This window comes from Rhinolophus sinicus, linkage group LG02, assembly GCF_036562045.2.
Source record: "Rhinolophus sinicus isolate RSC01 linkage group LG02, ASM3656204v1, whole genome shotgun sequence".
Classification (NCBI taxonomy): Eukaryota; Metazoa; Chordata; class Mammalia; order Chiroptera; family Rhinolophidae; genus Rhinolophus; species Rhinolophus sinicus.
This window is the reverse complement of record NC_133752.1, coordinates 133646624-133718649: the sequence shown is the minus strand read 5'-3', so window position 1 is coordinate 133718649 and position 72026 is coordinate 133646624. Positions and strand designations below refer to the sequence as shown.

Genomic DNA, 72026 nt, shown 5'->3' with positions numbered 1-72026 from the left:
ATCTGCTACTCTGTGCCTTTTTATTGGTGAGTTCAGTCCATTTACATTTAGGGTGATTATTGATATGTGAGGATTTCCTGTCATTCTATCTTTAGTTTTCTGGTAAGGCTGTGTCTCCATTGTTTCTTTGCCTTTTTGTTGTTGTCTATTATTTCTGAGTGGTGGTATTCTATGATGTTTCCCTCTGTTTCTTCTTTTATTACAGTATATATTTCAGTTCTGGATTTTTTTTGAGTGGTTACCCTTAAGTTTATGTAAAAGAAAGTTTGATATTTAGAGTATTCCATTTTCTTCAGCACGCTTACTTTCTCCATTCCCATATTCCGGTTCAGGCCTTTACTCTCCCCCTTTTTATGTTTTGGTTGCCACAAATTGTCCCTGTTGATGGTGGTCGAATAGCCTCCTTTAGTATTTCTTGTAGTGCAGGTCGTGTATTAGAAAATTCCTCAGCTTCTGTATGTCTGGAAAGGTCTTTATTCCTCCTTCATATCTAAAGGATATCTTTGCTGGATATATTATTCTTGGCTCATAATTACTCTTTTTCAATAGTTTGAATATTTGGTTCCACTCCCTCCTGGCTTGTAGAGTTTCTGCTGAAAAATCTGATGATAATCTAATGGGCTTTCCTTTGTAGGTTACCGTCTTCTTTTCCCTGGCTGCCTTGAGGATTCTTTCTTTGTCGCTGATTTTAGACAGCTTCAATACAATGTGCCTTGGAGAAGGCCTGTTGGGATTGAGGTAATTAGGTGTTCTATTTGCTTCTTGGATTCAAGGATCCAGTTCTGTCCACAAATTTGGGAAGTTCTCATCAACAATTTGTTTGAATGTATTCTCTGTTCCCTTCTCTCTTTTTTCTCCTTCTGGTATGCCCATTATTCCTTTTTTTTTTTTTTTTTTTAAGATTTTATTGGGGAAGGGGAACAGGACTTTATTGGGGAACAGTGTGCACTTTCAGGACTTTTCTCCAAGTCAAGTTGTTGTCCTTTCAGTCTTAGTTATGGAGGGTTCTGTTCAGCTTCAAGTTGTTGTTCTCTCAGTCTTAGTTGTGGACGGCGCAGCTCAGCTCCAGGTCCAGTTGCCGTTGCTAGTTGCAGGGGGCACAGCCCATCATCCCTTGCAGGAGTCGAACCGACAACCTTGTGGTTGAGAGGACATGCTCCAACCAACTGAGCCATCCGGGAGCTCAGTGGCAGCTCAGCTCAAGGTGCTGTGTTCCATCTTAGTTGCAGGGGGTAGAACCCACCATCCCTTGCGGGAGTCGAGGAATTGAACTGGCAACCTTGTGGTTGAGAGCCCACTGGCCCATGTGGGAATCAAACCGGCAGCCTTCAGAGTTAGGAGCATGGAGCTCTAACCGCCTGAGCCACCAGGCCGGCCCCCCATTATTCTTATATTGCTCTTTCTGATGGAGTCAGAACGTTCTTGTAGAGTTCTTTCATTTCTTTTAAGTCTCAAATCTCTTTCTTCTTCCATCTGTGTAATTTCTAGGTTTCTATCTTTGATGTCACTGATTCTTTCCTCTATCTTGTCAACTCTACTATCTAAGCTGGTTATTTCATTTTTAATTTCTTCTATTGAGTTCTTAATCTCCAGAAATTCTATTTGGTTCTTTTTTAAAATTTCAATCTCTTTCGTAAAATGCTCATGTTGTTCTTTGATTGTGTTTCTGAGTTCATGAAACTGCCTTTCTGTGTTTTCTTGCATCTCGTTGAGTTTTTTCAGAACTGCAATCTTGAATTCTCTGTCATTTAAGTCACATATTTCCATATCTTTAAGTTCCTTTTCTGGAGACTTTTCACTTTCTTTCTGAGCTGTCTTGTTGCCTTGGTTATTCATGGCAATTACTGATTTATTATTTCTCTACCTAGACATCTACAGGAGTGGCTTCTGCAACAGGTTGCTAGGAAGAGGTCTTTCTTTTGTTTTCCAATACTTGTTGGTAGAATGTTTTATTTTCTCTCCGACTGCAGCCTTTTTTTTCTCTCTCACAGGGTAGTGCTATGTTTTTTCTGCACTATTCCAGCTTCTCACACAATGGGGGGGATCCCTGGGAGATGGGCTTCTCCTCTGTTAATAGTTCGCCTGAGTCACAGGGCGCAGTGTCCGTGTAGGTATGTGGAGAGCTTTTAAAGTTCCAAAACTCTTCCTGCACCAGATTTAGAGCCCGTATGTTTTAGCAGTTCTGTTTACTCCTGCAGGGATCCACACAGATAGGTGGGGCCAGGGGCGGGGTGAGTTGTTAGAGGTGGCCCAGAGCAATGGCGGCGACCACCACCACAGCCGGTCCTGCTTCCACAGCACCCTCCCCTTTACCGTAACTAGTTGAGCTGCGAATCTGTCTGCGGTCCACAGTTCTCAGAACAGCAAATATTCTATTCTTTTGATCTGACACTGCTACTGTTTCGCTTCTAGCACTGGGCAGGTGGGGGCGGGGCGAGCTCTGGGAAGGTAAGGAGGGGGCGGCTAGTCTCAGTGCCTAAGGCTTCCGTTCTCTGCTCGGCAGTGAGGGCTTAAACCACTGTTTTCAGCCTTCTTCTCTCAGTCTTTTCTCTGAGGTCTCTGCCTTCAGCGTTGGGTTCAGCCGTGTTATATGCTGTTGCCTCAGCCCTTAGGGCCGTAAGCGGAGCCCTAGCAGTCTGAGTTCTTCCCTCTCCCGCAGCTGCGGTAGCTCCGGGAAGCAGCGAGCTCGGCGCACTGAGCTAGGTCTGCGTCCTGTGCCCTTGAGGCTCCGTATCCGCACTTCTCCCTTCTCTCCTTCCCCCACTCGCGCGATTTGCCCACCTGTAGGTGAATTCAGTAGGGGTCTCTTCGTCTTGCCTGTCTGCTGTGCAGGGAGTCCTTTGTGGAGTTATTGTTGTTCGATTAGTTGTAAATTCCAGGGGAGCTTTACAGAGGCTCACCTCACGCCACCATTTTGATGATGTCTGGGGATTTTTAACTCTCAAGCTAATGTGTACTGAGCTTCCAGGAATTTGCTAATTATAGTTTAAAGTGTTTATACTGATACTGGCTCCTGCTATTGGCTTTTGCTCCTCGGCTTTTGCTCCCTGTCTAAGCTGTGATTCTCCGCATCCTCCTGTCTGTCCAGTTTTCAGGACAGCAGTTTGCCATGTGACCTCGGTTCTCTGATAGATCTAAGAAGTGGTGTTGACTTTCAGTTTGTTCAGCCTCTTTCTTGTTGTGAGGATGGAAGTGACAACTTCAAGCTCTATACATATTGGATGAGAAACCACAAGTCACCAATGTGGTTTTATTTCCTAATGATTAAAACCATTTACAAAATGTGTGATAATGAGCATTATTTTCTCATCTGTGATAGTGAAACTGGAGGCCAACTAAGTCTGGGGCTCATGCTGCCTGTGCCGCTCAGCCAATAGACCACAGGAGTTGTGCCATTGAATAAGTGTCGTGCGGGAGACCCTGCTTGCTGTGCCATGTGTCGTGCAGGGTGTCACACGGAGTCTCCTGTCCCACTCCCCACATAAGAACGCAGGATATGGTGAGGCCCAAAAGGAACACCCACAGAGCCATAAATAGGGGAGTTATACCACTATAGTCTCACTGGAGGCTGGAGTCACACGACCTGCAACCTGCTGTCTACTTCTCTGCCTGCCAACCAACCGACTCTAGCTGCAATCCGCCGTGCTAACTGCAATCTGCTCTTGCTAGTTCAGCCACCATCTTCTTGCTAGCCCCCATTTTCTGCTAACGTAGCCAGTTATATTAATGGCCAATGGCTCACTGGTTACAGCTGACGGCCAACTAGCCATAGCTGATGGCCATCCAATCACAGTTGATGGCCATTTACTACCTGAGCCAGCACCTTTCCACGTGAGGCCGAGATCCTGGAAACTGCACTCCTGGCTCTGTCCCCACAGTGGTTGTATTTATTCTCTATTATAGGCTACTCCTCTCCAGGTATGGGGCCACTTGATTAGCACCTGTGATTGACTAGCGACTATTACCTCATCTTTTTAGACTGTGCATGTTCCTTCCCAGAATTCAGTCTGTTATAATGATATTAATGAACTTCTGGGCACACGTATGATATTGTAATGATGGTATAATGAGGCTAAGGTGAGATGAAGGTCGTTGTAACCTTTACTGCACAGGTGTGAGTGACTGGTCTAACCTAGTTAGATAGTTTGTGTCTTCTAGTGTCTTCACAGTGGTTAATGGTTATGGCAGATAAGGGAGAAATTTGGGTGTAGAGGGGAGGTTTTTGGGAGGTCTCTGCACAGTCGCTCTCTGTAGGCCATGTTGAACATGTAGGAATGTCTGGAGACCCCCTTTTTATCTGTAACTGCCTGCCTCATTTTCCCTTGAGAAGCATGATCCCCATAAATCTCTGTGGGAAGCTGAGGGACAGTAGGTCTCTTCTTTTGTATCTACTTCCGGCTGAATGTGGTCATTGTCCCTGCCTATCAGGGATCCACAGAACTCTTGCTCTATCTGATCTTAGATGAGAGGAAGAGGGCTCAAGAACCGTCTGGAAGACCATGTTGCCTTCCTTGGTTGGGGTGCACTGGAAGCCTTGCTGGGGCATCATTTGTATCCCGATGGTCCCTAGATGAGGAGAGATAGATTTTAGTTAATAGATTAAAAGCACTGGCCCAAGGAGCAGGACTCAAAGTCCATTTGGATTCATTTCAGGCGGCATTGTTTACCCAGGAGTTGGGGCTGGAATGACCTGGGGAGAATGTTGGGCTACAATGATTACAATCAACAAGCTGAAGTCACAGGCTAAATAGTAGGTATTTGAAGCAGGGATGAAAGACATTCTATGACTCAGGCTAGGAGCAATCTTTAGGATTAAGAAACTGATGTGAAAAGTGATTAAGTGCTCACTTTGGTAGCACATACACTAAAACTGGAATGCTACAGAGAAGATTAACACGGCCCCTGCACAAGGATGATATGCAAATTTGTGAAGCATTCCATATTTTTTTGACTCATTTGTTCGTTATTCATTATCATTCTAATTAAATGTTTTGGCAAATTGAAAATAAAGTGATTAAGAGCAAGGACAGGGAGCTAAGGAACGAGGGAAAAAGAGACTCAAAATTTCTATACTGAGGCGGCTCCCCCGTGTCAGTCACTTAAATTCTTGGGGATCAGTTTCTTCATCCACAACATACCTATTTGAAACAGATAATCAAAAACCCTTGTGAGGACTAAATTTTAATCTTTCAATCACTGATCAAAATTAAGAACTAACAGTTTTTTATTTATTCATGTATTAAATATTCATGAGCAATTGGGTAGATTGCACATAGCATTAGGCGCAAGTCACTGAGATAAGGAAGTAGAACAAAATAAACACAAAGCTTATAGTCTAGCTGGGAGTTAGGCATTAAGCCAATAATCACACAAGTAAATAAGTAATCACACATTCCTTGTGATAGGTGTTGTGAAGAAAACGAGTGTTGGGGAATAGTGGGACCCAGAGGGACTGATTTAGAAAAGTCAGGAAATAATTTTTTCTAAGGAAGTTACAGTATGTGATAGCCAGGTCAAAAAAGGGTAGGGAGTAGAGAGCATTTCTGGAACAAGAAACAGCCAGCAGAAAAGCCCTGAGGCAGAAAAGAGCTTGGCCAGTTAAAGGATTGCAGAGGTGTCTGGCTAGGCCGAGGTATGTTGAGCAGTGGGGAGAATGATGCAAAGAAGCTGGAACAGCAGGCAGACAGGGTCTGGACCCCCAAAGAGTCCTACTTTGTCAGACTTGGGGTTTTATCTTAGTGCAATGGAAAATGACTGCAAAATTTTTCCAAATTTCCTTGAATCTGATATTTAGCCTCCCTCTATAGTCCTGTCTTTAAGATCTTTATTGTACAAAGCAAAACCAGTCTAAGGAAACACATCTACAGGGACTATTACAAGAGTAGATCAATACTAAATTTTGATTCAGCACTGGAGTTAGCACAGTGGTTTTCAGTGTTGGCTGCAAGGTAGAATCACCTGGGAAGTTTGGAAAGTTTCTGCTTTGTTCCCCCTTTTGAGAGATTTGAGTTAACCAGTTTGAGATTCAGCAAGAGAATTTCTAAAAGCTTCTCATTGATTCAAATGTGCAGCAAAATTAAGAACAGTTGGGAGAAAAAGCTAGAAAGCTCAAAATTTTCACAGTTTTTGTTCTACCACATATGCATCCATTTTCAGAAGGAGTTTTTTAAATCAGCCAATACGCTTGCCAGGAACTTTTCTCAGTATTTCACAAAAGTAGGCTCTTATAATTCTCACAATAACCCCACAAGAACATTCTTACTATTTTCCCCTTTGGATAAATAAGGACATTGAGACATAAAGTTTGAATAATTTGCCCAAGGCCACATCATGTGAACAGCAGAGCTGGTGTTTGAACTGAGGCAGTCTGGCTCCAAAGTTCTCATTCTAATCTGCTTTGTTATAAGATTTCTATTTATGGAGTCAGAAGACAGGTGACAACCTCCCTGCTTTCTACACTGGCAGCAGAAGGGGTAGAGAACTGCTTATGGGACTTCAGGTTCTTCAGAAAAGCAAAAGTGAGCCCTAATAAGAAAGAAAGAAAAAGAAAAATACCCTATATAGGTAAGGCTGGAGGAGGAGGGATCATAAACAAAATAACCTCTCCTCCCCAAAGAGAACAAATTACATGATTTTTAAAGAATACTTAATAAAATTCAAGTGCAGTAAAGAAAAATTGCTAAACATATAAAAAACAGGAATTCCCAACTAAATATGTTGGTACATCAATTGAAAATTGAAAAAGAGGTTGGGGTCACTGTACTGGCCTAGAAGATAAAGAGAATATAAGAACTCTTTCAAAATGCAAGGTAAAAACAGAGATGGCAATCAAGAGGGAAAACAAGCAATTAGAGGAGAAAGGCAAGAGACGTAACATATACTACATTTTATTTCTTCCTTCATACTTTATATGTAATATTTGTATTTACTTGCCTGCACATCTTTTTCCATATTTTAGCTGGTTTGATCATGTTACTATTTATTCTGTTTTCCCCTCTTCTTTTCAATAGTTCTATTAAATTTAAAATCTATTTTTTTATAAAGGCAAAAAAACTGTAGTTCTCTCTCACAAATACAGATGCATAATACTCTCCCAAAATTTAACAAATAGAGTGTGTGTGTGTGTGTGTGTGTGTGTGTGTGTGTGTGTGTGTATTTAAGATTCAAGTGAGATTTATTTTTGGAATACAATACTATTGGAACATCAGGAAATCTACCAACATAATCCATTACTATAACAAAGAGTAGAAATATCTGACATCAATAAATGCCAAAAGGTTATTTGATGAAATCAATAGCTATCCTAATAAACACTCTAAGTCCAATAGAAATAGAAGGGAACTGCCTAAATATAACAGAAACCATTTATTTAAAAACAGTGTAAATAGAATTCTAAAAGGCAAGCCAAGTAAACAGTTTAAATTAAAATCAGAAACTAGGCCCAGAATCACAGTATCACCATCTTTATTTAACATTGTCTAAATATGGTAAGATAAAAAATTTTAAAGAACGTTTAAGTGATTTTTCTGCTGATGACATTATATAACTAGAAAACTTAAGAGAACCAATAAAATGCTAGTAGAATTAATAAGAGAAATTAGTCAGATAGCTATATATTAAAGGAACATACATAATTAAATAGGTTTTTCAATTTTTCTGGTAACAAGCATCTAGAAATGAAAAATGAGAAAAATATATTTCTGGTCAAGATGATGGAGTGGATAAATGCTATACTTGCCTCCTCTGATGACCACATCAAAATTATAACTAAACTACAGAATAACCATCATTGAGAATCATCTGATGTCTGGCTGAAGAGAAGTCCTCCAACTAAGGACATACAGAAGAAGCCATGCCAAGACTGGTAGGAAAGGCGGAAATGCAGAATCTGGTCTCACACTTACACGTGGCATTTAAAAATCTGGAGGAATATCTCAGCTGCAGAGGACCCCCTGGAGGAGTGCAGGGTCCCTGCCCCACACTAGGCTCCACAGACTAGGATTCCAGTGCTGGGAAGAAAAGTCACCACAACTTCTAGCTGTGAAAACCAGAGGATTATGATTGAGTGAGATGGAGAGCAGCTACAGTCCCAGGTTTTCCTCTTAAAGGCCCACACATGGACTTACTCGCTGACGGACTCACTTGCTCTAAGCTCCAGCACTGGGGCAGCACCTCTAAAAGGCGCCAAGGACATATGGAGAGCAACTAAATTGTCTGGCTTCAGAGAGAGGGCTGGAGGGGCAGCTCTCTCCCTTACCAAATGCTGGCAGAATCCATTATTTCTTTCTTGAGTTCTCCCCACTCCTGGCATGCAGACTCAGGCAGCCACCATATTTGAGTCTCTATGAACTTGGCTAACATTCTTTGTCCTGCCCTGGTGATTTCCTGAGTCACTGCCCCACCCAACTTGTGGACCCGCCCAATCTGCTTCCAGGGGCTTTTCCATATAAATGGCCTAACTTGGACTTTCCTAAAATCTCAAAACCCAAAAAAGCAGCATCTGTCCTCAGCATGCCCCGTACCTTGTGCTCGCACTCTAACCAACTGAGCCATCTGGCCACCCCTATACCACATTTTCTTTGTCTATTAACCTGTCAATGGACACGTAGATTACTTCCATCCCTTGGCTATTGTTAATAATGCTGCAGTGAACATGGGTTTGCCAATATCTCTTCAAGATCCTTCTTTGAATTCTTTTGGCTATATACCCAAAAGTGGGATTGCTGGATCATATGGTACTTCCTAAAAATTTTTGAGGGACCTGCATACTGTTTTCATAATGGCTGCACCATTGTACATTCCCATGAGCAGTGTACAATTGTTATCCTTTTAAAGAGTATTGATTTTAAATCTACTCGAGGATCAGGTAGTTCCATTTGAGGTTTATCATTAAGCATTGGTATGGCAGGTCCAGAGAAGACTTTACTCTGGGCTTTGGATCCCTTCTACTAAAGGCAGACTCTTCTGAGGTCTGTACCCAATGCCCTGGGTATGACAAGGTCTTCTAGTGACTGGTGGGAACACACTCTTCTCTGCCCTATGTGAACTCCAGGAATTGTTCTGCTTACTCCTTTCCAGGTGCTATTTCCAAGACTCCTCTCACTCATGGCCAAATCAGTACTCACTCAAATATACTCATAAGAGGGCACCCCTCTACAGTTCTCCAAAAGTTTCTCTCTGTGCAGTGCTCTACTCTCCAATTCTGTCACAGAAGTTCTAGCAGCCTCAAACTCCCTGCACTCTGATTTCTGTCTCCTCATCTGTTTTGTAATATTCCTTTAAAAGCTATAGCAGTATTTCTCTAAAGTGTTGAACTTTGTTCTGCAAATTACTTTTGGATTAACGTCCTCTTTCTGAGGTTTGATTTTAAGTGTTTTAGGTAGCTTTACTGTAGAGCCAGTTTAGGTCCACTACTAAGGTAGGACCTCTGAGATCTCTGTTGGATGACCCATTTACCCATTGAGGTCTCTTCACTCTGATGAGCACTAGCGTGATCCCGGCTTGCATGAGCTCTAGGAATTTTCTGTGTTACAGCTCCTCTGCATCTGTTTCTTCCTCAGCGGTGGTTCTTTGCCCAGCCTCATGGAATTTCACCCTTTACACACAAGATTGGAATTTAGTCTAAAAGATTCAAGGGAGTAACACGTATGCAAATTTCCAGAGTTTTTTTTCTAGCTCTTTTCTCTCCTATTTACTGTCCCACAAATTTTAGCTGTCTCAGCATCCCTGAACTTCAATCTGTCGGCTGAAAATTGTCCCCAGGCAGAAAGCCAAGGCAATTCTAGTACTCACATAGTTTGTTTCCATTTGCTCAGCGATAACAGACCTGTACTACCTGTTGTTCAGTTGTTTCATTTCCCCCTACTTTTCTAGTTGTTTACAGTTAGGGGAAGAGGAGTCTCAGAGCAGCAGAAATCAAGCCTTGAATTAATAATCAAACTGATTCTTGTAGCAGTCCCTGATGTTCTTGAACATAACACAGCACTTGAAAATGGTTGATGAAAGTTCTTTTGCTCCTAAATGTGGAGAGAGCACATGAAGATGGAAGCAGCGAAGATGCTATAAATGCTGTCAAGTTCGTAGGTCACTGGAAGTTGTTTTTCTAGTGAAAACCACACCAGGGGTTTTATAGGGGCATAAAAAAGACAAATGTTGTTCATTTCTTTTTCGACAGAGCTTCCTGGGATCCCACTGGGTAAGGGAAGAATGGTTGAGTCTCAGCCAAGTTTTACCTCCTTCTTATTCAACCATAAGAAACAATGTAGCTCATAAAATCTGTGCTTTTGAGAGGTTTTTCTGTGTGTTTGTTTGCCGGTGTAGAAGTGTCAACAAATAATATACTCATTATCGGCAATTGGTTTTCAACTATTCATTGATTTAACAAAATATTTTTAAATGCTTCCATGTGTCAGGCACTGCGGTAGGCACTGGACATATAAAGATAAATAAGAAATGGTCTCCGATGTCAGGGGGCTTATGAGATAGTGAGTAGCCAAGAAGTAGACTGAGGAAGGTTTCTCAGAGTGGGAAAAGGGGATGGGAGGAAGCTGAAGCCAAAAAAGTTAAGGAACTGACAGGTAGCCCTGAGAATGAAGTGGATGACTGTGAGTTTGCACTGATGCACAAAATCTAGGTGGCTCGGAGAACTTTTACAGAAGTTTACTTGAAGGTCGGTGTTCTGGGATGAGGCAGTTGAAAGTTAAGGATATAAGAGAATCAAGGGTGTTGGTAAGAGAGGAACTCGATGCTCAACATGGAGTCCAAACCTGGTGATGGAGGAGGGTGGGGAATCAGGTAGCTAAAAACAGGAGGAATGGAGAGACTGTGAGGACTTCATAGGTGGACTGAGGTAGGGTAGCCGCATTACAGCTCCTCTGTAAATATTCTTTCCTCAGAAGTTGTTCTTTGCCCGACTCAAGGAGCTTCACCCTTCACACACAAGATTGGGATTTAGTCTAAAAGATTCAAGGGAGGGACACCTATACAAATGGGGGTGTGAAGGCTTGATGACAGATGGAGCTTCAAGGAATTGGAGGTTTGTATAAAGGCAAAAAAAAAAAAAAAGGATTTATCAGAAATGAAAGCTTAAGGAAGCTGGTATTTCGGAGGTTTGGCATTTGGGAGGTTTGCATCTACCATGTTCCAGGCATTGTTCTGGACACAGGATATAATGGTGAGCAAGCCAGATGTTTACTGCCATACAGCTTATGCTTTAGTACTGACAAATAAATAGGTAATTGTCATATTCAGTGATACATGCTAGGAAGCACTTAGAAAGTGGCATAGAGGAATGGTAAGATTTTAAATGAGACCTTACCAATCAGAAATGAGAAAAACTCAAGCAAGTGGTACTAAGTGCTGAAATCCTCAATATATACGTGTTACAAACATCCCATTAGACCATCCACAGCTGTTGAAAAGCTCTCCAATCTCAACATCACAAATCTCCCATAAAAACCCTCAACCAAATTATTTCACCAGGGCAAAACAATTTCTCTAAGAGGCTTTTCCCTCTCCACACTGATATATTTCTCAAGAAGACAGAAAAGTATAGTCATTCAGGCCTAGTTAAAGCGGACAAATGTCTAGAATTTCCAGTTCCATATAACTCCTGACAGCTAGTTTTAAAAAGTGAGCATACTAGACTGACTCAGTGAAACTGCTCTTATTCTGAATGGAACCTTTTTAGTAATTTAGAAATTACTGGTACACAATTCTATTGCTAATCATATCAAACATACACTTCCATTTGATACAACCAAATGCCCTGGTTATTTCAAAATACTGTATATGGCTACCTGTCTTTTAGTAATATTAATTTGGTTTTCCTTGCCAGTTTCAAGGCATTGACACAAAGACCTCAGCACCATATTAAGAAGTCACACTATGACCTACTAAGGTTCACACAATGTGACAACCATAGAAAAACTAGTACACCATTATTCATTTTCAGTAAAAAGTATAAGAAAATAATGATCAATATTGTGCCTTAGAACCTTAGTCATGCAATACAAATCAATTTATAATACAAATTGTAATGAAGAACGTGCTGGCACAGCTAGGGTATACATTTTCTTTGGAAACTCAAAAAGTTCAATAATGTCATCAATCTTCATTTCAGATCTACTAACATAAAATCTAGCTTTTCTAAGTAGGATTTCCACAAATTCAGGAAGCATGATATTGTAGCACCATCAATAATTCTGCGATCAGCTGATCAGCTCACATTCCTTATCTGTGCCTTATACACTTCTCCTTTCTGGTTAAATTGGGAAGGGCCTTAATTGATTCAAGAGCCCCAATCACTATGTTGGGTGGTAATATCACTGGTTTGGCATAGGTACCACCAATTGATCCAGTGTTGGAAAGAGTAAATGTTCCTCCCATAAGATCAGGGATGCTGAGATGACCCACAGAGCCCAATTTCTGGAGGTGGTTCAATTCAGTGGTGATCTCAAATATGGAACAGATCTAAACATTTTTCACACAAGGGATGATCAACCCCTGCTCAGTATCTATTGCTATCCCAATGTTATGAGAAGCCTTATATGTTATATTCTGGCAGTTTTCATCCGCAGAAGCATTAAGAGTAGGAATCTTTAGTAATCCCAAGGAGGCCGCCTTTAAGAAGAAGGGCATAAAGGAGAGTCTAATTCTACAAGCAGAAGCAATGGGTTTTAATTCTTCTTGTAGCTTAACGAGTTCAATAAGGTCAACTTCATTACAATACCCACGGTGAGGTATCTTCAGGGCTGCAGACATGGTCTTGCTCGTAGCTTTCTGAAAGCCTTTTATGGGTTCTGTTCTGTCTTGGCCTGTGAATACTGGTGGTTTCGATATTGGTATGGGAATGGTCCTGTCTTTTTGTTTTGGTGGAGGCTGCATAACTTCAGCTTTTGGTAAAGGAGGTAATACAGCTCCTCTCTGCCTTTCCAAATAGTTGAGAATATTCTTCTGACATCTTTTCCTGAGCCAACAACTTCACTCAGCTTAATATTGTTTTTCATTGCAAGGTGGGTAACTGCCAGAGCTGCCAGTATCTTTTGGCCCTTTATCTCTTAGTGTGTGTATTCATCACGGGACGCAACAGGAGTTTCAACATCTTTTTCTGAATCTTTTAAAGCTTCCATTTCTATGTCTTCTAATGGCTTCTTCACATAGGCAATATTATCCCGATTATAATACAGTTTTTTAATGATTCCATCATAACAACTGGTGATAGTAACAGAAGCTTTATCACCTTGAACTTCACAGAGGCTATCAAATTGAGTATCAAATATGGTATCTCCTTCTTTTACATACCACTCTTTCACAGTTACTTTTCTAACCCCTTCTCCAATGTCTGAGAATTTGAATTGAACAATCTGTACCTGTAGAGCAGCAGTTTTCAGCAACTGATGTGGGTGACTGTACTTGAATGAAGGATAACCAAAGAAACACACGTATTTTCAAGCTTCAAAACATGGAAATTGCTACACGTGTGAAAGTAGCAAACATAAACTTTAAAATGGAGTTGGAGCCGCCATCCCAGAGCAACTGCTTTATATAATACATCTCAGCCTTACTCCTCAAACCTTTGGAGTCTAAACAAAGTGTTTGGCTTCTTTACTTACCCTCCTTTTTAACTCTTGAGATTGTATATTTCTAGTAGAAATTGGTAAATTGTGAGAATCTAAAAGTTTGGCTCAAATTCCTTCTTCAACAAGAAGACACTTTTAGGTAACATTGTCACTTTAGGGATAAATGGCTTAGGAACTGTCCCTTTCTCCCTCCACCACCCCATAAGTTTCTTAGAATGTTCTTGTGTTCTACAACTGATGAAAATCTCTCAATGGCTTTTTTCTTTTTCATTTTGAGAGATTTCTGAGTTATAGTCTTGAATTACTCTGGTCAACCTGGTAAATTTCATTGAGCCACTTGTGCCCCTTTGTGGCCAATGCTTACAATTACAGCTCAGTTGTTTGCCAGCAAGAAGCATTTGAACTGTTGCTTCACTTGACTGAATAGGGCGTGGCCTCTAAAAGCTAGTAAGAACCACAGGGAGATGAGATCAGAATCAACTGACAGCTAGGGGCATAGCTCTTGGCATAGAGGAGAGTGAATACCTGAGCGAGGACCGGATTCTGACTGAGAGAAGGAAGTGTGGATGGCAGGTTGGCATCAAACACAGCCACTACCCATTAATGTAATTGTTTCTGGGTTGCCTCCCACACTAGAATATGAGCTCCATAAAGGCAGAGACGTCTTGACTCCTACTCAATGAAAATTGTTAAATGACTGAGCAAATAAAGGAACAAATGAGTTTAGTTCACAGTAGAGGATAGCCATTTTTCTTTCTGTTGTTAATTACTCTTATTAGATGCTTAAAATGGTAAGTGCTTTGATAATTTTATTTAAAAAAGCCCCATAACAAAGCCCCTCAGTATCTTATAGCTTTATTTATTCACTTATTTTAATTAATAAATATTAATTGAGCACTACATTCCTGGATCTGGAGATTTAAAAAAATGTGACAGACACAGTTCTAGTCCCAGAAACCAGCACATTAGACTGTATTGGAAATCCCTGTCTTGCTGCCAATCCTCAAATTTCAGTTCCCTCCACTCTGTCAGCTGTAGAAATAATACCTTTCATTTTATTTAGTTTTCCTTTATCTGTCTTATTGTACTCCTGTTTTTTTCTTCACTTTTTCTCCTAATGCTGAATTTTTTCTCTTTCAGATGATTGCATATTACATTATATTAAACCAAAACTTTTTGTATTTGTAGAAAAGCTAATACAGAAACAATGCATCTGTACTAGAATTTCTATACGTATTTATTGAGATGTTTTAGAATTCATTTTTTGTCCCAAAAGAGAAACCTAATTAAAATAAGAATGTATTCCCTGTAACAGTTGCTAAAAGGAACCAATGTTCAGTGGAGGATTATAAATACCCCAGGATACAAGGTAATTCTACATGGAGAAATGGAGCTGAGAAAACACTTAAGTGACTATTTAAAAGACATGAACAGAAAATAGTGGCAAAGTTGGAAATACTCTCCTGAGCTCTTGAGTTTCTCATTCTCTTAATACTTGTTCAGCCTTACTTTTTGTTTGCATCTATAATGTAATACACCCAAGGGATTTATAATTATGAGGGGCTGCAAAAATATACACACTTTATTAGGCTAAAGCACAGTTTCTCAAGCTTGGCATTATTGACATTTTGGATAGGACAATTCTTTGTTGGGGAGAGGCTGTCCTGTACATTATAGAATGTTTAGCAGCATCCTGAAATTCTTCCTACTAAATGCCAATAGCCAAAAACGTCACCAGAAGTTGCCAGATGTCCTTTGGGGAGCATAATTACTCCTGGTTGAGAACCACTGGCCGAAATCAACCATTTCTAGTTAGTTCCTGAGCATTACAAGTTTATTTCAACTCCTACCATTCTACTGAAACTTCTAGTCAAGATCTCCAATTACTATGCTGTGGCTAAACCAGTAGACACTTACCAATCCTATTTAACTTGATTTCTCCAAAGCACTTCATGATTCCTTTTTTCTTAAGACATTCTTTTCTCCTTGACATTGACTTCTCCTAGTTGTCCTCTACTTTGGGTGTCCCTTTGTCGCTCCTCTTCCGGTGCCCATCCCATAAAAGTCAGTCTTCTTCAGGGCTCTGTCCTATGCCCTGTGACCCTCTCAATTTTACACACTCTCCTAGAGTGATCTCATCCACTGCTGCGGAGCCTACTTGCCTGTTTTTATGGAGGACTCTCTTATCCTTGCTTCAAAAGCCCAGAACTCTCTTCGGTGCTATAGGCCCCAAAAGCCAACTGCCTTGAGTTTCTCATTCTCAACTGCCTACTTTTTTTACTTGGGAATCCCTCAGGCACTTCAAAATCAAAATGTCCACAACCGGAAAAATAGAATGAAAATTTTTTCTTCCCATTTCCTATTTTAGTGGACGTCATCACCATTTACTAACTGGCCTAAGCCAGAAATTCAGGATGCGTGTCGTGCGGGACGGCCTGCGGGGTCTCAGCTCCCGCTCCCCACATAAGAACGCAGGATGTGGTGAGGCCAAAAAGGAACACCCACGGAGCCATAGGTAGGGGAGTCATACCACTATAGTCTCACTGGAGGCTGGCGTCACACTATGTGCGACCTGCTGTCTGCTTTTCTGCCAACTGACCAACTCCACTCCACTCACCAACCAGCGCAGCAGTTATATCAGTGGCCAATTGGCTAACCAGCTACAGCTGACGGCCAACTAGCCGTCAGCCATCTACTACCTGAGCCAGCACCTTTCCACATGAGGCCGAGAGCCTGGAAACGGCTCTCTGGGGCTCTGTCCCCACAATGCCCCTCCTTATCCCTCTCACTTTGCATAACCATTGTTCCCCAAGTCTTATTAACTCCATTTCCTAAGTCAGTGCTTTACACACTTTAGCATGAATAAGAATCACAAGGAGGGCTTGTTAAAACCCAGACTCCAGGATTCTCTCCCGGAAATTCTGATTTAATGCGGGTGGGGGGGGGGGGAGTAAGGGTGGGAAGAGGGACAAGGAATCTGCATTTCTAACAAGCTTCCAGCTGACCACACTTCATGTCTCACTGCCCTAAAGAACTTCTCATTGTTCCTATGATAAAGCCCAAAATTCTTGGCATTACTTTCAGGTTCTATATGATTTTATTTGTTAACGTTCATCTCTCACCATGTTCATCTTATTCCTGGTGCTCGTTTTAATGCTATGCTGTGCCCTGAAATCTGAATATTTGTCTTTTTGCCTAGTTGATTCCTACTCCTCCTTCAATGTTCAGATCATTTATTTATTCTATAGAGGGTACAAGATCTTTGTCCACAAACTCAGTTATGCAAGAAATTTAATTTTTCTAAAACTGAACTTAATTGTTTGCCTCTTACTAGGTATGAGAAACTAAATTTCAACATGGGTGATCTTAAGTCAATTCAGAATCTCCTCCACATGTTGCCCAGGAGGTATCAATGCTTGAAGGGACCTATAAACTCCCAAGGTGCTGGGCAGTGGGGTCTGTTATCATCATCCGAACATGCTGGCATCTGCCATCCATCCACATTCTCATCCCCAGCTGATCCTCAAGTATTGCTCTGTCCTCCTTTTCTCAGCAACAAAGCCTCAGGGCCATGTATGTTCTCCCTGATCCAGCAAAAAAGGTCTCATCAAGTAGGGTGATCAACAATCCTACTTTGCCCAGGAATGAGGGGTTTCCCTGGAAGTGGGAATTTCGATATTCGAATCAGGAAAGCCTTGGGCAAGCTGGGATGATCGATCACCCTATCTTCAAGTCCAACTCTTTATCAATGTTCCTCTGCAGCTTGTAAGAAACCTTTGAAGACTCTTTTAGAACTGTCATTGAGGCAACTCTATAAGTCTATTTCAGGCTTTCTGTCTGCAACATTCCACCTCTATTCTATGGCTCATGGTCCATCTTAGACACAGGTGAATTTTACAAGCTTGTTACCTTCTTGGGCTTCATTGAGGAAGGGAGAAATTTGTTTCCTTTGGTCTTGGATTCCCCAAAGCTACTGGGATTTATGAATATATTGCACTGCAAATAATAGACAACCATACTACAGTGAATTCTATAAGTTACCGTATTTTGCCGTGTATAATGCACACTTTGTTGCCCAAATTTGTGAGGGAAAAATAAGGATACGCATTATACATGGGTAGTACTATTATAATTCTGTACCTATATAAATGTTTTTAATTATTTTATTTATGCTTATGAGTTAAAAGGGTAACTCTAGAAGTCAGTAATGATATTTGTATGCAAAATAATACCCTGGAATATGATAATCGGTTTTGTGGAACTTAGGAGGAACTTGCAACCTCGAAGAGTTCTTGACATTCTATGATGCATAAATATGGTAAATTTGTTACTGGTACATCAAATGTCTTGTATCTTCTATCTGTTCTTGTGTTTTGTAATTATTTGTTACATAAAATTTCTTGTACCATAATATGTTAAAATATATATAATACAGAAAACAAGTATCTAAATGTAAACAAATAAAAATTTTAATTAAAAAATTAAAACAAAAGATTTTTTCCCCTGAAAGTTTGGGCCAAAAACATGGGTGCACATTATACATGGGAGCACATTATACATGGCAAAATATGGTAGTCCATAAACCTTATAACCATAACAAAACTGGTAGGATTATTTTTCCTGTCTTAAAGAAGCTATTAGAGCTACACATTACCTTTCTGTGGCAACTTTTCCGATTTGTACTGTGATACATGTATGTTCATGGTTAACTTGATTTCACCTGTATAATGATGCTTGGGATTTTTGGAGGGGAGGGTGTACAGGGGAAAGAGGTTTGTTTCTGGTGCAAAGGATCTATATGCATTGGAATTTTCATCTTACCGTGTCTCAACGTTCATCAATCAGCAACTAGTCTTTAGTTATCAACTCTCTGAGGATTCCTCACATTTTTGCAACTCCTATCTAAAGAGAAACTAGAGTTCGTTTTTTTGTAGCATTCTCCATCAAGTTTATATGGACCAATCATAGTTGACTCCAAGACTGACCTAAGTTCTTAAGAGCACAGAATCTATCCCAGAATTAGCCTGAATTTCTTTCAATGATTGGACTAATGTAGGCTTTGTTTTTTCCTCAATATACTTATATATTCATTTCCTATGCCTTCTGTAACAAATTATCACAAATTTAGTGGCTTAAAATACCACACAGTTATTTTCTTCCAATTCTAGAGGAGTCCAAAATCAGCTTTCCTAGGTTGAAATTAATGTTCTGGCAGTGCTGTATTCCCTCCAGAGACTCTAGGGGACAACCTATTCACTGTCTTTTCCAGCTTCTAGTGGCTGCCAGCATTTCTTGGCTTGTGGCTTCATCATTTCAATCTCTGCCTCCACGGTCACATTGCCTTTTTTTCTGTGTGTGTAGCATCTCCTTCCGATTTCCTCTAATAATGATATTTGTGATTGCATTTAGGGGCCACCCAGATAATAAAAGATCATCTTTCTACCTCCAAATTTAATCACATCTGAAAAGACCCTTTTCCAAATAAGGTAACATTTACAGGTGCCAGATATTAGGACCTGATATCTTTAGGGGCAGGGCATTATCAGTCTGCCACAATTGACATCTATATTTACCCATTCTGCTCAAAACTATGCCAAACTGACTTATTGCAGTGCATGAACATTTGCAATACTTTCCTTAAATCCCAATGTAAGCTAAACCTGGAAAATTACTTTAAGTTTAAAACTTATTTTATTTTACAATAAACAAATTTTAATTGTTTTGATTTGGTGATGAATGTAAAGTACTGCATGTAGATTCTAAGATGATCAAGCTATTAAACAATCTGGGATCCATATCATTTGAACAGTGGTTGAAAGGATTGGCTGTATTGAAAAGGGAAGAGAAGAGAAGGCTTAAAGGAAAATCACATAGCTTTCTTCATATGTATGAAGATGTTTCACAAAGAATAGAGATCAGATACATGTTGTATAGGTTGAATCAGGAATAATTAATTGTAGGCAGAGACAAGCAGATTTCAATCCAAAATTATGAAGAATTCAGAGTGGACAGTGGAAGCCCTCCTTCAAAATGAAGTCTTCCTAATTCTGGAAGTATTCATGAATGTGCAAAGGCCCTGAGAGGAAGAATGCAGAGAGAAGTAGAGGCTACATCCTCAGATATAGTCATGAAAATATTTTATAAAAACACAAGGTCTCTTTAATGGCTGATTCTAAATAAATATAAGTAATATTGTCCTTCTCCAATCCATTTTCCAAATTGCAGTACAGACAGAGTGATTTTTTTAAAAGTCAGAGCAGATTATGTCAGCCCCCTTGATTAAAACATTTCATTTGCTGAAAGGTCCTTTCAATTGCCCCTGGCTTCCTTGTCAGTTTCATCAGACGCTCTTTTCCTCTCTGCATTCTTTGTTGCTCAACTTCAAATGCTCCTTCCTGCCTCAAGGGGGTTGGATGTGCTGTTCTCTCTGCTTGCAAAGCTCTCCTCCCTTCTTGCCTAGGTTACTCCTACCCAAAGCTGGCAATTTCCTGGAAGGGTTCTCTAGCATGCTAAACCAGTTGGGTCCCCACATACGTTTGCAAAATATTCTCAACTGCTTTATCAAGATGAAAACATTTATTGTGTAATTGACTGTAATTGATTGTGTGTGTCTTCCCTGCTAAAATATGAATTCTTGATGATAGACATTGTATCTTGCTCAGCAAAGTAAATTCCGTGAAGTGTGGTAAGCGCTGCTAAACAAGGTACACTCATGTTATGAAATACCTCACTTGGAGGTGGGGAAAGACAGAGATGGAAGGACAGAGGGAGAACGACGGGTGGTCAGGGAAGCCTTTCCGGTTTAAGCTGAGACCTGAAAGATGAGGAGACTTGGCGGTCTGGGGAAACTAAAAGAAGTGCAAGTGTTATGATTTGAGATCCCACAGAGAAATACTGTCAAGATACTGTAGGGTACCTTGACAGTTTGGCGTATAGTGACTCCAGTGTGAGAGGTCATGGCCTTGTGAACATTCCTTGGGCAAGAACGATAACGTCCTGCACTTCATCATTCCACCTGAGCTGGGCTTGCTTCAAACTACTCATTCCTTGTTCCCGCAGGCTCCCACAAAATGCAGAGCAGTGGCCCGCAGACGGCGGGGCTCTGCCCGACACTGCACGTAGGAGCTCCTGTCACGTCAACGTCACCCCAGGATGAGGCCGCAGAAGCTCCGCCCACAGCCATGCACATTCACTCGGCCCAGTCCCAGGGGCCGCCCGTGGCCGCGGCGGTCACGTGACCCGAAGTGTGACGTAGGAGGAAAGAGACGCCATTAGAGGGAGGCGGAGAGGGAACGCTGTTCGCCTTTCGTCGGGTGCCTGACGTGGTGGCTCGGGGCCCTTCATTCTCGGACTTTTCCTCGGCACTTCCAGGCCTCGCCCCAGGCGGGAGTGGAGACGGCGCCCGAGGTCGACGGGCCAGTGCGAAGGGGCCTGCGCCGGTCGTGACCGGGAAGGCGCTGCGGCGGCGGTGGGGCGCTCCGCACGGCTCTAGGGTTCGGGTGGCGGGGAAGCGACGGGATGGCTGCGGCCGGCGGCGGCGGGGCGGCGGCGGGCCGAGCCTACTCGTTCAAGGTGGTGCTGCTAGGGGAAGGCTGCGTGGGGAAGACGTCGCTGGTGCTGCGCTACTGCGAGAACAAGTTCAACGACAAGCACATCACCACTTTGCAGGTGCGGGCCCTAGGGAGCGGGAGGTGACGCCTTGGGGCCCCTGCCCCTCCGGGGCGGTGAGGACCTTGCTGCCCTGGTCCCCTGGGTCGGGGCTCACAGATCTCAGGCCTGTGACCTCCACTTTCGAGTCGCCTTTCCAGATTCGTCCTGGGAACACGCGGGGTCAGGGCAGCCTGTAGACGTGAGGACAGGCTCTTGAAAGAGGAGTGAAAGGGCTCAGAAAAGTCCCCCGTGGCCCCCGTGTGGCTGCGCCTGTGGTGAAGTCCCCATCGTTGGGCTAGTTTCCCCCCTTGGTTTCGCTTCCGCTTGGGCCCTAGGTGCCGTCACCCTGCGGTCCCCCCGAGTGTCATCCCTTTCTTTTTGTTTGTTTCTTTCGGAATTAGGAACTTAGCTGCGGATTTGGTTTTGCGAACTAGGTGATTTGGAACTTAGCACTTAACTGATGACTAAGTGTTTATGCAAGTTCCATTTTGTCCTGTCTTCGAGTAACGTGCTGATTGGCAAAGCATTCCTCTCTGGAGGCCTTTTGAAATGACCGCTTGCCTGGGCGGGTTACACAGTTTTCATTGCTACCTGCGTGGGTCTGACTTGTGGGTCAGTCATATTCTGCGAGGCCGGTGGACCCACATTCACATGGAAACGTCATGGGAATACTGGCTAACAATTGGTCCCCAAACTAACAGCTTAGCTGCTGCTGTTATTATCTTTCCTTGTAATGTAGAACCGGCTTTCTCCTGCAGTTAGTTACATACGATTAGCTCAGGAAAGTGGTGGAATGTCATCATGGATTGGGAGTGAAGCCAGGCCTTTGAGGCAGTTGTAGTCTCGGCTCTCCCCCAAACAAATCGGGTCGCACGTGTTAGAAGGAAAATATCCAACTAATCTCAACTAATCTAACTTGATCACGTTACCCAGACACAGTCAAGTCCAGTGGATTTTTGAGCCTGATCGTCTAAGTTCATATCCCACCATCATCCGTTTTAACTAGTTGTGTGATCTTGGGCAAGTTAGTGAATCTATCTCTGTCTAAATTTGTTCATCTGTTAAAATGGCCATAATAATGGTATCTATCTAGCTCACAGTGTCAGGACGAATAATCATAAAAGACTTAGGACCTGGTCCAGTGTCAGCGCTCCATCTTTATTATTACTGGCCCCAAACTGCACAATAGATGTTAATTAGTGATTGAGGAGTGTGTGGGAACATGGACACTATGTATAGAATGCACCAGCTTCTAATTGTTGTGACATTTGACGTTTGATGCTATTATTAAACTACTGAGTCTAGAATTTACAAAGATGTTCTGGTTCTGATTCCATGTTCTATTTTTACTCCTGTTTTTAGTCCTCCTGTGTAAAGCATAACATCTGAAAAAGTTAATGTCAGGAAACTCCCTTTTTTTCTTACATCCTTGTACACAAGCACGTAACTCAGTCTCAATAGTGAATTGTTACTGTTCAGTGTTACTGGTGAATACCTATGATCATTTGGAAGTTTGGAAATTCATTTAGGTAAAGAAATAACAATGTTTATTGAGTTCTTCCTGTGCTGAGTGTTTTATTTCTGCCATTTAATTCTTACAAAAGCCTGTAAGGTGGATACTTTTATTAGTCCCATTTTCCAGTTAATGAAGCAGGCTTGGTTGAGTAATTTGCCGGCCAATATATTGCCACAAGTCATGCTTCCGAAGCTGAAATTTGAACCCAGGTCTGACTTCAGATTTTGAGCAATTAAGTCACACTGCCTCTGGATATTGGTAAACCACCCCTTTAGTGGTTTCCTTTATGCTACAGATCTAAGATAAAAGAGAAAATCATTGTAATTGAGCTCTCAATTTTTTTTAAAAGATAATTTAGCCCTTCAACCTAAAAATTACACTTTCATTATACATTCCCAAAACACCATCAAAGCTAAAAGCAGACTGCAGATTTTTAAATATCTGAGAGAAATCGCTGCTGGAGACTGCCCATAGGAGGTCGACTCACATCCACCGGAACTCCAGGAAGAGGTCCCAGAAGCCCAGCCGTGTCCAGGCACATCCTCTTGACCGAAACACAAGGACACACACAGGGTCCTGTGCAGTCTACACAGGGAAGGATGAAAGTAGATCGCCAGCATCAAAGCATAGCAGTCCTGATTTTGATGTTTATGTAACTCATCACAAACAGTCTCTGGATTAGATTACAGAATTGAGGATTTTGTTGCATACCAATCTATGGAAACAGTATTACCGGTATATGTAATCTCTTTCTCTTAGATACCAGCTTATCTCATCTTAATTTTTTCAGAGAAATTTTACTTCAGTGTGACCCGTAAAACGTAACCTTGTATGCTCCTAATTTCCAAACGGAGAGATGCATCAGAAGATATGAGAAGAGTTCCGTTTTTTGTGTGTGTCAACAGAATTGTCTACTACTTATCTTTGTAAAATACTTTGTTTTGCAAAGTACACTCTCATGCATTCATGTTTCAAATAATTATAGGACTGAGAGGAACCTAAGATAGTTTATGGCTCTATGTTTCATTCAGCCTTTTGTTTAATATTTCATCAAGCGATTGTCCACTTTTGTTTGTACGTCTTGGAGGTGTGATGAACTGATACAGAAAGTAGAAAACTATGTCCTGAGGTGGCCCATTTCATTTTTAGACAGGTTTAGTTTCTAATAAGTTTTTATATATGTAAAGCCAAAAATCTGTTTCCCTGTAGTTTCCAGTCCTAGTTCTGCCCTGTGAATCTTCGTTGCACTTGACATCTCTTCTGATAGTTGAAGATCCTGTCACATCCTGTCTTGTTTTCTCTTAGGTAAACAGCTCTGGTTCCTTTAACTGGATCTCCTATATCATTCTAAGTCATTTCACTTTTTGACATCTTTTCTAAACACCGTTGAATCATTGTCCTCTTTCCTTAAAATGTGATGTCTTGAGCTGTAGTAATGATTCCAAGTGTTTTTTGAACTGAGCAGAGAAGTACAGGCTATCTCCTCCCCTATTGAGAGTGACTGCTTTTCTAAGACTGAAGTAGAAAAGAGTCTGTGATCTTTTGGGGCAGCTGTCACATTGATTAGTATTGGGCTAGCTATCTTAGTCTTATTTGCTTCAAAAAAAAAAAAAAATGTGTTACATCTCTCAAATTCTTTTTTCCTGGATTTTGTAAAGATTTTTGTCCCTAACGCATTTGACCCATTAAAGTTGGCTTTGATATTTTTGCTTCAGTGGTTAAAGCCTGTTAACGTCGTTTTAAATTTTGATTCTATAGTTCAAAAAACATTGAGCTGCTGTGGTTCAGGCACTTGTTTGGGTCCTTGGCATACAAAGAAGAATAAGGCATGGTCCCTATTTTCTGGATTAGCTACTCATTTTAACTTTATCCCCTGATGATTTTGGTAGGAATGTCTTTAATCTTTCATCAGGTCATTAATTTAGACTTTGAAAGAAAGAGGAAAGAGAGGGCCAGTACAAAGCTCTGCGGCAGGCCTCCCTGTAGTCTAGTGATGCGTGACCAGAGGTATATTTTTCTTTAGCCATACGGAATCTTGGGGTGGGGCTTTTTCAGACTATTCATGGGCCACAGTTTTCTTTCCCCTTGAGTGTGAAACAGTTATAAATGGAGTGTTGTACATATTAGTGATAATGGAAGCAGAAAGCAGCTTAAGACTGACTGCTATGGGCAACCACCTAGTGGATACAAAGCCTTTAATGAAAATGGTTATTCCAGCATTACAGATCTAACTTTTTTGCCCTGCGTAAATCAGTGTTGCCCACAGGGGATGTCATGAGGTGCTTTGTCATATTCTCGAAGACTACGGGATACGCTGTGTTTTTTTCTGTATTAGGATGTAGTGAAACAGGGAGAAGACTTTAGTTAGACTTCAGTTTGAATTTTGGTTTCTGCTTACAGCCATCATGATTTTGGTAGATTATTTTAATGTTTATAATGTTTAAACAGTGTCTGGCACATGTTTATTAATATATATGTACTGTTGAATAAATAGATGGTGCTTACTTTGTGTTTCTTTACAGTAACTCAGTCAAAAATGTAATGGAATTAATTTGACATGAATTATTTTGAGAACCCATGTTGTCTCTGAAGGATTACTATATTTTGTAATTGCTTATAGATTACGTATGTGTATATACACACACATACATACATACACATGTAGTTGTTTATTATCCATTCTAGAGTTTTGGCTGGGATTGCCGTTTCTGGAAATTCACTTCTTTTTTGAAAAGTGTGACATTTGCCTGCTTTGGTGTTTTAGTACTGCTCCCTTTTTGTAGCTTCTCCTAGGTTACTGATAATTATGAAGTAATCTTGTAGGTGAGCTCTCCGAAAACTCAAGATCCTTTACCTGGCCCAGAAAACTTCATCTTATATAGAGTCCCCAAGTTCTCTCATGTGATTTCTCTGCTGATTTGGGGCTTTGATAGAATTGACAGGGACGGGAAAGACGATTGGAGTAAGAGAGTTACTGCTTTTTCTTTGGCAATACTGCTGAACCTAAGCAATTTAATTCAGGAATTGTTTATTTATATAGCAAACATTGTGCTAGCTGGGGCATATAAAGATGAGTAAGATGCTTTAACTGTCAGTTAGCTTTCCTGATTTTACATATTCTTAAATGTTTGTGCCATTTTGATTATAACCACCTGTCTTTGGTATGTCTCTATAGCTGTGCTCTTGGGTGTGCCTTTTCTTAAGATGTGCCTTTTTTTTCCCTTATTGAAGAAGATGTTTTAAGATTATGAACTCTGAGGGCCTTCTATCACTTTTAACTAGTCTCCCATATAAAAAGTAATATTGTTTATAATCAAAACCAACAGTCATCTTCACTTTTAGAATTTTAACTGGAATTCCACCTATTTGCCTCCTAAAGCATAGGGCACGTGTCACATTTGATTAGCAAAGCAGTGCTGTAAGGTTGGCTGGGCACATAGTATCTTGACTGTTTGGCAAATGAGAAACTCAGACTTGGATTAAATTTCCAAGGTCCGACAAACAGTAATGTTTTCTTTAGCTAAGTCTACTACTTTTTTTTTCCCCCCTCTTAATATACCTCAAGCTCCTGAGCAACACTTGCATTCAGGTTCTAGCAGTTGGTTTTACCCTTGACATTGTAGTTTCTGGCCTAGGAATCTGGGTTTCCTTATTTGTAAGATTAATGCTTTGAATGTTGGAAATACCTTCCAAGTAGTTCTGGAAGTCACACGTTGATTCAGCCGATTAATATATAATCTCTTTATAAAACACGATAGTTGAAGTCTTCTTTCCCCTCAGTATTTTACTAGATACAGGTGAGCTATAGAAGGGTGGGCAACTTTTTTTTTAAGAAAAGACTTTTTCTGAATTGTGACTTTGAAATCCTATTGTATAGATATTCCATGTATGATTGCCATTTTCTGCTTTGTTTTGAGCTACTCTTAAAAGTGACTTTTTGACTCTCTTTTCAAGGTATTTACTTTGTTTTGAGCTACTCTTAGAAGTGACTTTTTGACTCTTTTCAAGGAAATCAGTCTTTCTAAAGCAGACTCTGATTGTAATCTCTCTTTTTAGAAACTAAGGAAAAGAAATGTTGAGGTAGTCAAGTACTCAGTTTTCTTCCTTTTTTTTTTTAACAAAAATTGAAATACATTTGTCATATAACACGTCAGTTTAAGGTGTACAACATAATTTGTTACATTTATATATATTATGATTGCCATTGTAGCAATCTTAGTTTTCTAATAGCTAATTTTTATTGCCTTGTGACAGACAACTAATTTTATAAATTATCTGCCTGAATTATTTTATGTCTTATATCTGGAAGTGGTAATAGATACTTTAAATACTTAAGTGGAAACAGTGTTAGTGTGTGTAGCAAAAATAATGTAACCAGTAATACACATATTAATGAAAGTCTGTTGAACTTAAAAGATACTAAAGACAGGAAAGTGTCCACAATTCAGTTACTATGCTACATTAGGTAATTTTGTCTTGTTATGGTTAGTACAGCAAGTGATCTGGCTAACAACAACAAACCAAAAAAATTGATGAAAGAAGTTATGAAAAGTACACACAACCAGCCAAACAAAAACCTACAGCAAACACTTAAAAAAAAGTTATGAAAATATTTTAATTTGGCAGGTATAATTTGTTTCTATTTCTTACCTATGAGGTGTGATTACACAATACGGTGAATGTTTAAATAAAAAAAATGTATTAGAGTAAAAGACACATTGCCATGAATCCCCCTCAGAATACTCCCCCTCACTTCAAACAGTCTTATCCCATCATTCTTGCCACTTTCTAAAGCAGTTCTAGAAGTCCTGTTTCGTGAGTGTCTTTAGTTGCGCTGTTGTGGCTGAATCGATTCAAAATAGTTACCTTGGGGGCCGGCCCGGTGGCTCAGGCAATTGGAGCTCCGTCCTCCTAACTCTGAAGGCTGCCGGTTCGATTCCCACATGGGCCAGTGGGCTCTCAACCACAAGGTTGCCAGTTCAACTCCTCGACTCCCTCAAGGGATGGTGGGCAGCGCCCCCTGCAACTAAGATTGAACATGGCACCTTGAGCTGAGCTGCCGCTGAGCTCCCGGATGGCTCAGTTGGTTGGAGCACATCCTTTCAACCACAAAGTTGCCGGTTCGACTCCTGCAAGGCATGGTGGGCTGCGCCCCCTATAACTAGAAAATGGCAACTGGACCTGGAGCTGGGCTGAACCCTCCACAACTAAGACTGAAAGGACAACAACTTGAAGCTGAACGGCACCCTCCACAACTATGACTGAAGGGACAACAACTTGACTTGGGGGCGGGGGGAACCAAAAACACAAATTACCTTTCATGGACATTTGCCGCACTGGAGGAGATGTGTGACACGGAGCCTTTCTGTTGTGATGAAAAAAATATGGTGACTGCTGCTGCCAAGTGCCATCCAATGGAAAGGCAGGGATCTTCAATACCGGAAGCAGCATGTCAAACGTTAGTAACAGTGTGTGACAGGTTTCAATTTGTTTGGTGCATGCAATGTGTCAGGTGTGAGCTATGGTTGAGAGAAGGTGTGTTTTAAAGTGTGCTGTAAATCATCCTCCATCATGACAACGCTCCATGTCACACATCACTTCTGGTAAAAGGCAATATCTGTCAAATAAAAACATTACGGTGTGTCCTCATCCACTTCAGTCACCAGATCTGGCACCGTGCAACTTCTGGCTCTTCCCCAAAGTCAAATGATTTAGGACATCGAGGCAGCCACAACAGCACAACTAAAGACACTCATGAAAGAGGACTTCCAGAACTGCTTCAGGAAGTGGCAAGAACGATGGGATAAGTGTGTTCGAAGTGAGGGGGAGTATTTCCCCACATTCATGGCAATGTGTCTTTTACTCTAATAATTTTTTTTAAATTTAAACATTCACCATATTTTTTGATCACACCTCACATGATTCTACTTCGGTTTTTAAAGTAGAGGTTTAAAATAATTATCCACTATGATTTCAGATATTGGGTAAAATAAACATCAGGTGCAAATAACAGATGTCAGCCTGAGCTAATAAGATTCTTAATTTTATTACTACCCCCAAGATTTGGAAGATGAAATCATTGGAATTAAAAGAAGTAGCAGTGCTGTAACTCAGAGTTTGGGAAATGTACCATTACTGTGTACTCATTACTTTCTTCCTACCCTGAGAATATTTTGGAAGATGAGTTGGTGTCTAGAAACACTTAGTGTGCAAGGGGAGGAGTGCCAGGTTAAGAATGTTGTGTGTGTTCTAGAGTAGGCAGCGTTGTGCAATGGAAAAAACACTGTGGAGTCAAGACAGGCTTCCATCCACTGCAGCACCCAACTGAGTTGTCTGACCTTGGGTGTCACTGTATTCTGTAAATCTCAAGTTCACAACTGTAAAATAGGGGTAATTACCTAATTCACAGGGCTTCTTATAAATATTACATGAGACAGCCAAGCACAGTGCTTGTCACATAGTATGTACTATTTTTTCCCCCTATTTTTGAATTGATATTTAATACCACTTTCCCTCCCTTTTCTAGGCTGTGATTCTTCACTGAAATGTTTCCAGGAATTTATAAATTCCTTTGGAAAGTGTGAAAATTGTTTTGGTATGTGCATATGAGCAGTTTTTTGGGAGTGAGTGGGTTCATAACTTTCATCAGATTCTTAAAGAAGCTGGTGATCACTATTCTCTCCTACTTTAACTACCATGTAAGAGAATTAAGAACCACTGCTCCAGAGTAAGTATTATAACCACAAGTAACATCAGTTGCCTGAAAAAATTAAGTATGCCTCATAGAAGTGGTTAAAAAAGATAAGACATTTCAACTTTTTGATTGTATGCTGCTATCTTGATGTTACATAAAATCTTTTCAACTTTGTTCTCAAATATAATTGTATTTTTAAAAACAAGATGTTTGCTCTTTAAGAAAGTATCTATAAAATATTTAAAACATGATGTTTATAAAATGAAATGATTTGTAGCACAGAAGGAGTTTTTCCATAGAGTGGGACTTAGATTTTTCATTATGATGGAACAAAAAGGTTTAGTGGGTACCCTTTGATGATGTGCTTTACTAATGCATCAGATTTTGAGTTAATTTGGTTTATGAGGAAACTTTGAGGAGCACATCGCTTGCATAAATTGAGTTCTTTCTGCATTGATTTTACCCGAGCATATTGTAGATGTGTTTATCCACAATGACAATACAGTTGACCCTTGTACAACGTGGGTTTGAATTGCATAGGTCCACTTTAATGTGTGTTTTTTTCAGTGAATACATACAGTACTGTAAATGTATTTTCTCACGTTTTTAAAATAACATTTTCTTTTCTTTAGCTTACTTCATTATAACAATGTAGTATATAGTACATATAACATACAAAATACCTGTTAATCCACTGTTTGTGTTACTGGTAAGCCTTCTTCCAGTCAACGGTAGGCTATTAATGGTTAAGTTTTTGGCGAGTCAAAAGTTATATGCAGATTTTCACCTGTGTAGGGGTCAGTGCCCTTAACCTCCACGTTGTTCAAGGGTCAACTGTATTTGCATGTCTACTATGGGTAGCACTGGCTCTCCCTGCTCCTTCCACTAGGGAAGAAGTGTCAACTCAGATCTCAGTCTGGGAGATGCCATAGCATAGAGGTTATAAGTTGTGTTTGGGGCCAGACTACCTGTATTTCAAATCCCACTCTATCACTTACTGTGTGACTTGGGCAAGATACTTAACCCTCCCTGTATCTCAGTTTCCACATCTATAATATTTGGATAATTATATCTAATTTGCAGTGTGTTATGGGAATTAAATGAGTTCATATTGAAAAACTCTTAGAACACTGCCCATTTTATTGTAATCACTATGAAAGTGTTAAATTAATGAAAATTTGGTTAACAGAAGACTTATACCTATGAAAAGATAACACACAATATAAGGCAGTATATGCTGTATATTACAAGATAAGGGTCCCTAAAATTCTTCAGGATAGAGAAACTCAGTAGGTTTTATGGGTGGTATAAGAAGCTTAAACATTCAAGAAAGAAGTGTATAGGTCATGAACTGAACTTGAATAGATGCAATTCACATAGAGAATAAAGAATTGGCCCAAATTAGAGGGGAATTTTATGAACAAACAGAATTGGAGGGACTGTATATAGACCTGAGAAGTTGGAGAGGGCGTAGAGTAATACTGGAAGCTATCTTAGGAAGACAGATGTGAACAAATTGTGAAGGCCCTTGGATACAATTATAAGGCTTTGAGACTTATTTATACATTAGGGCTCCCTAACTTTTATAAAGGAGAAGGTGATGAATGATTTTTGTAAAAAGTACTTAGCACAGTACTTGGTGGAAAGCAAGCATTCCATAACTGTTAGCTAGTATTAACAATAGTGTAGAAATGACTGTATTGTTTCACTGTATAGATGGGCTATATATGTATATTTTTTAAAAATTGCCTATTGATGGACACAAGTTATTTCATGTTTTTGTTATTATAATCAATGCTGTGATGAGCACTTTTTCCATAAAATTGTTTTATATATTCATGGTTCTTTAGGAAAGACTTAACTCAGTCCCTGAAACTCACCCTGGGAGAGTGGGGTTAAGTTTCAGAGGGGATGGTCGAAAGGAAATGATGGAGCTTTACCAGCTCTAATTCACTCCCCTCTGCTGAGAAATCCCTACAAAATTAATGTCAAATTATGGTGTTAGTTGCCAGCAGGAATTTAATTCAAGCATACTTATTAAAAGTAACTTATTAGAGAATGCTTCTATGAGTTATGATTTTTTTTTTTAAATCATGGAGATTTTGAGAACATAACTTAGCATGTAGACCAGAGTGTAGGGTGAGACCAAAGGTATTATGACATAATATGAGACTGGTGGTCATGGAACACTAGAGGATATATGAAGACAAATTTTAGTAGGTTTCTTTATTTTATTTTATTTTATTGGGGAATATTGGGGAACAGTGTGTGTTTTTTAGGATGTCAAGTTGTTTTTTTCAATCTAGTTATGGAGGACGCAGCTCAGCTCCAAGTCAAGTCGTTGTTTTCAATCTAGTTGTGGAGGGCGCAGCTCACTGGCCCATGTGGGAATTGAATCGGCAACCTTGTTATTAAGAGCTCGTGCTCTAACCAACTGAGCCATCTGGCTGCCCTCTAGTAGGTTTTTTGAGGAATATGTAATGACAAGGGAGGAAGAATGTTCAATGATGATATTTCTAAGATTCTAAACCTCAGTGACTTGGATAATGTGCTCAAAATACTGGAATGGAAAGCTAGTTTTGTAGAGAAGATCAGTTTACTTTTAAATATGCTTGAAAGAGAGGCACTTAATATATATTAAGTATTTGTATAGGATTCAGATTTTGAGTTTCTTTAAATAGCATTGATATTGAAACCATGAAAATGGTTGAGTTCAAATAAATTACACAACTAATGAGTGACACACAACGAAGATTCAAATACAAAGTTCTACTACAAAGTTCATGTTCTTAGCCCCAATGCCATAATGATTGGGAAAAGTCCTTTATTCACATTTATTGTCATAACATGTATTTGGTCTTCTCATTTTTCAAGTTGTTTCTTTCATTTTGCCATTTATACCTTTTTGAATAACCTTTATTTGTTTTATTTAATAAAATATCTTTAGTATAGTTTGGGCCTTGAAGGCAGACATTCTTGGCTTTGACCTCAGCTCTGCCATGTATATCTATCTGTGGATTCCTTAGTAAATCACTAAATCCAGGGGTCTTTTCTTAGTTTTAATTTTCCTTTGTGTGCATGCAGCAGAAAGTCCTTCCTGAAATCTAAGTTCCTTCTCCTTCAGTAGTAATTCACCATCCTAGCATTTTATCTATTCTCAGTTCTTTGCACTTTCTTCCATATAGATACACTTAAATGTGACTGTCTCTCCGTAGCTTTGAACTTGGCTCTTTCTTTTTTAAACATGTCAACTGACTCTGGATTCTGATTATATAGAAGGTGCCAAAAAATGTATACACATTTTAAGAAAGGAAAACTATTAAAATATACTGATAACTATCAATATACACTGATAACAAAAGATGAATACAAGTCACGTGTGACTTCTGCAATTACAAGAGGTGCTCAAAGTGGTTACCATCAGCGTCCAGACACTTCTGATTATGGCAAACTACTGCTTGACAAAAGTGTTCGCTTGTATACATTTTTCTTGGCACCCCCTCCCCCCCCCACGCCCCCCTCCCCCCGGTATTTCCTGTTCAATTACTCGTGATTCTGTTCTCTCTTTTCTATCTTCATGGGCTCAGTTCAGGCCCTTTTTTCCCCTCAAACTTTGTAATAGTCTCCAGTCTCCCAGGTCTAGTCCTGATCTTTCCAGTCCAGCCTCCCCCCATCCCTAAGTTATTCTCTTAAAGGATAGATTTTATACTTCCCCAGTGCTAAAAAGCCATTCCATGATTCTCCATTGTCAACAGTATTATTTCTTAACACTTACTCCTTAGGATGAACCTAGGTATTTCTCTAGAGAAGAAGAAATCAAATGAGTTTGAGGAATGCTTGTATAAATGCAATTGGTCAGCCTTCATTTTGGCAGAATCTTAACGTGTTAATGCTTTGTGAATATACAAAAGAGATACAGAGCAATATATAGCATTTCCCAAATATACTTGACTATAGTATACATTTTAAAAAAATACATATCTGGTGTCTTGGATGGGTTTTATTAAGACCCACAAGGTAAAGTACATGGTTCTATTCATGGAATTCTAGGACTTTTTTTTGATTCATTCATCCTTTGCCTATATTTGTAGTCTCATCTCTGGCATTGACCGTACAACTTGGAGTTCCCCGTGGGGAGGGAGAAGTTAGGTGTTTCAGGCTTCAGTGGTTTCACCCATCTGTTAGGAAAAACCCCTACTGCAAGTAAAGGGGAGATCATCACCTTCTCTCTGAAGCCGCCTTTGACCCATCCAGGCAGGCTTTATGCTTCCTTTCTTACCCACCCTTATAGTATACTTGGCAAGTCCCTTCATTTTAATAATTGTCACATGGATTGTAATTATCTGCATTTTTATTTCTGCACTAGACTGTAAGGTCCTTCAAGGTTGGAATAATTTCCTTACATTTCTGTGACATTAGTACCTAGGAAAATTATGAGAGGTTAAATAATTGAATAATAACATGATTACAAGAACATTTTGAACAATATTGGTATTCATATAGTTAAGTAAACTATCAGTAAACATTTTAAAAATCTCTTAGGGCGGCCGGATGGCTCAGTTGGTTAGAGCGTGAGCTCTGAACAACAGAGTTGCTGGTTCGATTCCCAAATGGGCCAGTGAGCTGTGCCCTCCACAACTAGATTGAAGACAATGAGCTGCCCCTGAGCTTCTGGAGGGGTGGCCGGATGGCTCAGTTGGTTAGAGCGCGAGCTCTGAACAACAAGGTTGCCGGTTCAATTCCCGCATGGGATGGTGGGCTGTACCCACTGCAAGTAAGATTGAAAATAGTAACTGGACTTGGAGCTGAGCTGTGCCCTCCACAACTAGACTGAAGGACAACAACTTGGAGCTGATGGGCCCTGGAGAAGCACACTGTGCCCCAATATTCCTCAGTTTTAAAAAAAAAAACTAAAATCTCATATTCTTTTTATAAGGAATAGGTAAAATGGCCTCAAGTTAAATGCTCTAAGAAAAAATTTTATGGGGAAAAAAAAGTATTTATTATTTTTCTTTGTATTTTTTTATAACGCGTTCATAAAACAGTCTTTTTCTTAGGTTAGAATTAAGTAATGTTCTGTCTTCAGTGAAAATATTTAGTCATTAATAAAAGCTCAGTGATTACTTTTTCTCCCAGATAACTTGAATTTCATATTGAGGCGATTATTTATATTTTTTAGGATAAGAAACATTAGTTTATATGAAACATTGTTTAATGTGTATCTCTTTTTTCTTAGGCATCGTTCTTAACAAAGAAGTTAAATATTGGTGGGAAAAGAGTAAACCTTGCTATATGGGTAAGTTAATTTTTTCAACTCTATGAGTGAAGGCCTTTACTATTTTTGGTACTCTAATAACTAATTGGCTCAAGGAATAGGAATTTTAACATATTTTTTTAATTAAGTGAAGGTTAGCCCAAATTTTATAAACATTTTTTTCCCCTAAAATCTGACTGATATATCTTCAAAACAATTGTATACATGAATATTGTTATCATAACTTTCCAGGTGGGTAAGGATTAACTCAGAGGGATTCCATGTCAGAGAAAGGAAAGACCAGGGTGGGTGGACAGACCTGCCTGGCCTTTTATTCCCATGTCTCTATGTTCCAACCTTTTAAGGGGGTGGTAAGTAGAGAATAGGGCAAAGGTAACGCATTAAGGTACCTGTTGGCAGGTGGCCCTGGTGCATGCTATTTCCTTGTCTCTTCTCTGTGTGCGGAGCCTAAATTTAGGGCAAAGCCTATACCTGGTTTATAATGCCATGTTGGCCATTCTGATCCTCAGGCAGCTGTACTGTTTTTTTGGCGGGGCTGGGAAGATTGTTGGGGAGGAAGAAATATAACCTTTGCATAACAGTAAAACATTAAGTATTGTTTATAACTTGACTTAAAAAATTTTTTTGTAGCCTGCTTTGTTTCTTTTAATAGTGTTTTGGGGTTATTTGTAGCTTCATGTCCCACTTTCCAATTAGTCAAAAGTTAACTGTAGTTGAAATAGCATGTTTTTTTTTTTTTCTGATCTAATCAGTGTTTGTTGCTTTATTTAGGACACAGCAGGTCAAGAGAGATTCCATGCATTGGGTCCAATTTACTACAGAGATTCAAATGGAGCTATTTTAGTTTATGACATAACAGATGAAGATTCTTTTCAGAAGGTATTCTATTTACTTATGGGTGGAGGGCTTAACAGAAGAACACTGTCTCCATAACATACTTATTGTGATTAGTCTTGGTTTTAAAGACAAAGTATATAGTTTGTGCATCAATGGTGACCACTTGTATTTTTTAATGGAGTATTTAATTAATGAAAATTAGAGTTATTAAATAGTTTATTACATGGCTTTCTCAGCTTTTGGGAAAGGGAAATAATCTGAAGTAAGGCTTCAGAAAAATATAGGAGCCTTTTTTCTTTCCTGTTAAAAGAAAAATCCCTTCATTTCTCTGACTCCAGGCACCTGAATACTTGGCGGCACGGGCTCACTAATTGTGAAGAGGAAAAAGGAATAAATCAAAATTAAGTTCTTTCTCCTCTAACTATTCTGGAGGATATACTATAAATTTTAAAAGCATTCTTTTTAAAGCTCCTCCATTTTTTTCACCCCTCTTTAAACATATTTAAATGTAGGGTTTTTAAAGTTGGTTGGGATCAAAAAGAAGTTACCATTAAACTTACCTCTGAAAGCTCACCACAGTCAGTCTTGTGACGGATTACTTATTTGAACTTTCCTCTGAAAGCCCCTGTTGGAATTTGTCAACGGCCTGTAACCAAAAAGGGGTAATTTCCAAGGCAAAAACTTGCCTTGCCTTGAGTTACAGTTTTGTTCTTGTTGAAATTGTTTGCCTTTTTAGTTGTTTTTTTTTTCCTTTCATTTATTTCCCAGTATTTAACTGATGAAGCAAATATATACAAGTTAGCCCTTGGATTATTAATGACATGTGGAAAAACTTAGTTCAAAGAGTAGAACAGTGGAACAGTATTTTATTGATTAAGAGAAGGTCAAGTCTCTTAGGTTAAAAAGTGACCATTTATCTCTTGCTACATGCCAAAACCCCCACAACTTGGTGGTTCAAAATAATTTGTTATTTCTCATGATTTTGTGGGTCCTCTGCTCCGTCTGGTGTCAGTGGAGTCACTCATGCAGCTGCATTGAACTGGAAGTTTGGCTGAGCCAGGACCATCTTAGGAGGCCTGGTCCTCCTGACAGTGTCTCACTCCACCTGGTGTCTAATGCTCTGGTACCCTCTCCGCGTACTCTCTCATTAGTGCATATTCTAGCCTAAGCTGCTTATAGCACAACTGGACCCTAGGAGTATAGCTGCCAGGCCTTCTTAAGATTTAGGTCTGGAACTGGCATAGCAATACTTCTGCCATATTCTCTTTGTCAAAACAAGTTGCAAGGCTATCCCAAATTCTAAAGGAGGGGAAATAGGCTTCTATCTCTTGATTGGCAGAGAATTTGTGACAATCTTTAACTCACCATAGAATGTGTGGAGTAATGAATAGAATACCTATGGATGCCTACGGAGGGGAATCTTATTAGAAGTGAAAAACAATTTTTTTTTTAATTGGTTGGATTTTGTAGGTTGTGGCTATTATATGTACAGAGTAGAGTAATACATGATTGGATTCTGGCATGTTTCCTTTGAAGTGGTGAGGATGTAGATTTTATACGAGTGCTATTAAATTTTTCTTATGTGAAATCAACTAGGGGTGGAAGTTAAATGCTTCTCTGAAAACTATACATATGTGTGAAGGAAACAAAAAGATTGGGCTGTACTGAGAAAACTATCATTCAGTTCTATTACAAAGATGCGGTGATATTGAATGCCTTTGCTTTTATAAAGATTTTGTGTTCCTCTGCATTCTCGCAGCTCCTCTGCATTCTTGCAGAGAATAGGTGTGTGGAACTGTTACATTTGTAGCATAGGACTAGATGCACAGTAAGTGTTTACCACATATCTAACGTAAGTTTTGTAACTTACAGATGTGTGTGTATTTTTTTAGGAAGGTGTGTAAGTTCTGTGTAATTTGATCACATACAGATTAAATTCTGTTACAAAAAAATGAAAGGAGGTATTCATATTTGTTTTTTACCCTATTTTATTGTAGTCAACATTAAAATTATGAATTCAAAAGATTAATTTACTTAATTCCAATTTACTTCGAACTGTGCCTACTGCTCTGCTTTACCCATAGTGAAGTATCAGTTTGTTACTGGAGTCATTGCATACCAGTGGTTCTCCAGGAGCAGGTGGCAATGTCCGGAGACATTTTTGGTTGTCACAACTGGAGGTTGGTACTGTATCTAGTAGGTAGGCCATGGATGCAGGTGGACATCATACATTGCACAGGACAGTCCCTCACAACAGAATTATGTGAGCCAAACTGTTAGTAGTGCCAAGGTTGAAAAAACCTGTCATATACTAAGCATAAAAATTTATTTTGACAGTCTTTCTGTTGCCCATATTCATTTTTTCCCTTTAAGTTCCTATGGCTTCTGTTTCAGAACCAATTGGGTTAAGTTCTTAAGTCCAAAATGACGCCATACAATTACCTATTATCAGAGGCTAAGTTGACATACTTTTGCTCTGTTGAATAGCTTTGCTTGAATCTATGGAAGATTTATGAAAATTTGTTATTAGAAGTGCTTCTGTCTGTACCTATATGTAGATACAGAGAGAAATATTTCCGTTGGATGTTCTTGTGTTTAACATGCCAGATGATATAATCTGGCAATAAGTGATCCTACAGTGAGTCATTCCTGGAATCAACTACATATACATGGGCTGTTAACCAGATTTTGAGGTATTTTGACAATGTTGAATTTGGGGATGTTGTAATGGTAGTCATTGTAACAATTTGTTTTAATGTTAATTCTTTTGTATACACAGGTAAAAAACTGGGTCAAAGAATTACGGAAAATGTTGGGAAATGAAATCTGTTTATGTATAGTTGGTAAGCATCATTACTCTTTAAAAATGTCCTTTGTTTCCTTAATGCTATTGAAAAGAATAATAAACCAGTAATTCTTATTTTAAAGTTATATGAGAAAAAAAGAAGAATGGCATTTTAATACTTAATATTTTAGAATAATTTAGTATTTGGAAGTGATCTTTGAAGGGATTCAAACTCTGTACTTTAAGGAAGTGGAAAGCTAAACATGCAAGGCTTTAAGTCTCAGCCTTGCTTCATTTTGACTTTTAGTTTTTCACCGTAAGATTTTGTTTAGGAAAAAAGTTCAGAACTACTTTAAAATAAAATTAAAACCAGTTACTTAGGCTAGCATTCTTGTTCTGTACATTTAACTATACATATTTTTCAGTTAAGGACAAATTTGACTTCCGAGGATATAAGTAGATCATGATGGAATGGGCGGAGGAATATTCCTAATGGGTAAAATAGGGAAACTCTAGAATGCTCTCTTGGACTTCTGGAACTTTTCTTTGGTTCTTTTTCTTTAGATTTTTTTTTTTATCATATAACAGCTAATTATTGAGCCATAAAGTATACCAAACACTGTGCTGTGTACTCAGTAGACTTGATCTCATGTAATCCTCATAACCCTACGAGGGCGTTAGAGAGGAAGCCTCGCCCTGGAGATACTGAATAAGTTGACCAATATCAAGCAGCTATCGGAGATGGAATTCGAACTGAAGTCATTTTGACGCCTATGCTTGTGTTATCAATCCTTATGATGAATAGCCTCATGCTGTTTTCTCTCTTTCTTTCTACATGACTGGTAGAGTAAAAAAGGCCTGTGAGAAACCACGGGAGTTTTAGTGAGCGATGTAGAGCAGAATTCTCAGCGTGGGTAAATTCTCCTTTTAGCCTTAAGAACTTATGTTTTTAACTTGAGTTTACGTTTCCTGCATTTGTCACCATTAAAGAAATGATTGGTAAACTTGACAGTTCCAGGTCAGGGTGCAGGTCTGGGAGAAGAGACTAAGGAGACGATCCGGTCTGAGCTGTAGTCTAGGCACTATATTAGGTTAGATGTCAGGAATCTTTCAGACGAGGATACGGGAGCTGTAGACTATGTAGGAGTTTGGCGCCATAGCTGTAGCTAGTTGTTGGTGAGTTTGGGCTGGTTTTGTGTGGTATATGGGTCTCACTGGGAGTGGAAGTGGCCACAATAGGTGAACAACTGAAGATTTCATTATTTGGGACTCTGGTTACCTCTCAGAAGACAGAAAGAAATGACTGCCATATACTAAAGAAAGCAAAGCTTCAAGAGCTTGTTATTTGACCTAGGTTACAAAGTAACATTAAAAAACAATAGCTGGATAAATAAGCTTATGAATAATTAAACTATATTTCTTCATGTTCATATTATAAGAAGGTTTAGGATTATTGGATCTGGTAGCTTACTACCGCAAGTAGGGTCTGATATTCCGCATTTAATGTTATGTAACATTTATTAATGATTGATATAAGTTTAAAAAGCTCTCACTCTCTTTTCTATTGGCAAATGTGACGTGGAATTTTAGTTGTAATTAGAGTTGGAAAAATTTTGAGAGCCTATTTACCACAAAAGGAAAATTTCACGAAGTTAACGTACCTGTGTTAACTCCATACCATTACCTTAGAGACCCCACCCCCTCGCCATGCTGCTTTCTCAGCCCAGCACTACCCAGCTGCCTTCCCCTCCCCATCCCCTACGGCCACACACTATCTTGACGATTTACTGCATGGATTAGCTTTGTTTTTAATTTTATATAAATGGAATCATATAGTATGAACTCTTTTTGTGTCTGGTTTCTTTGGCTTTATATTATGTTTTCAAGAATCCTCTATGTTCTTGTATGTAGTTGTAGTTCATTTTATTCTCTTTGCCATCTAATACTTTATTCTACGTATATTCCACAGTTTATCCTTTTGCTGTTGGTTGGACATTTGCATTATTTTTTTCCAATTATTGATTTTCATTCTATTCTCTGTAGTAGTTGGGTGTTTTATTGCTAGTAGTTTTATTTATAGTAGTTCTTCTATTTTATTACTAACTTCAAATAATAATACCTCACAGGATTGTGGTGGAAATTAAATAATGATTTGGAAAACACTTGGCATAAAGAAGGCATTTGACAAATATTTGTTCCTTTCCTTTTCCATAAGACAACTTTTCCAACATGTGAAGCCTACTTGGCGGTTCACCTAGTCTTACATTCTTGGTCGTTAAATGTTTTCCCTTGGCCTACCTTGCAAACATTCTCATCATCCTGATTCTTTTTTCCTAGGTTTATTTCACTGTATGTGTCTCCTACACTTGATCATTACAATCCGAACATTGCTGATCCAATGTATACTTTTAAAATCCTCACACTGTCATTCTACCAACGTTGCCTGAGATTGTGTATACTTTTTTAGCAGCCATGTCAAGTCAGTGTCTTCTTTTACATAGATTATAGTTAACAAAAATCTGAATTCCTATTTTATTAGCCTTGCTCTCTCGTCAGGCTTTTCCCATCTTGTTCTTATATAATTATTTAAACCCAAGTGTAGGAATTCCAGTTTAGATTGCTGAATCTTTATGTTTGATATAAATCTACTAGCTTTTTCATGTGTAAATTAGATACTGAGCCTTCCAGGTCCTTATCTAAGCCAGTAGGAGAGAACCCCGTACTTCACTAGCAGAGACTGTTTTCCCTCTCGGTTTTAGTTAATCCACTGATCAGCACCCTTGGCTGTGGGTGTTCTGTTTGATAGTATTTTGCTTCTAATCTGTCCTTAACATTTGTATCTTTGTTAAACAAGTCTTTATTGTTAATAGTTACCATGTATTGAGTGCCAGGTACTAATCTAAGAACTGCACATTTATTATGTCATTTAAGCCTTCTGTCAACACTGCAAGAAAGTGCTGTTGCCATTTCCATTTTATACTTGAGGAGATGAGCTTACAGAGCTTGACTGCCCACTGTGCATCGCTAGTTGGAGACAGACCTGGGATTTTAAGCCAATATCCTTAAGTAACACTATATGTGGCTTACTATGTACCAGGTTTTGAGAATACTGTAGTGAATCACTAAACAAAATTGATAATGTCCTTGTCTTCTCGGAGCTTATTGTGTACGGAGGGAGAAAACACACAATTATTATATATTACGATAAATGCTATGAAGGGAAAATACTACAAATACAAAGTGCTGTGAAAGCACAAAAACAAACCTAACTAAATTTAGAGGGTGAGGTGTTAAGGGAAGATTTTCTAGAATGTTGGATTAACTAAGTTAACTAAATGCAGCCAGCAGGGTGGTGGTAGAGAGTATGTTATTAAGGGCTTTATAATTTTCTTGTAACAGTATCGATTTTCGATTTGATCATTCACTGTGATGAATATGGCTGATATTAATAACTACTCTTTATTGAGCATGCACTGTTTGCTAAGCTTTTTACATATATTGTATTTTCACACCCATCCTGCAAAGTTTGTTAGCGATATTTGTACCAAGTGAGACTAAGAGAGGTAAGTAATTTGCCTAAAATCTTACATTTATGAAGTGAACCAGGACTTAAAAGCAAGTTTTTTTTTTTCAGATTTAAAAAGCTTTTGAAAGCTTCTTTCCACTAGGCCAGACACCATCCAATCGAAGCAAAATATGGCTCTACCTCTTTATTGCTATTAGGCCACCTGCCCTTAGCAGTGGGTATATCCTTCCAAGTTCTTAATTCAAATATGTACTTTTAAAGAAGATAAAGTTTTTACTGTGTTTTTAGTGGCTTTTTTTCTACCTCTGAATAACTTAAGTCAATTTTTTTTTCTAACCTTTCTAGTACTATACTTTCAAGTAGGTGTGTGCTTTGGTGGTTATCCTTGTTTTCAGCTGTTTTAAGCCTATTAGAAAGTTCCCTATGTAGCTGCTTCAGTACTATAGTATTGAAGCAGATATGAGCCTCAAAGCTTAATCCTGTAGCTGTCTGGCTTTAGAGGAACTAAAAAGGTTTCGAGCTTTGGAAAGATATCACTCTCTTAACAGGCGGTTTTCTGTAACTCAGTCTGTGCTAATCCAGCCATTTTGGGCACTGATTGTTCAAAGAAATAGCAGTTATTTCATAGAGGGATTATCATTTTTTGTTTAAAATAATGATTGGGTTATTAAAGTAGGTATTTTAATGATAACTGGATTTATTAAAGTTAGTTAAGTATAAATGTTACAAAATAATAAAAGACTGAAAAATTTCCCCCAGTTAATTCATTTGAGGCAGTAAAGTTATTGTTTACTTTCCCTGTCCTCATCTTTTTTTAATAGATATTGGTAATTCTGGTGAAATTTGAAAAAAAGGCATTAAACTTCTAGAAAAAGAACTCGGGGTTTTCGTTAATTGAAATCAAGTTCTCGGCGATCTCTAGGAGACAATCCTGTTTCACCTTTTTAAGAATCTTGTGCCTCTTTGGGAGCCACTGGCCACTAGGTGGTGCTTTTTGCATTCTTCATAGCATAAAACAACTTGTTTTTCTTTGGTGACTGTCAAATATATTGACTGTAATATTTAGCAAATTAAAATTTTTATTCGAAAGTATAATGTAGGAAATAGGAACTGACATGTATCTTCTTGCTGAGGTAGACAAATAACTTCAAAGAAAGGAGTTCATTACTGAACTTTTTGGTTCCCATTGAGCTTTAGTGTAGCCCACTTCCCTCCCTCTCATCCCTTGGCTATGATGTCAAATAGTTGATTGCAGCTGCCCACAATTAGGTGGTCAGATTATTTGATGTCCACATATAGAACCTCTGGGCTTGTACTTCTCAGTTCTAAGTATTGCATTGCATCTTCTATCAGATGTTTTCTTCAGTGCTTTATCTGAAATTGTCTTCTAGATTCTGTAAGGTCCCAAGAAAAATTACTTTATTTACAAGATTTCCTTTTCCCCGCTTCTACGTCATAATAGAAAAGATTAAAATATTTGTTTGAAGCGTCCTTCCTTAGGTTATTTTTCCCTATTCCTAGCTGTTATTTCCATGCCTTTAGCACTCTGTGTGTCCAGCCAACTCACCTGAACCTCTATCCTATATTTAATAAGGAATCTACATTTTGCAGTTTTTTCTCTTTTGTTTTTGTGGCTTTTTAGTATAATCTCAGTTTAGGTCCATTGTTTAAGGAGAGCTAAACTTATTTTCAGTAATTTTAAATCTGCATGATGTGCATATATATATATATATATATATGATTTTTTAAAATTTTTTTATTTTTCAATTTCCGTTGACCTACAGTATATTAATTTCAGGTGTACAGCATAGTGATTAGACATTTATATAACTTATGAAGTGATCCACCAATAAGTCTAATACCCATCTGATACCATACATAGATATTACAATATTATTGACTATATTCGCTGTGCTTTACATCCTGTGACTGTTTTTATATCTGCCAATTTGTACATTTTAACCCCTTCCCCTTTTTCACCCATCCCTTCAACCCCCCTCCTATCTGGTAATCATTAATTTGTTCTCTGTATCTATGAGTTTGTTTCTGTTTTGTTTGTTCATTTATTTTGTTTTATAGATTGCACATATAAGTGAGATCATATGGTATTTGTCATTCTGCCTCTGACTCATTTCACTTAGCATAATACACTCTAGGTCATGATGTGCATATATTAAGTTCTCTCATTTTTTTAAAACAAAAGAGTACAGTTTCCTCCTCTGTGGTGGTAAAGTACTTAAAAAGCCATACAATTAATGCTTTCTTTAACCAGTTTATATCATCCAGGAAAGCAAAATACTCTTAGGATCCAATAGGCTAGCCTAATATATTTCATGAACAATAAGGTAGCCTTACTTAATTATTGGCTGGCTCAAAGTTGATTGGGGACCATTCATACTTGGCTAAGAATCAGGTTTATCTCTAAATTCCCTAGTGAATCTTAGTCCTTGTATCTTAAGTCAAGGAATAGTGCCCATTTCTTTGGAAAAGTTATTTTCTCTTGACAGGTTGCAGCTTCAGGAGGGCTATTGGAGGAAGGTTGAGGCATTTACCTTGATAGTCATTCAACCCTTATGTCATAGGGGTTGACTTTATAGTTTCAGGACATTTAAAAGTCTGATGTGATTTGTATTTTTTTAGGTGATTGAAATGGCAGTTGTTTATTTAGAATTGGTTTAATTTTGTTATAAAAATGAATCAATATTAAAGATTGGCGTTTGCCTTTTCAAATTAGGTAATAAGATAGACTTGGAAAAGGAGAGACATGTTTCCATTCAAGAAGCAGAATCGTAAGTGTTATCCCCGACACCCTCCTAAACTCTTCCCCCACCCCCACCCCCACCCCAACAATTACTCCCCGGTAGAAATGTTCTTTACGGCACAGTGTGCTTTACCATTTAGGTATTACTCAAACCTCTTCATATATATTGAGCTATTGAATTCAGTGAAGCGTGTTTACACTGGTAATTTCTAGACTTTTGACAACATTTAAAGATATTCCACTCTTCTCATTGATTTTAATGAAAAGTATTAAGAGTGATGTAAAAGAAAACTCTCATGATCAAATAGTCAGTGAGTCACAAAAACTTTTAAAGTATTTGGGTTCCAAATTAACATAAAAATTTTAATTCTTGTTATACTTGTGTTCTTATTTAAAATTTAGTTCAGTGTATACAGATGTTAAATGGCTATATAATACTAATTTTACTAAACCTATGTTAATTAGTAATGTCACTAAAATTGTTATTGTCAAAAAACTCAAATAGCAATCATGACAAAAACATGAAAAAAAATTATTTACATCAGTCACTGATTTTTATATATATATGTATTTTTAAGGTATGCAGAATCTGTGGGAGCAAAACATTATCACACGTCAGCCAAACAGAACAAAGGAATTGAGGAACTCTTTCTCGATCTTTGTAAAAGTAGGTATATTCAGATTTAGTTTGTATAGAAATCGCTCTTTTTAAATTATTGCTGATATTTTACAGTCTCCATTAATGACCACATGGATGATTTGTCACATCTACCAGTACTATTATTTACTTAACATTTTTTCTTTAACTCATTTCTTAATGCTTAAATACCTACTTTAACCCTATTTCAAGCAATAATTAATGGCTATGAAATCTTATATGTGTGATATGTGCTAAATATACATGAAATATAACGTATAACTATTAAAAGTAAAAATGGAGGGACGGAATATATAGATTAAAACAGATTTGAGAGATATAACAACATGTCGCAGTGGATGGACCTTATTTGGATCCTGATTTGACAAAGTAGTGAAAAAGAACATTTGTGAGACAATTGGGATTATATGAACATTCACTGGATATTTGGTGATATTAAATTATTGTAGGGACTGGGGGAGGGTGAAATGGCTAAAAGGGGTCAAATATAAGGTAACAGATAGAAACTAGACTTTTGGTGGTGAGCAAGCAATAGAGTACACAGGTACTGAATTATAATGTTGTATACCTGAAAATTATATAATGTTATTAACTGATGTTACCTCAATAAAAACATAAACTTTTTGAAAAAAGAAATTATTGTAAATATTTTAGGTTTGATTATGGTAGTGTGGTTATGTTTTAAAAAAGAGTTCTTACCTTTTAGAGGTCAAATTCAAATGATTTATGAATAAAATTGTATCTGGGGTTTGATTCAGAAATAATGGACGGTAGGGATGCTTGCCAGGTATTATGTGATGGACATAATGGATTTTCATTATGCTGTTCTTTCTACTTTTATACATGTTTGAAATTTTCAGTATTAAAAATTTTTTTTAAGAGAGAAATGAAAATGTTTGTTTATATACAACTTGAAAGTAATTTCTCATATCACCAATTAATGCATACCATACTTTGGAAAACCCTAGTCCATGGAATAAAGGATTGAAATGATTTTGTCAAATCATTGGATTTATGGACCTCAGACTTTTGAGCATTTGATGAAACTATGGTTTTTCTCTCTAGAAAAAGGTACATATACACAAACTTCGGGGTAAGTTTCATTGCTATGAAAACCTGCAGGTCATTCATAATTCAGTGAGGCCCCTGATCTGCAGCATCAGCATTACTTGAAACTGTTAGAAACAAAAAATTTTGGTCTCTACCCCAAACCTATTGAATCAAATTCTCAGGAGGTGGTACCCACAATCTGTGTTGTAACAATCCCTCCATGTGATTCGGATGTACACTTAAATTTGAGAATCACTGCTGTGTATACCAGTCACTTGGGGATCTTGTTAAAATGCATATTTTGATACAGTGGGTCTGGTGTGGGCCTGAGTTTCTCATTTCTGGCAGACACCCAAGTGGTGATGATGTTGGTCCTCAGACCATACTTGAGGACCAAGGTTTTAGGTCATTTGCTTATAAATGTTATCAATCTCATGTCTTTAATAAAAAAAATTTTTTTAGTATTCCCCATATATTTATTTAAAAATAGAGAACATACACAAGTACTAATATGTTTTGTACATTATAAAAATATACATAAAAAATAGAAATTTTTAAAGGTTGAGGGAATTTAAGTAGAAGTTAGAATTTATAATGTTTTCTAATTTCATCTCAGTGGATTGTCCCACACCTCATTTGGAAACCTGAGCATTCCAAACTGCTCAGGTTTCCAAACTGAGGTGTGTGGGACAAACATTGTTCAAGAGCATTCTCTGGACCCAAGTTTAAGAACCATCATTCTGTTTCAAGGACTCCCTCTTTTCTTTCCTCATCTTTTCATATACATATTTTGCAAATATTTACTCCTAGTCCGTGTCTTACATTTTCATTTTTCTTAACTGTGTCAAAGAGCAGAAGTTCTAAATTTTAATGAGGTCCGATTTAATCAGTTTTTCTGTATGATACATGGGTTTTGTGTCTTATATGAGAAATCTTTGCCTAACTCAAAGTCACAAAGATTTTCTCGTAAAGAATTTCCTTATATGTTTTCTTCTAGAAATGTTGTGTTTTACATTTAGGCCTATCACTCATTTTTTTTGTTAATTTTCACTTATGGTGAGAGGTGTAGATCGAGGTTTGTTTTTCACACGTAAATATCCAGTTCTAGTACTGTTTCTTGAAAAGATTATCCTTTCTTCATTGAATAATCTTGGCACATGTGTCAAAAATCAAGTGACCATATATAAGGGGGTCTATATCTGGACTCTGTGTCATTTATCTCTATTTCTCTTTTCACCAATGTCTGTATTCATTACAGTAACTTTCTACTATACCTTTAAGTCAGACAGTATGAGTCCTCCAGCTTTATTTTTTCTTATTTTAAACTCTTTTATTCTTTCAAATACACTTTACTAGTTGAAGAATAAATTTTGTACCCTAAATATCACTTGTACTTGGAACAATTTGGACTTCTTTGACATATTTCTAAGTATATTTGGAATATCTTAAGGATAATACTTGTATATAGTCATTTGTGCAAGCAAAACCTTTTTTCCTCTGTTGATGTCACTGTAGCCATTACACATCTGGGCGAATAAATTTTTTTTTTTTTTTTTTTACAAACTTTTTTTAAACTTGCAGGAAAAACTTTAGTAAGCTGAAAAAATGTTCGTTGTATTTAGTTTCCTTGTTGGTTTAAAGTCAGAAATGGTTATCATGGTGGTATACTGGAATTAAAGAAAGAGAAAACTCAAAAAGAGTGTGGTCCTAAATATTTTCTGCTTTCTCCCTCTCACAGGGATGATAGAAACAGCACAGGTGGACGAGAGGGCAAAAGGCAATGGCTCCAGCCCACCGGGAGCTGCAAGGCGAGGTGTACAGATTATCGATGATGAACCTCAGGTCCAGAGCGGTGGTGGAGGGTGCTGTTCTTCTGGATAACTGTTCACACCTGAGAAACTAAAACAAACTGTGGATCATTGCCCTCAACATGAAGACTGCCATATTCCAAGTCACATTATTTTACCAATGGAATTATAGAATTAACAGTATTTTAAATTACGTTTATAACACTTCAGAGACCTTAAGTGCTAAACTTAGTGGAGTTTGTGACCAGAGAATTGGCATTTTCTACAAATGTTAACAAAGCAATTACCAATGGCCTTTTTACATATTTTTTCTTTAATAAGGAATAATATGCATGTAGAAAAGACCTACTTAAAGGCTTCATTTATATTCTTTTAAATCAAATCTTTATTTAATAACTTATATATGTTGTTGGAATGGTATACATTTTGCAGCCCTTTGTATTTTGTGGTAGTTTGAATTGTATCACTTCTAAACAGCAAACATTTTTTTTTTTTTTAAATTAGCAGATACCTGAAGTACTATTTTTGCAGGGTTTGCACAGGCCCCCTAACTGTCTACTACTTTGATATAATCTATATACATCCTGTATGCTGAGCTGGTAAAATACATTGTAAATTACGTATTAAATATTTTATCTGCTTTTACAAGCGCAAGGTGCAAAAATATATATAATAGTCTCATTGATGACTGTAAAGTGATTAACATTTGGTGATAATGCCTAAGCTTTTTGACTCTGATATAAAGATCATAGCTCCCCTTCACTTTTGTCTTAACTTGAAAGTGGCGTGTTTAAATTTTCACATATACTTTACTTGAATTATTGCTGTTGTCACGTTTTTGGCCTCTGTAAGTTCATCCGATGATTGAACAGCAGCATTTGCCTTTTGGTTTGGGGTTTTTTGTTTTTTGTTTTTTTTAATAAAAGAGATAACTTCAGCCAATTTTGCTTTAGAATGGTTACCTTAGAAGTATTTGAGTGGAGCATGCCGAGTTTCACTTCTGCCACAGCTTTAGTTTTCTTTTAGGCTTTGTTAAGAGTTGGGTTCACTGGTGTGAGAAGAGAGGAAGAAGTCCCAGATAGTAGCCATTCACCAAGAATTATTCATACAGCATGTTAGTGGTAGTTTATGCTCCTGAGGCAGCACTTTTAGATCCTTTGCGAGCAAGTAGAATTTGTTCAGTGCTTGCCAGAAATGAACACAAAGTTTCGTTTCATTTTATAAGAGCTATTCTTCTGAGTTTCTGTGAAGGGAAACATTTCATGCAATGCAGTTATGGCCAACACTGGAAAGATTTATTATAAAATTATATTCTTGTATACTTTGTAAATTAGTCTCTCATTAGGTTTTTTTCTTAAGCATAGAACTGAACTTAAATTTGTTAATTTTAGTAGAATCAGGCACTGCTCACAGAAGGAACACAAATTGTAGAAAGTAACATAAATTGTTCTTGTTCTAATATATATATATTTTTCCATTTCTGTCATGCTTGGAAAACTAGTAAATGTTATGTCTAAGATAAAATGGAATGTTTCCTGGATTTACTTCTTACAAGAAGCAGCAGTATGCAATAAAATTGTTAGCATGAGCAATTTAAGAGGACATAAAGAGGTTATAGTTACTAAAGAAGTACTACGTATTTTTAAGTTAATAGCTTAAACTTCCCCAAATGTGTTAAATGTCAAATGAATTGACACCTTGATGTTATGATGTTAGGATTTTAACTTAGTGTTAATTTAAGGGTTCTGTGAGTCCTCATGCTACTTTTTTAGATTACTGTCCTTGTCAAACTCAACATGCTGATCTCTGTTTTGTGTGTTTGGGAAGGGTGGTGGGGGGGAAAATTCAAGGAAATAAGCTAAAATTGTCTTCTTTTATGGGATGACTATACTCTGTGTAGTCTCTTGGTTTCCTGTGAAGTTAGTGTTTTTGCAGGGGCTTGGGGGAGGCAGAGGGAATCATGACTACAGATCCAGGAAAATTGTTTTTGCCCTCCTGGTTCTTTCAGAGGTAGTAAAGGAAGCCTTGCCATTTCTACTGTTGTAGATGGGAAATAAACTCTTTAACTTTGGAGTGAAATATGTTTTTAAAACTAATTAGAGATGAACTTGAGCTTTATTCCAAAAAATAAAGTCATAAAGCCTGATAATTGGAGAGTTGTACTCTCAATTTTTGACCCTATAAAGTCCAGATAGGAACCTCTGCTCTGGAGTTGCCAGGTAGTCATTGGTAGTCATAACCACTCTCCGTATTTTTTCCTTCTACCCTGCTATGGTTTCTGTGTATCTTTGTTAACCTCAAGCTTTTCATTCTTTATAAACCTTTAAGTTAATTGAAGCTAATTCAATGGTAACAATAGATAACGTGGTATATACCTGTCCTTGATCTGAAGTCCAAAAGGTCTTTTGGTAGGAATAGGATGAAAAGGTAATGAAAGAGGACCAGTCACTTGCAGTATGTATACTAAGGAAGGATAAGGATAAACAGATGATAAACCAAGGCTGAGGAAATTTTTCTGATACTTTCTTCACCTCTAATAATATGTTTTGTGTTCCTGTCCTTATAAATGTACTATTAGGAAGAAGACACAAGTTACCATGTTGTGTATTAAAAGTAGTAGGTAGGTAGAATCAATATATTTTTCAGCGAGTAAATGTATATATAATTAAAAATTAGTTTAAGATAGTCATTAAAAATATTTGAATATTATGTTCAAAGTACACAATTGTTTCTGTAATGATGATGGGTATTCTGCTGCTTGTTTGGTGATTATAGAGGAATGTTACTTTTTAAAAATGTATATTGCAACAATTTGGGGGTAAACAGTAATCTGAAGAGAGAAAAGCATCACATTATTGGATGAAATATGACAGTTTGAATTTTTGTTGTTCTAGGGATACCTCCGGCAAATACCCTAGATCTATGAGTGTTACAACTAAATTGTGAAATGTTTTTTATATTAGCCATTTATTATTAGTGATCACTTTTTATTTGCCATTAAAGTAAGAAAGAAGAATGATACTTCATTTTTAGATTTTCAGTAAGAAAAGGCAAACTTTGGGACTAAGGAAGAGAGGGTAGTGAGGAGTGGAATGGAAGTCGGGATGTGAAACTACAACCTGACAGTTTTAAAAATCATTTTGAAAAATATGTTACTTTTGTCACATAGTTCCTAAATTCGACAAGCTATGCATTGTGCCAAATATTTAGAACATTAAAAAAAATGAATTGTTAGGCTATTTATTTATTTTAATACATAATTTGCAACTTTCTATATTATAAATGCCACCAAGAGTCTAGATCATTGATCTTATATTATTTCCAGATAATATAATTTACCCTTATAATTACCTCTTAATTATCTCTAGAAGTGGTTTGATATGTGCCTTTAACTTCTGAAATTTATCTTTTGACTTCTGTCTGCCATTGTAGGTCTTATAGTGTTCTTTACAGACACAGTACGACAAAGAGGGAATGCTGGATTTGGGACCATTTGATGTTGAGCTCTAGGAAGAGGTCTAGACAGTAGTGACCAACAGTAGCCTCACATAATGTCTAAAGATGGAGAGACTGAGTAGATCCTTACGTATTCTTCACTAAATTACAAAATGCATTACCTAGATTTTCATAACTAAAAGCTGGGATTCGTTGAACATGTACATTGACTTGATTTTGTAGTCGGAATTGATCCTAGTTTGTTGCTATTCTATAATTTTTAATCAACTAAAACAGTAATATATTTGGTGTTGTGGGCCAAAATTCATGCTACACATATGTCTGCCTTGGATGGCTTTTGCTTTTCCCTTTTTAAGAAAACAAACTAATTACAATTCTGAGCAAATTTACCTAAATGTAAATATTTTAGCATTAATCATACGTAATGAAAAAAATTTAGACGTACTCTCTTAAGAGTTTCCAATTTCAAACAAAAATGCTTTGCTTCTAAACAAACATCACTTTAATACATATCTTATAGACCTTTAGCACTACTTGGGCTATCTGGAATTTATGTATCATCTCTTTTCTGAGAAGCTGAGGGTGCTTGTGAGTATTAACCTTTCGACTGCAACATTTTCTCTGCAGTAGATACTGGTACATGGCAAGTTAGTGTTACATGGTACACCCAGCCAGAGAGCATCTTGTATTCTTTAGAAGTCTGCACTTATTTCCAAATACATCACATTAAAGGCAAAAGATGGGCCTGCCTGCTTAAATGAACTTTATTTCCACTGTACCAGTTCTTACCTTGATTTTGATACTTCCTGGCAACTGTGTCATCTCTTTATTATCAAATATTCAAGAAAAAGCTAATATGATTTCCTTAAATTTGAACTTGTGTAGAGCAATGAGAGAAAGGTGAGGGATAGCAGGAATAAAGTATAATGTTGAAAAATAGACAAAAGTGGTATTTGCTAAACTATCTTCTTTGGTAACCAGCTATTTTAAGGAAACTATCATATGTAGTATTTCCTAAAAATGTAAAATTTCTTGATTTTGTATTTAAGAATATATTCTAGGAAAAATAAAAAATACAGATATTGTGAAAGTGCCCCTGGAGTATCTGCTCCCAAATGGTAACTATTGCTCTCTAGTATATACTCTTCAATTACCTCTTTACTATGCATTTATATACATATATATTTATACCTGTAGAAAGACATAGTTTTGTGGGTTTTAAATTTTTACATAAATTGTTCTTACTATGCATTTGTTTTGCAACTTGCTTTTCTTTCTCTTACCAACATGTCTAGGAGATCCTAATGTCAGTATAACAGTCTCATTTTATTTTCTCCCACAACTCTTTGGATGTGTTTTGCTTTTTTTGAATAACTTCTGACTCTCCATGAAGCCTTCCCAAAAGAAATCTGGTCAATTAGGTAGACTTCATTAGAATCACAAAATTTTAATGCAAGCTGTGTTTACCTTAGAACCAGGGTCTCCTTGAAGTATGTAAATCTGGGAATTAGAAAGGCATCTGCTTACAAATCGTTTACAGCGCATTACTTTTGGACTATTGGCTGATTAATGTGTAAAATCTGGGAGTTAGCTCTAGCAGATTATTCATAATAGGTTTTTATTTGAAGGAAGAAAGAAAAAGAGGGAAGGGTATAGTTGATAGGGAAAAACTAACTACAGGGTAAAATAAAGCAAGTCTATATACAGCCTCGAGTAGTTATGTAACATAAGACTTCACGCTGCCAAAAATTTAACCTGTTTGATAAATTAAACAGAGAGAGGAAACAAAGTTTCGTTTCAGATTTCCCTTTCTCCACCATCCCACATACCACTTTAGAGGTAACCATTATTAGCAGTTTGGAGTGTGTCGGTATCTTTGTCATTGAAATGATTTTTACTTATATTTGAACTTTATATGTTTTCAGTTCCCTGAAACCAACTTACACCCTGTGTCAAATTCCATCCTCAATCAACTGACCAATTTACCAAGAACAAACCAGATTCCCACTTCTTTAAAGAAAGTTAAATCAGTGGTGACAGCTCTTGAACTGGAAGTTAACTCCTGACCCTTAAGATGTTTTATGTTTATCATAAATTAAGCTTAAAGAGTAACCATAGCATTCTGGGAAAGTCCAATCAAATTATGGTTTCTATGTCCTGTGGAAACAGGGCTGGAAAAGAGGAGTGCAAGTCCAAGCTCCTTAATACCCATGTAATTTGGGGTCAGGCTCATTCTCTTGGCATGTTTTCCTGCTTGGGGAGCATTGCAATGTCCCCAACAATTACCATAGATACTTCTCTGCACTGTCCAGGTTATAGCTTAGCAGGTTATGTTAGTGCTGTGACATAAAGTTAAACGTGTGCCCCAGAACAACACATTTATTCATATTTGATTTAATGGCACAACTTTGTGTGATTTTGTTAATAACTATTTCCAGATGATCTTTTAAAAGTTTTTAAACACGTTCTGCTTATGACTGTTCTATCAGTTTCACTCATTTCCTGAGTGCTGCTGTGTGCCCAGTGCCCTTTGTAGTTACAGCTTAAAATTGGGGAACTAATGACCATTACCCATAGTCCAGATGTAAGTAGTTTATCTGTGGCTATGACGTCAGCTAATCACATATGTTCACATCCTGTATTTGATCAGATATGTACCAGTCAAACTTTTGGGGTGAGGTAATTAGAATGACAATAGTTGAAGTTGATAGTGGATTTGAAGTAAAGCTGGTCGGAATGATTTTGAATCTTGCAAATAATTTTCAAGCCAGATTAAAATAGAATAACTTGTTTTCTAGCTTCAAGGGGGCAATTAAGTGATTCTCAAGCCCAAATTGCTTTTCCAAATTTTGTGGTAGTGAAGAAACAGATGCTTTTTGCTTATTTAGACAGCTGCTCTTTTCTTTAAACTAGAAAAATGCATTTAAAAAGCAGTCATCTTGTTTTCCTTGCCTTTGACAGATGTCGCCTTGTCACCAGACAGTAACCCAGGACACAATCCATTACTGTGTCATGGGCTCGTTTGGAGGCTGTAACACAGTATAAGTTGTCCGTTTCTAAATACAGTTTCCAATTTGGGAATATGGGTCCTCTTTTTTTCTACCTGAAAATGAAGACATAGGCCAGACAGAGAGCTTAACGAATATCTGAATTTTCTGCTAATCTTTACAGTAATTTTAAAGGATTTTTTTATTATTATTATTACAGTATGTTATTAAAGGCAACAAATGATCTAGATCCCTTCTTGACCCTTTTGGGAGAACAACAGTGAAATCATTGTTAAACTATTTCATGAGCCAATTCTCGAGAAGGAACTTCTATTTATCTGCACTAATTCATCCACATTAATTCACAAGAGGTGAATGATGTTAATGATTTAGTGACTGTTCTTCAAAATGTAAAAGCCCTGTAAAGGAAAAACTATACAGCAAAAGCATGATGCTTTGAAAATTTTGGGCTGTCTCCAGGGTGACAATCTTGTCTAAAGCCTATACCATATAAAAGCATCTACCCTCTGTTGAATCCCATATTGATGTTTTTAACCATGAAAATGTTCTTTAATTGAAGTGCCATGAGTAGTTTTCCCTTCAAAGATTTTAAGGCCAACAACAGTGGCACAGGAAAATCATTTATGAAAGACATAATTTTGGTTGAACTTTAATGAAAATGGTCAGATATGGCATTTAATTTACTCAGTACTGATCTTTGGTATGTTGCTTTGAGGCTGGTATTTGATAGTCCTAATTCCTCACTATTTGGTTCACTGCTTTAGAACTAGCAGTATTGCTGCCTCTTGCAATCAAAAATTTAAAAAGTATACATTACCTGGATGTAGAATTATTTGCATAGTAATCATGTGCCATAAAAGCAAGCAATCTGTGGAATGTTTGACAGGGATGTGATTCTTAAAAATTAGGGGGAGATTTACTTAAATGCAGAAATAAGAGCAAAGCTTAAGAGTGGTGTTGATTGAGAGCTTCATTCAATCTGGTAAGTGACTGTTATTTGTCCTTTTTTATTGATAGTGAATCCTGGGAATATGGGTGGGTATAATTAGAGAAATAAAAATTGATTTGTGCTTCAGAATATTAAATGCCAAGAATCCAAAAATAGCCATTTAAATATATATTGCCAAAGGATCACAGTATTTGTAGTGGTGCTAAAGAAAAGAAAAGCTAGCACTTAATGATAATGAAGAAATTTGGAGGTGTCCCTAGCCTGTAATGACTTATGCTGACATTATTTTAAACTCAGTTTTATCATCATTAGGAAAGATTGAGATAGTAGGTTCTGTGACCTTTAGTTACTAAGGGTAACTGATAATCATATCTTTTTCAGAGTCAACCCCTCCCCCCCACCGCCTCTGATCAGTAAATTACCCAGAAGCTTCTTAGCTAGTTGGCATTTGTACGACGAATTTCAAATGTTTCGTATGCCACGATTTTTGCTTATACTGTCCTTGAATTCCCTTAGCATCTTGCTCTTGGTCTTTTTGAAGCTGTTTTGGGCGTGTTATCCTTTGGAAACACTTGAACTAGAGAACTTGAGCTCTTCACCACCATTTTTGCCCTAGTGTTGAAAACTGAGTAGAAGTTAGTGTCGCAAAATTGTTAATCTTTGACAGAAATTTTTAGAAAATGTATATAAAGTTTTTAACTTCTTCAGTTCTTGAAGATAATTTTGCTGTTTTGTTTTTACTTTCTGGTGGCTTTGCAATATATTTAACGGAATATTCAAAGCAAATCATTACACTTACCATATTAACTCAAATGAATTTTTATGCTATTTTAACCTACATACCAAGAAATGCTAAAACCTCAGCACGTGCCTGGTGGGGCACCAGAGATGAGAATTAAACAGCACGAATGAATAAGGAAATAGGCAAAACATAAAATAACCTTGAATCATGATCTCCGGTTGTCACTTAACACTGATTAGCCTTGTAGATGGATCTTTTTTTCCAAATAATTAAAACTAATTGTTCTAATTGTTTCGTTTTCATTTGAATATTGTGGTCACATCCTGCTGCTGTTAGGAACTCATTGGCCAGATCACTGAATCTCAGTTATCCGCCTTTGATGGTCTTTGATGGTAATCTTAAAATACTAGCACATGTGAAACTTTATGCCTCATTTTTTAAGAGTTGGGAGTGTAGCATGTACACAGTCAATATAAGATCCCAGGGATATAAGATCCAAGGAAGAATTAGCTAATGAAGTAGCGAAAGAACCTCATGAGGCCTGAGAAGAGCTTTAGAGTTAGGCTGAGCGATACTGTCTCATGGTCCCGTGAGATAAATCTGCAAATATCTATCCATTTTGCAGGGCAGTTTTAACAGCTGCTTTTTGTCTGTACTTGACTGAATTTTCATCTTCACTGGAGCACACAATTGTTACTAGCTTTACTTCACCTTATGAAAGTTTAACTTAGAAGTTAAGAGTTTTTACCAGTTTGAAAATGGCCTGGGGAAGAAAACATCTGCTTTATCGAGTGAAACTTCTGATTCAATGTAGTGTTTTTAAGATGACATGTGACTGATTTATCTTTCCTGCTGTAGTTTGGAAATATTTTAACAAAAGATCCCTAAAATAAGACTGACTTTCTTGTATAGGTTATAGAATTTAATCATGTTTCGTGCATGTAAACATGTTCAGTTTGGATCTATTTGATTTTAAGCTTTGATGGCCATGTCCCTTCTCACATTATACCTAATGTGTGTAGTTTTTAAGTAAAATCATACATAGCTTTAGGAAAACTGCTGTGGACAATGTATAAATATCACCAAGAATATTTAAGCAGACCTGAAACTAAAAATTTTAATTTTGCTTTTGAAATTTCATATGTAAATCCAAGGGAAAAAACTTACAAGCTAAAAGGTCTACTTTGTTGCAAAATATATATATGATACTTTAAAAGATTTTATTGTGAGAGGAGAAAAGAATTTGATTCTATGAATGAACAGAACTGATGAATCTCTTTTTATAAGAAAAGTAGTGGGACCTGACATACATGGTATGAATAAATGAATTAGGCAAATTCAAAATTTAGCAGGCACATTTTGTTTCTACTTTCATATGGGGTTAATCATGAACCGTTCTATGAAGAGCATTTTACTGGTCTTCTGAAAGATATACAAAATGTACTTCACGTCCTGAAGGAACTTGAAAAACCCAAGAGGAGAATTAACAGATGTGAGGAGATGTAGATACATTAAAAATAGAGGAGGAGGCAAAATTCGTATTTGTTTGAGATACTTGCAAAGCTTAAGAGAGTCAACTGAAAGTATTGTAAAACTAATAACATCAATGGGTGTAACAGTCTATTATATTAGTCTATAAAATAGAAATTAAAAGCTTTCATTTATATAAACAACAGTCAGTTAAAAGATATATTGGGAGAAAAGTCCCCTTTCAAATTAAGAACAAAGGAGAGAAAAAAAAGAACAAAGGAGAGAAAATACTAGGAATAAGCAATATGCAAGACATAAAAATAAAACTATGTTTCTCCTGAAAAGAAAGCTCCAACATACGGAAAGGCATACATTCTAGGATAGGAAGACTTAACGTCATATACTCGTACATGCCAGTTCTTTGTAAATCTATAAATGTAATGCAATCCCAATAAAAATACCAGGATTTTCTAAAACTAGGAAGCGGATTCCAAAGTTCCTATGAGAAGCAAGATTATCTAGGAAAGCTCTGAAAAAGCAATGCAGACAGGCTGGTCTTATGAAATATTAAAATAGAAAACTCCAATAATTAAAACAGTTTCGTCCTGGCTATGACTAGACTACCATTAGAACAATTAAAAGGTCAAATACAGACCCAGATATAGGAATTTAGTAGAGGATAAAGATGACATATCAATTCAGTGGGAAAAATATGGTTTTACTCATTAAAAGGAATTAGGACACCTGCGCAGATATTTGCAGGAAAAAATTAAGTTGGATTCATACCTCATATGATACCAAAATAAAAATCCAGTTTTAAATATGAAAACTGAAATGTTTAAAGTACTTGAAAAAAATCATGGGAGAATCTCAAAAGATTTGAGTGTGTTGAAGGCTTTTCTAAATGTAAATATATATATATATATATATATATATATATATATATATATATATATATATAAAATCCAGAAACAAAAAAGATTTTCACTATAAAATTATAATGATAAATTCTATCACTAAATAAAATAAATTCTTCATGGCAAAAACCACCATAAACAAAGCAAAGAAAAATGACAAAATTGGAAAAAAATGTTTGCAAATTACATCTTGCATTGCTGAAACGTTTACATGCAGCAGTGATCAAGTGCCCATCTTGCAATTTCCTGGGTCTGGTGAAATGGTAGTGGTGGCAGCAGCTTTTTAATCTGACATTTTAATCCCTGCCTTGTGGTATCAGATCTTTCTCCAATTTCCCAGGAGTGAGAGATTGTGGAGATGGCCTCTGGCTTCTGGCATGGCTCCATGATGACTCCAGAGCTAGTAGCTCCCCTAGGGAATCAGTTCTGTATCACGGTCAGATTCACTCTGGGAAGCTCAACCTAGATTGCTAGAACCTACTTCTTCAGCCCTTCCTATGACTTTGTAAGCACCAAATTCCTTGTAACAAGTGCCTTTCTGTTTAAAGTATCTAGAATGGTTTCTGTTTCCTGCATTGAAAACTAATCAATTTGGCAATAGCAATCAGAATTGCAAATGTATTTCCTTTTGACCTAACAGTTTCGCTTCAACAAGTACATCCTATATATAGGCTTGTATATGAAGGAAATGAGTTTGTACAAGATTTTTCAATGTATTGTTTGTAAACTAACATCAATAGGGGAATTGTAAAATCAATTATAATGCATGTGTATAATAGAATCCTAGGTGGCTATAAAAAAGAATGAGAAAGCTTTGTGTATTTAAAAGAAACAACAAGGAATATTAAGGTAAAAAAAAAAAGGCCAAGGGGCAGAAATATGCATACTTCTTTAAACTTTTAAAATTAGCTTTGTTGAAGAAAAATAAAGTACATATATTTAAAGACTGTAAATTGACAAGTTTGTCCCATGAACCTTATCATTACAATGAAGATAATGAACATATCCATCATCCCCCAAATTTTCCTTATGCTTCTTTGTAATCCCTTCTGCCATCCCTGCTTTCTTTTACAATAGATTAGTTTGAATTTTCTAGAATTTTATATAAATGGAATCATACAGTGTGTATGCTTTTTGAGTCTGGCTTCTTTTATTCTGCATATTATGTTAAGACTCATCCATGTTGTTGTGTTTATTGATAGTTCATTCCTTTTTATTGCTCAGTAATATCCCTTTGTATGGCTATACAACTTTTTGTTATTCATTCACCTGTTAATGGACATTTGGGTGGTTTTCCATTTGTGGCTATTACAAATAAAGCTTCTGTAAACATTTGTGTACAAGTCTTTGTAAAGACAGATGCTTTTATTTTTCCTGGGTAACTACCTAGGAGTAAAATGGCTGGATTATTTGGTAGGTGTATGTTTAGCTTTTCAACAAACTGCTATAGTGTTTTCCGAAGTAGTTGCACCATTTTACATGCCCACCGGCAGTATGAAAGTTGCAGTTCCTCCACATCCTTGCCAACACAGATATTGTCATTCTTTTTCGTTATAACCATTCTAATAGGTGTGTCATTATTGTGGCTTTTGATTTTCATTTTCCAAATGACAAATGAGGTTGAGCACTTTTTCATGTGCTTATTTGACCTCTATATCCTCTTGGTGACATGTCTGTTCAAATATTTTGCCCATATTTTATTGTTTTTTTTTTAATTATTTAGCTTTGAGAGCTCTTTATGTATTTTGGATATGAGTCCTTTATTGGATACATGATTTACAAACATTTCCTCCTCATCTGGCTCTGCATTCTTTTTTTTTTTTTTTTTTTTTTTTTTATAAATTTTATTGGGAAATACTGGGGAACAGTGTGTTGCTCCAGGGCTCATCCGTTCCAAGTCGTTGTCCTTCATTCTAGTTGTGGAGGGCGCAGCTCACTGGCCCATGTGGGAATCAAATCGGCAACCCTGTTGTTCAGAGCTTGTATTCGAACCAGCTGAGCCATCCGGCCGCCCCTGGCTCTGCATTCTTTAAGTGTCTTTCAAAAAGCAGAAGTTTTACATTCTGATGAAATCCAACAATCTTTTCCTTTCTAGAGTGTGTTTTGGTGGTGTTTCTAAGAACTCTTTGCTTAGCTCATGGTCACACAGACCTTCGCCTATGTACTCTTCTAAAAGTTTTATAGTTGGAGGTTTTATATTTAAGTCTATGATTCATTTGGAATTTTTTTATATGGTACAAGGTAAGTGCTAAAGTTAAATTTTTTTTGCTGTGTCACCATTTGTAGAAAAGACTATCTTTTCTGCACTGCTTAGCCTTCTCACCTTTGTTGAAAATCAGTTGTCCACAGGTCAGTGGTTCTACTTTTTAACACTATTCCACTGATTTATTTGTCTGTCTTGATGCCAGTACCACATGGTCCTGATTACTGTAATTTTATATTTGGTCTTGACGTCAACTAGTGTTAGTCCCCCAACTTTGTTCTTTTCCGAAATTGTTTTTGGCTATTCTAGGTTCATTTTCACATGAATTTTAGAATCAGCTTGTTAATTTCTATAAATTTTTTTTAAAACCTTGCTAGAATTCTGATTGGGATGCACTGAAGATCAATTTGGGAAGAGCTGACAACCAATAATTATTGAGTCTCTTGAACCATAAAGATAGCATAGCTCTTCATTTACTTAGGTCTTCTTTATTTTTTTCCCCACAATGTTTTATAGTATTTAGTGCACATGTCTTTTGACAGATATATTTCTAAGTATTTCAAGTTTTTGATGTTATTGTAAGTGATTTTTTAAATTTCAGTTTCTAATTGTTCATTACTAACAGAACCCCAAATGATTTTTGTATATTGATCTTACATCTTACAACTTTGCTGAACTCACTTGTGAGTCCTAATACCTTTGTAGATTACATAGGATTTTTTTTTTACATAGGTATGATGTCATCAGTGAATGAAGACAATGAGATTTCGTTCTTTCTACTTTGGATGTGTTTTACTGCTTTTCCTTAGCTTCTTGCACTGGCTATAACCCAGTACAGTGTTGAATTGAAATGGTCAGAATTGACATCCTTGTCTTGTTTGTGATTTTTTTGTTGTTGTTTCAAAAAAGAAAAACACTATAAGTGCATATTTGCTTCTGTATACCTGGAATATCTCCAAAAAAGATACATAAAAAACTGATAATATTGGTTGCCTCTGAAGAGAAAAATCAGGTTGGACGGGGTACAATTAAGAAACAAACTTCTCACTGGATAAATTTTCATAATTTTTTTAAAGAAGGAGCCATGCAAATATATTGCCTATTCCAGAAAATAAATACAAAACATCAGAAAACAGGTGTATGAACAGAGCATGTGCTAAAAACTGAATATTTTTACAAAAACACAGCTTAACAAGAATGAGACATGAGATCACAGAACTAAAAAGTAACAAAGGTAGTTTTCATCACTTAAGAATACTTGGGAGTAGGTAATATTTGCAGCAGACTTTGAAAGAGGAGAGACATGAATTGAGGGTGAATTAGACATTTTAAGAGGAAGATACATGCAAAGGCGTGAAAATGGGAAATGGCAAATTTTAGTAAGCAAATTAGCTTGACTGCGGCATTGATATTGGTAAGGAATGAAAAGGAAAGGTGAGCGTGTGCTTTGCAGAAGATGTGAAACTAATATAAATGGCAATTTCAAGCAGTTCAATCCAATATGAACCCCACCCAAAGCACATATTTACCTTCAATTATCTTAACTCAGCAAATAGATATTTTAGATAAGTGCCTGCTCTTCATCAGGCCCAGTGTTGGGTGTTCCATGTCTACCTAGCAGTGAACCAAAGGGATATGATCCCTGTTCTGATAAAGCTTTTAGTCTAGTGGGCACCTCAGGCCTCAACACAATAATCAACCTCCATGTTCCCTTTTGCTTCAAAATTCTGGTTATGGATTCAGTCGGATGCTCGGAAGACCCCAATCTTTTGCTTAGCCTTAGACAACTCCATCTCTATAAAAATGTAAGTCATGACTCAAATCTCTTGACCCCCACAGCTCTCCTTTCACACTTAATCAGTATACGATAGGGATAGGAAGACTCAGACCAGAGGCTGGGGTTGAAATTTTGCTTTGCCTTTTCCTGTGTGACTTGGGCAGTTTACTTGACTTTTTGTGCCCAGCTTTCTCCTATGGAAAATGGGGAGAATAATGTATGTACCTCAAAGTTGCTGAGACTATGGAATGAGTTATTACATACAAAGTGCTTAGAACACCCTGACATGACACATGGTACGTTTTTCATGAATATTAGCAATTATTACTATTGGCAGGTCTTGCTTGTGACACTTCACCCGAGGCTAGCCCTTCCTACCAACTGTGTGCCCCCTCTTTCCTCCCACCTGGTGGTCTTTTTACAGATGATCTCATTTTCCCCACAGCATATTGAACAACATTTTCTCTACTGGCCCTTTCCCTAGAATTATAAGCATGATCAAGAGCCTCCCAGTTAAAATCCATCCTTAATTATGAGCCTCTCTTCTTTCTTGTTTTATAATAAAACGTATTGAAAATCCACACTGGTACCTCCATGTTCTACTATTTTCTCTTCATCCCTAACCTACTGTAATCTTCCACCTGACCCCATCATGCCACAAAATTGTTTTTACCAAAGTTAAGTACAGCTATTTTCAAGATGCCTTTCCTGTATTTTCCCCTTGTACCCCATGACTTCCTCTCCACCTTAAAATTATACTTTCTTCAACACTTCCTGTCCCTCTAATATAGTTTGATTTTTACTTATTTTGTTTACCTCTGCTTTCCCTGGTTAGAATGTAAAATAAGGAAGGACACGGATTTTGTCTGCTTTGTTTACTGTTGCATCCCCCGCACCCAGAATAATGCCAGAACATCATAAGAACTCACTAAATCCGTGTTGAATGAAGGAGCACTGACTTGTGATGATTAGTTTTCCTGTGTTCTACATGAGACCAAGAGCTACCTTGAAGACTGGATCTGTTCTTTTTATTAGCCCTGTTAGCTTAGAGCCTGACTCATAACTGAATGTGGTGAGTCTGGTGAGTACATGGGGAGTCACCGTGGTACCAGTATGTTTGGTGAATGCGTCTGGACGGTACTCCAAGGCCTGAGAAAGCGGTTTTTAAATTCTACTCTGGAATCCTAGAACTCCAAAGAAACTGATACTAGGATTTTGCAAACAATGGAGATTTAAGTTGCCTAAAGACACTGTATTTGTCAGTTGCCTCCAGAGAAATAGAACCAATGGGAAATTATCTATCCATTTGTTACAGAAAAACCCAAGTTCTGCAGCTGCCTAATTGAAAGTCAACACTTCACAGATAATTGTTAGACAGAGAGGAAAGGTTGCTTTTCTCAGAAAGCCAGTAACCTGGAAGATGACAGATTAATGTCCAAAGACCATCTGAGAAGTTCCAGACCAAGCAGAAGAGTTTTAAAGGGGAGGAAAGGGAGGGCGGACAGGGAGTTCCAGGGAACTGAGAGAAAAGTCTGATGTCTTTAGTCATGGATAATGCTTTTTCATATCCCACTCCTGGGCACCAGCAGCTGGTCGCAGCTACCTTGGAGACATTCCCTCCTCCTGCAAAACAAACTCATAAATTGTCAAGAGCCTGAAGTTATCTCCTCCTGCTTGACAAAGAAACAGCACATCAGCAATGCAAAATTATACTGTGGGAACAAAAGGCATTGAGCAAGAAGAGCCCCTAACATGCGAACAAAGGCCTAATTAAAAATTAAATGAATTCTAGCTGCAAAAAAATACTAGGGGCATTAAAATCACAGTGGGCTCGGCTAGCTATCTAGCTATCTGGCTATCTAAAATTATAATATCTAGATAGCTACCATCTATCTGGAGACACATTAGAAGGAATTGACGCCTGTGAGTATGGAGGCTGAGAAGGCCTACGATCTGCCGTCTGCAAGCTGGAGACACAGGAAAGCCAGTGGTGTAGGTCCGTGCACGTTTGAAGACCTGAAACCATGGGGAGCCCATTGTGTAATTCCCAGTCCTGGGGCAAAAGAAGAAGAGATGAGAAGTCCCAATTCAAGTAGTGAGGTAGGAAAAAAGGGATTCTTCCTTCCTCTGATGTTTGTTCTCCTTAGGCCATAGGCCATTTACAGATGGGATGATGCCTGAGTTGGGAAGGACAGTTGACTGAGTCCATCAATTCAAATGCTCGTCTCATCCAGAAACACCCTTATTGACACACCCAGAAACAATGTTTTCTCTGGGCACCTGTGACACACTAAAGTTGACACAAAAAGTTAACCACTGGTTATTCCTTTAATTTGTATTATTTATTAGTATTTTTTTTTGGAAATAGTTCTGTTAAAATAAGTTTGAAAATCAATTTAAACCAAGACAGAAAGGAAAGAAATACAAAGAAAGAAGGACAAAGTTCTCAACCCCGACTGCACATTGGAATCACCGGGGAATTTCTTTATTGATACTTGGACCCCCCTCCCAGAAATACTGGTCAGGAGTAGGGGCTGAGCACAGCCATATTTTTAATTCTTCACATAATTCTGAACCACTGGAATAGGTATTCCTTGAGAAATGGGGCAGGCTACAACGGAAGATGAAAGTCTGTTGAGAGAGGCAAAAATGTCTCCAGCGGTTGTTTAACTGAAGGTCCTCTTTACTTATACTGGGTCATATAGACTGTTACTGTTTCTTTGTGACTAGTAATGGGATCCAGACATTTGAGGGGACATGAGAGCAAGACCTAGTGCTTAATGGTGACTTTAATGGAAAACTAATAGCAACTAAAAAAATGTAAAAGAAATTCTTCCTTGAAGCTTTCTAAAGGTTAATTATCAACCAGTTCTTTCAACCCTTAAATTACTTTCTGAGAGTGAATTAGAAAGAGGAGCATGAATTCTATTAGGAGATTGTGGTACTACTGTAGATAAATTCTTCTTATTAAACAGTACCCTGTTATTCATTTTTCATCACAAAAAGGCTAACTTAATCCTTGTTTCAAGCTTGCCTATTGAACAATTCTAGATAATTGCATGTAGAATGATAACCTTTATAACAGGCACAATCCAATACAGAGAAAAATTTGTTCTTGGAATGCAATTTCAAATTCATAAAGTGAAATCTAGTATCTTGGAAAGAGAGTGTATGAGTTTCATGGTATAGTATTATTATTCCTAAGGGAGATTTCCAATATTCTGTGATTCAATGTAGACTCAGGATAAATACAGAGGGTGCCAAAAAAATCTATACACATTTTAGGAAAGGAAAAAACTGGACTAAAATTGTAATACTCAATATATACCGACAACAAAAGATGAGTACAAGTCACGTTTGACTTCGGCAATTACAACAGGTGCTCAAAGTGGTTACCACCAGTGTAATTTTAATACAGTATTTTCCTTTCTTAGAATGTGTATATATTTTGTGGCACCCTCTGTATACCCATATGCTACTGGCACTATTTGAGGCATGATAACAACTTAACCACATTTGACTTATTACCATAGCAGATAAGTATGGTTAATCAAAGGTTACATAACTTTGGTCACAGCTACCTAGTTATTGTTATTCTCTTTATGAAAATACATTTTAATAACAGAAAAAGTCTCCATGTAAAGAACATGTTTTAATCCAGTTTTTTGTAAAGAGTAAGCTATTTTCATAAGATATATTGAAAGCTTTTTTTCCCTTCAAATTAACTAGTTCTTGTGAGTAAGTTTGATCAAATGATTTACCACAAGAATTGCCTTTTAAATTCAAAAACAAAAGCATTAAGCGGAAGCTGACTTTAACAGACGTGGATATTGCATTACTTTTTTCTGCAAGTGACTGTACTTTTTATTTTGTAATGATTTGTGTTCCCTGATGTGCTTTATCTCATGCTTGACTGATTGCAAGTGTGAAGGGGGGTTAAATGTATTTGCTGTTGGCAATTTAGCATTAATTGTAATATGCTATAATCCAAATTACAATCTGTCATTTCCAGTCAAATTGTGAAGCATTGTAATTGTTTTTTAGAGTTCCACTGCCGTTGATTATAGCTACCTCGTTTGTGTTTTAATATACCATGACGAATTTGTGAATAGAAATACAATCTTGTAACAAGCCAGGAAACAAGTATTGTTCTTCCTATTATAACAGCAAGAAAATTATTTCTTAACAAATGAAAAGGGAAGGCGATAGTAAGATAGTAAAGAGGATTCATTTAAGGATGAAAAAGACACAAAAAGACTTCAATATTCTAGTAGTGCATAAAAATAAATGAACTGTGGATTTTTAAAAAAACATTTTTAAACATTACAACAATATTTTTTAAATTAATATTATTTTTGAAATCTAGCCATACTAATATAAATTGCACTAGTTTATTCATTTAAATTGCTGTAGAGTATTCCGCAGCTTATGTGACATTCTCTCCCCTGGTGATCGTTCAGATTGTTTATAAGTTTTCACTATTACAAATAATGCTGTAGTATTTTTGTACATGACAGTTCATATATGTGGAAGATTCACTAAGGAATATATTTAGAAGTGGGATTTCTGGGTTGCAGAGAATGCACACCCTTTATTTTAATTTTTTTTTATTATGGTAGGAATACTTAACATGAGATCTACCCTCTTGACAAATTTTCAAGTGTGCGTTTTTGTTGACTATAAGTACGAAGTAGTACAGGCAGATCTCTAGAGCTTATTCATCTTACTGAACTGAGACTTTATGCTTGTTGATTAGTAACTCCCTATTTACCCTTTCCCCCAGTCTCTGGCAACCACCATTTCACTCTGTGGTTCTATGAATTTGACTATTTTAGATACCTCACATAAGTAGAATCATGCGTAGTATATGTTTTTCTGTAACTGGCTTATTTCACTTAGCATAATGTTCTCAAGATTCATATGCATAGTCACATATTTCAGATTTCCTTCCTTTTTAAGGCCTAATAGTATTCACTGTATGTACGCGTATATGCCACATTTTCTTTATTCATTTATCTATCGATGGACATTTACGTTGTTTCCACAACTTGGCTATTGTGAATAATGCTGCAATGAATATTGGAGTGGTAATATCTATTCAAGATTCTGATTCAAATGCTTTGGAGAAATAACTAGAGTGGGATTTCTGGATTATATGATAGTTCTATTTTTAATTTTTCATTTTTTTACCATTGAGTATGATGTTAGCTGTGGGCTTTTCAAATATGGCCTTTATTATGTTGAGGTAATTTTCTTCCTAGTTTGTTGAGGGTTTTTATTATGAAATGGTATTAATATTGTTAAATGCTTTTTCTGCAACTATTGGGATAATCATGTGACTTTTATCCTTTATTCTGTTATTGTGGTGTACGGCACTTATTGATTTTCATAAGTTAAACCATCCTTGCACCCAGGAGATAAATCCCACTTGATCATGGTGTAAGATCCTTTTATTGTGCTGTTGGGTTCTGTTAGATAGTATTTTGTTGAGTTCTGTTTGCATATTTATCCAGAATACTGCCCTATAGTTTTCTTGTGTTATCTTTGTCTGGCTTTGCTGTCAGGGTAATGATAGCCTCATAAAATAAGTTTGGAAGTGCTCTTTGATCCTCTATTTTTTTGAATTGTTTGAGATGGATTGGCCTTAATTATTTTTTATATATTGGTAGAATTCACCAGTGAAGCTATGTGGTTCTGGCTTTTCTTTGTTGAGAGGTTTTTGATTCAATCTTATAATTCAATCTTCTTACTTGTTATAGGAATGTTCAGACTTTCTATTTCTTTGACTTAATCTTGGTGGGGTCTATGTTTCTAGAATTGAGAGCCCAGAAATAAGTCCACACATATACAGTCAACTAATACTTGACAAGGGAGCCAAGAATGCTCAATGAGGAAAGGATAGTCTACCTAATAAATGATTTTGGAAAAACTAGATAATCATAAGCAGAAAAATTAAATTGAACCCCTACCTATCTTACACCACTCACAAAAATTAACTTGAAATGGATTAAAGACTTAAATATAAGGCCTGAAACTTAAACTCCAAGAAGAAAACATCGGGGAAAATCTCCTTGATATTGGTCTTGGCAAAGATTTTTTGGATATGGCACCAAAAGCAGAAGCAACAAAAGCAAAAACAAATAAGTGGAACTACATCAAATTACAAAGCTTCTGCACAATCAATAAAAGAATAACATTTCCAACCTGTGGAATGGGAGAAAATATTTACAAATCATATACAGGTGGTCTTGAATAATGTTGTTACATTTAATGTCATTTTCTTATAACGTTGATGAGATGCTATAGAAACTTAACTTTTATTTATATCAATTAACCTATAGTAAAATTGCTTTCACAGTACATTGTTTTGCCACAGTTAAGTGAATAAGCCAGGCAGAGAAAGACAAATACTGAATGACATGACTTATACATGAAATCTAAAATAGTCAAACTCTTAGAAACAGAGGCTAGAATGGTAGTTGCCAGGGGCTGGAAGTTGGGGGGAATGAGATGTTGGACAGAGGGTACATGGATAATTTCTGAGGATCTAATGTACAGCATGGTGGTTATAGTTAACAATACAATGTTATATACTTGAACATTACTAAGAGAGTAGATCTTAAATGTTCTCAGCACACACACACAAAAGTATGATTAAGTGAGGTGATGAAGGTGTTAACTAATGCTACTATGGGTAATCATTTTGTAATATATATGTATCAAATCAACACATGATATATCTTAAACTTACATAAAGTTATATGTCAATTATGTCTCAATAATGCTGGAAGAAAGTAAAAATAAAAATAAGTAAAATCCTCAATAACATTAAAATAAAAAAAAACACATGTAAAATAATTTATGGGTCAAAGAAGAAATCATGTTGTAAACTAAAAAATACTTAGAATTGAATTATAAATAAAAAATACTACATACCAAAATTTATGAAATGCAGCATAAGTGTCCTTTTGGGAATTTATAGATTTAAGGTTTGTATTAGAAAAGAAGGGCTGCCATAAGAAAGGATGAAATAGTGCCATTTGCGAAAACATAGATGGAATTTGAGATTATTATGCTAAGTGAAATAAGACATGAAAAGTCTCAAACCATGTGATCTCACTGATATGTGGTATATAAAACTGAAAACAACAAAGGAACAAAACAAATGAAGAAATAAAAACTCATAGACACAGACAGTAGTTTAGGGGTTACTAGAGTGTAAGGGGGTTGGGGGTGGGGTTGTAGATGGGGGTAAGCGGGATCAAATACATGGTGATGGAAGGAGAACTGACTCTGGGTGGTGAACACACAATGTGACATATAGATGATGTATTACAGAATTGTACACCTGAAACCTATGTAACTTTACTAACAATTGTCACCCAAAAAAGTAAAGAAAGGCTGAATAGTAATAAGATAAAAACTTAAGAAATTAGAAAAGGAATAAAAGAATAAACAGCAAAGAAAGTATAAGAAAGGAGAAAATAAAAGAGCAGAATTTTATGAAATAGAAAAACTGAAATACAATAAAGAGAAAAAATAAGTTCAGAAATTGGTGAACATCTTTAAAAAGCTTTGGAAAAATCTTCAAGGAAAAAGGAAAGCATACAGAAATGATATATGAATGAGAAAGAAAAGATAACTACAATATATTAGAAATGTAAAACATAATAAGAAAATATTATCAATGATTTTATGCCCATGAAGTTGAAATGGATTAAGAATTGAGAATATCTGTGACAATATGATTTAGATAAGACTATAGACCACCTATGTCAACTTGACTTTGCTATTTGAGGAGATTTTGCCTAGAATGGATATTGCTGTAAACAATAAATAATTTAACTTCTTTAGAAAATTCCCACACATCAATTTATCGGAGACACTTGACTTGCTCACTTCAGCAATTAGCTTCCAGGTATCTACAACAATTTACACCTCTGACAAGTGACAGAGTTACTTCAAGATCCTCTCTTCTGTTAGTCCCCCAAATTCTAAACAATTATATCACAAATTTGCCTGCTCTCAATCAGCTCCTTGCTTTGAAAGTCCTATTTTAAATTACTTGAACTCAGAATCTAAAACCCTATAAATAGTCCATTCTGACTCCCCCCTCTGACACACTGCCAAGTGTCAGGTATAGTTCTCTCTTGGGCAGAAGTAACTTCTACTTATAGCTTTGCTTTAGTAATAGGTCTGGTGATGTTTTGGGGAGTTCAAAATGATAAATTCCCTCTTTTTAAAAAACGGTGTGTACCGGGGTGCCAAAAAAAATGTATACAAGTGGACACTTTGGTCAATGTTGCTCAAGCAGTAGTTTGCTGTAATCAAAGTGTCTGGATGCTGATGGTAACCACTTTGAGCACCTCTTGTAATTGCAGAAGTCAAATGTGACTTGTATTCATCTTTTGTTATCGGTATATATTGAGTATTACAATTTTAATAGTTTTTTCCTTTCTTAAAATGTGTATACATTTCTCTCTCTATACACACATATATATACATATATGTATATATATCTATACATATATATGTATAGATATATATGTGTGTGTATATATATGTGTGTGTGTATATATATATATATATATATATAATGTCTAGTGCTCTTCGTTCTCTGCCAAAGCAAATCATAAGAATAGTTCAGATTCAAGGGGTAAGGAAATATATTCCATCTCTTGATTCAAGGAGCTGTCAACTCACCTTGTAAAGAGTCACGCATACAGGAAGGAATAGACATGTAGAGCCCCTAGGAACTTCAACTCTGGAGTTGTCCCACACTCGGCTTCCAGCAATTCATCCAGATTTTTAGTTTGGACTTCTGACTGGTTTGTGTGGTATCTGGTGATGTTTCTATCTCAGTTAAGCTACCAGACTTCTGACTCATAGGAACACACGTTCAGGTGTAAGAGACCGGAGCTTATATATCATCACATTTGACAATTAAACTACTGACAGACTGAGAGAACAAATTCCAGAAGATTAAAACACTTGCCTACACTCCTGTTGCTGGTATGGATTTACCTAAGATTGTCTCCAGATACCACACTGTTAATACCCTCCACTGCCAACAGGGAATCCAATTTTAGTATAATACAAGAACTTTCTAACAATGGGGAAAATGCAATATAGACTGATTATTAAAATTTCAGACAATACAAATTGCTTAAAGTAGAGAGTGGAATTCCTCTTACGGTCCTAGGAGTTTGTTTGGTGTAGAATCTACACTGTAGATCCTTATGGCTTTTTGTTTTTTCTCTTTCATCCTTTCTGCTCTTAACAGGTAATCAAATGTTTCACTTTAGTTGGCTCCAAAGCATTCTTACATTCCAATAACAAGATTAGAAGTCATGGTTCTTGAATA

The 72026-nt window shown here is 37.2% G+C and overlaps 1 protein-coding gene, 1 non-coding gene and 1 pseudogene across 2 annotated transcripts; 2 read left to right on the top strand and 1 right to left on the bottom strand.

The window, feature by feature from the left end:
- Nucleotides 1–4840: 4840 nt before the first annotated feature.
- On the top strand, nucleotides 4841–4947 carry LOC141570347 (U6 spliceosomal RNA). Its single transcript, XR_012494342.1, has one exon. It is a non-coding gene; the product is annotated as a U6 spliceosomal RNA (small nuclear RNA).
- A 7016-nt stretch (nucleotides 4948–11963) lies between these two features.
- Nucleotides 11964–13595, bottom strand: LOC109456559 (lipoamide acyltransferase component of branched-chain alpha-keto acid dehydrogenase complex, mitochondrial; annotated as a pseudogene).
- A 7226-nt stretch (nucleotides 13596–20821) lies between these two features.
- RAB21 (RAB21, member RAS oncogene family) lies at nucleotides 20822–50849 on the top strand. Its single transcript, XM_019748964.2, has 7 exons — nucleotides 20822–21248; nucleotides 34677–34736; nucleotides 35487–35594; nucleotides 38332–38395; nucleotides 44598–44652; nucleotides 45203–45291; nucleotides 48071–50849. The coding sequence occupies exons 1-7, from the start codon at nucleotides 21099–21101 to the stop codon at nucleotides 48211–48213; spliced, it is 669 nt and encodes a 222-aa protein (XP_019604523.1). The 5' UTR covers nucleotides 20822–21098; the 3' UTR covers nucleotides 48214–50849.
- Nucleotides 50850–72026: the final 21177 nt, after the last annotated feature.

Coding starts and splice junctions, on each gene's coding strand:
- RAB21 (XM_019748964.2), top strand. CDS start 21,099: ATGGCTGCGGCCGGCGGCGGCGGGGCGGCGGCGGGCCGAGCCTACTCG. Junction 34,737..35,486: donor GAGTAAACCTTGCTATATGG/GTAAGTTAATTT, acceptor TGCTTTATTTAG/GACACAGCAGGTCAAGAGAG. Junction 38,396..44,597: donor AATCTGTTTATGTATAGTTG/GTAAGCATCATT, acceptor TTTTCAAATTAG/GTAATAAGATAGACTTGGAA.